Here is a 72,089-nt window from a genome sequence, read left to right on the forward strand (position 1 = left end):
CACTTGAATGATATCTTCCGGCTGCATATTCTCAAAACGCCTACTAAACTCATCACTCATTGCTGCCAACATGATGCATCGAACAGTGATCCGGTCACTGAGCCACTTCTGATAAGTGTCTCTGGCCGATCTTGATGCATTAGCAGCGGGCTGCTCAGGTGCTTGATCCGTTATCACATAAAGGATCCTCTCATGCTCTAGCACTATTTTCAGTTTCCTATGCCAATTATTGAAATTTGGACCAGTCAACTTGTCATTGTCCAACAATGAGCGAAGTGATAAATTAGTGGCCATTTCTGCATAAAAAGAAAATTTGGCTATTAGTATATGAATTGACTAAACACAGTAGACTTGGACTTTAGTCTAAAGATATTCCCACTATTTTATACAAATTGGTAGCCTCTACCTCTAATTCGAAAAATTACTCCTAATTCTTTAGTGGGCACTAGAACCCAATAGATCCCATATAGGCCCGAGTGTGGCTCGGCCAACCCATATACACCTATTGGTAGGTTCTTAACCAATTGCTTCACCAAGCAACTTCTAGTGATGATTTTGCCCTAGGTTTTCCGGCAGGCATGTGGCGCCTCCACCGAATACCCTAGTCAGATCCAACCATTAAATAATAGGGTTAAGTCTAATCAACTAATAGACGACCAAGCCCGAGTGTGGCTCGGCTCACCTGACCGCCTATTGAAGGTACACTTAACTCATCATATATTGAATGACAATTCCAATGCTTGATAAATACCAGGCGTGTGGCGCCTCCAATAATTATCAAAACATTGGACCCATTATCACCCAACTTAATGGGAGGCTATGACCTAGTTATCTCCATAACCATTTCATTTTAAGGACCTAATAATTTTAGAGGATTTCATAATTAGAATAGATGAGAAGATCCGGTTAGTCTAATTTCTCCCACTGACTTCACCAAATCAGATTAGACTCAAACCGGTTAAGGAGACACCTAAATCAGTCATACTGATTTTTCTTAAGGCATGGGCTAACTCGAATCATTAAGTGATCCAATCAAAATGTGATTGACCATGTCGGCCAGGTAAGTGAGATCGGTGGAAGGGATATGCCATTAACTCGACAAAGACGAATCAGTGCGAGTAGCTCCCAATTAAAAACCACCGGTCAAAACTGCCAAACTTATCTTAGACACCGACTGGTTAATCAATTTCGATTTGATTACTCAAATGACTCGGGCTACACCTCTGAGCCTAAATCAAGTTCCATCTTGGTCTAATCAAAGACATGGAATTGATCAATCTACAACTATTGTATTTAACCTAGAGTTTCCTTGACCTAATCTAGTTACTACTTAATTAGATTTGATCAATTAACTCTAATTAGACCATGTTTGATTCTAACCTTAGGTCTAACCCAATCCTAAGAACTTGATTCAAGCTAACCTATATGCCCAAAGAATTATGCAATGTCAATTAATTGAGTTACAATTCTATTTCATAACACTTAATTCTCAATTAAGTTTAGACTTATGAAAGTTTTGATCATTGCATATTTCTTTTTAATTACATATTAATTATAATCTTTCAGTTCTTAAAACACATTTTCAGATCTGAGTTTTTGTAATTAATCACATGTAATCAGATTTAATTCATATTTAAGTCATTATGTTTTATGTTCATGCATCACATATACATAACAACATGAATTAATACAAACAACATACATCTTATGTATTTGTTTTTTTACTTTTATTTTAAGATCTGATTTGTTCATTAAAATCAGAGATCATATGAATCATAAACTTTATTTAGATCTAATCTAAACAATATTATGATTTCAGATTTATTCATGTTACTAATCCTAATACAAACATGCATCATATGCATCCAAAATTTCAGATCTACTTAATCATGCATAATCAGCAATTAAATCAATCATAAAAAGTACTTTAGATCTAATCTAAACATGTTAATGATTTCAGATTTAATTGCAAGAATTAAAACATAAAAGTTTAAACATAAACCTGGCTCTGATACCACTGAAAGTGAATCCTAGGTTCTTCGGTGTTTAGCATGCTTAATTTTTTTTTTTGTTGGAAAACCATGGCTGAACCTGATCGGATTGCCTACGTACCCCTTCATAAGGGGGATCAAGCCATACGTAGTTCTTTTTAAGTTTTAAAATGCAGCGGAAAAACCGAATCAAACAATTTAATTCATGCATGCTTACAAGATCAAATCTAGAAATCAGCACCTTAAGAACACATAGAATTATGCCGGAATCATTTAAACAATTATGCTAAAACTTTTATGCATGATTAACTATCAGATCTGAAACTTAAGAACTCTATTCCAATTAATCTCCGAATATCCATCGAATGGATTCTGGAGATATCTCCGTGAGGAGCCCCAAAAGAGGGTAAAACCTCGGGAATTGGACCTAGACCTTGACACCATAATAAATGATTAATGCTAGATTAATACCTTTTATGATGGATGAAAGTTGTGAATCTGATTCTTGACTTCACAGCCACGCACACGAATGGCCTCTACGAGAAGTACACGCGAAGTCCTGAAGGATCTTCTTCCGCAACAGTGCTAGCAGCTGCAGAACACTTGAAAGCTGAAATCTGCCCGCCGGGATTCAATCAACTCTTGATCAATCGTCTTGAAGCAGATAGAGATGAGGTTTGTAAGGGAAGTAGAGGACTCAGATCTGATCTTGAATCTTCTAGATATTCACCCTGAAAACCCTATCTAAAATGTAGAAGAAGAGGAGGAGGAGGCGGGTGAGGAAGAAGGCTGCAATGGATGTTTTTTTTGGTGCCCATGTTTGTCCCCTTTTAATGGCCTCCGAATTTTCATTCAAAATTCGAAATTTATTTTCAGAAAACCTCTTTTAGTTGGCACATGCAAAGAAATAGGAACAACCCAAATCAGATCTCAACCAAATCTGATTTAAATTCAAATTTTAAACACATGTGCAAGAGGGAAGGAATTTGAAATCCATGCGGCAAGGTAAAACACTTCATAATTTCGAAATCACCTCTTGAAATTCGAATTTAATCCATTCAAAAACTCAGACGCCACCTTGGCTGATGGTTTGAGTGATTAAAATCATTTAACACATTGCTTAAATTTGAATTTAAATTCAAATAACAAACAATGTCGCCATGTGTCAAGCAATGGGTCCATGTGCCATGCAATAAGTTTGGTTTATTTAAAATTCATGAAATCCAATTCCATGTCACCAATAATTGCCACATCATCTGAGCCTAATCCTCTTGGGTTGCACCTAATCAAATTTGGTCAAACCCGAATTAAAACAAAGCAATTTGGTTGAACCCAATCTAATCAGGTCAGACCCTGATTGAGCTCAAATTGAATCCAATTCAATTTTGGCTCATGCAAACTCAATCAAATTGAATTATTACTTTGTGTTGGACCTAATTCAATTAGGTCAATCCCCAATTAAGAACAAATTAATTTAAAATTAATTTGATCAGCTTAAGTCCTTTCTGGTTCTGACCTAATCCAATCAGGTCAAAACCCTGATTGAGCCCAAACTTGAATCCAATTCAATTTGGCTCATCCTTAGCACAATTACTCAATCAAATTGAGTTTATTAGTAATTTAATTACTAATTAATCCTTCAATAATTACTTTAATTATTTTATAAGATAATTTGCCAATCAAATTGACCAAATTATCCCTGAATGATTCTTAATCATTCACCAGCTTTCTTGATCAATCAGGAATCTTCTATGCGTGTGACCTCATAGGTTCGAACCTAAGCCGGTAGTATAGGAACAATTTTCTACACTAATCGATGTGACCATCTAGCAATGGTATCCGACGTCCGGATAGGTCGAATATATGCGAAGCAAATATTCTGGAACCCTGAACTATGGTTACTGTATAATTCAATCCCTTTGACTCCTAATGCCAGGATGACTTAGAGCTCACTGTCAACCCTATAATTAGTACATCCATTATGTGATTAACTTTAGATATCCCGTGACTCCTCACTGGGATTACCCTGGCCAAGGTTTTGCTAAATTAATCACAAGACATTATCTCCTATTTTCAGGAGGGGTCAATTCCATCTTGACTCACAACTGACTACGCAAGTACTTGACTGCACCCAGTGACCTTCCGTCACTGAATTAGAAATTCAGGTAGTCTGGTACCAAAGTACAGTGAGTTGCTTGCTAGTCACAGGTTGCGGTCTCAGGTCAGAGGGCCAAACTTATACCCATATCCACTCGGAACATCTCTCGACAGTAGAGCATTCCGGAATTGGTCACGTTTAGTGAAATGTACTTCTACACTTCACTTGTGTGGCATACCAGTGTCTCCACACTCCTTGGTTAAGAGGACAACCAACGTATATGTCACACAACGACCTAATCTCGATAATGTTGTCGTCCTAGTAACAACATATCATTTCGTCGCAAACAAGTTTAAGGACTCAAAGATAAATCCTCCTTTATTATAACATAAGTCCTAAGGACTTCATCATATAAGAGTTCATTTGAAGATGAAATGATGAATAATGCCAAATAACACTTTATTAATTTGTCAATTCATTTACAAAATTCAATCATCAATATGCTGACGATTGATATTTAGGATACAAATTCCAACAGGAGCTCCACATGCTATTTAAGAGGAGGCGTGGGGCTGACCTAGGGCATTCATTGAAGCCCTCTCCCTCTCCAATTCGTGGCCCCCTCTCCTCCCCTTTCCTTGGTTCAGCCGCAAGCAAAGGAAGAAAATGAAAGGTGGCCGCTTCATCCTCCCTTCTTCCTCCCAACGCAGGGAAAAGAAAGAAGGCTGCAGGGGCTTTTGATCTTCTTCCTCTCTTCATCCTTCTTCTTCCTCCTCCCAAGCACAATCAAGGGTTGATTAAAAGGGAGGACATCAGCCATCAAAGTTATCTCTGCAAGGGAGCTAGCACCCCGGAGAGATAGAAAGCTTGGATCGGTTCCTGCTTCGTGTGGATACCCGTAGAGGCCAGGCACTTGAACGGTTTCAAGCGAACCTTCATCCAAAAACTACGATCATTAGTTTGCGGTGATCATCTACCCGCACAAGGTGAAGATCTGATCTTCTAATGTTTTTAAAAGTTTTTAATCCTTATCTATCTACGAACGGTTTTAAACAACGTTCATGCGATGAACGGTTGATCCCGTGCATGCCTCTTCCGCTGCATCTAAAATTTTTGAAATTTTTCTGCGGCATGGGCGGGTATTCTAACAGTGGTATCAGAGCCTAGGCATTGGAGATTAAGGTAAGGATTAATTATTCATAGGCTTATTAGATCTGAAATTTAAATGATTATGCATGCTGAAAATTTTCTGCATGCAGATTTTTTCTAGGATGCTGATTTTTGCATGCTAATTTTTATGTGATAAAAAGATGATTCTAATTGCATTGTTAATGGGATTACAATGTTTAGAATCATGATTAGCATGATCAGCAACCTATATCATGAGATAATCAATTAGATTTCAGATCTGAAAATTATAATTGTTGCATGTGGTGATGATCATAGGATTCAAACCCTTTTGGTATCAAATGTAATGACCTGCGATGTGATCTGTAATGTCATGTAATTTTTCAGATGCTTGCATGCATCTTATTTGATGTTTTGAGAGGCCTGCGTGCCTCCTAAAAGGGGATGTAATTTATTATTATTTTCATTTTACATCTAGTTGTATTTCTGTGATGTGATGTACGTCAACGATCAAGTTGAAGACAAGGCATGAGATGAACGGCGATCCTAGTGGTTGATGGCGATGGGATCAAGAGTTGATCAAGGATCGAGTCAAGGAGGCTTGGAACCAATTCAAGAGTTGAAGATCAGTTGATCGATTGACGTGCATGTGCTTGTAATACGACCTAATTAGAATCCATGATCATCACCTATTTAAAGTTTAGCTTTATTTGATGCTGCGATTATAACTACCTGTGATGTGCCGTTTGCATGTGATGTGAATGAGAGTCGGGTAGATAGGTTTACATGTGATGTAGCAAACCCAATGAGACCTAAATTAAAACCTCCTCAATCAAGTCGAGAGTGAACCAACATGAGCGAGTCATATTAGATTAATTGATCTAATTGGTGTCTAGGAAAGCATGAAAGGTGGTTACTTAATTAGGACCTTACTCTCTGAGAAAGGGGAGCCTCCCACCTGCTTACCTGGCCAATTGTTTGATTACCTCTTATGAAGAGCTCAAGTTACAAACACTAAGACCTGATTAACCAATATTAAGTCAATAGGTCTTCCACTGTAGTAGAGCTGCTAAGGTCTTTCTGATGTTGATTTGTCTCGGCTGGATACAGTGGGCAAGTTGCATCGGGGGGCTGGACCTCTCTATAGACATGAGATGTTGTAGGGTAAAGGTGGGGTTGGGCACCAATAACTGTTAGGTGAGGACCCAATGATGACTTTTTTCCTACGATTATACGGTGGGTCTGACTTAACTAAGAAATGGGACCAATAACTGTTAGGTGAGGTCTTCATGGCTTAGAGACCAAGTTGCACTGCAACATGCTTGAGAAGCATTGTACAAGAGTTGTACACTCATCCATCTATGTGTCACCAATAACTGTTAGGTGAGGTGCCATGTAGATTGGTGAGACCGCAGTACCTACTAGAAACCCTAGTCGCGTAGGATTTCCGTTTTCCTACCAGGGGAGTGTGAGGAATTCGAGAAAATAGTGGGAGGTACATTTGTTCTAAAAGACCCTAGAACAAATAAGGATCAAGTACAAAATTCTAACTAGAATCTTTACTCTATGAGGATTATAATGTCAGCTTCTAGATTTTTAACTCATATCCTATAGAACAACCGTTTGACCAAACCCAATTATAAAGACTGGCTCAGCAAATTTCAAAATAGTTTTGAATTGTGAGAAATTAGGGTATGAGCTAGACCATGGAATCCCTGTATTACCAATCTGTCCGATCACTGATCAGCGTAAGACGCATGCCAGGTGGACGAACGATGACAATAAAGTTAGGTGTTATATAATGGCATCCATCTCCAATAAATTATAATGCCAGCATGAGAACATGAAGATTGCCAAGGACACATTAAAACACCTGCAAGAGTTGTATGGTGATCAGAGTCACGCAGCTTGGTTTGAATGTCCAAGAGGCTCTTCAAGGCCAAGATGCTTGATGGGCAGTCTATCCATGATCATGGTTTGACCATGATAAAGGACTTAGAGAAGCTTGAGAAGCTCAGCATGACCATGCACAAGGAATTGCAAACGGATTTGATCCCACAATCCCTTCTAGCTTCATATGAACAGTTTATAGTAAATTATCATATGAACAAGATTGTATGCACCAAAACAGAATTGTTAAATAAATTGGTAACTACCTTAGGGACATTGAAGAGTTCAAGGGGCATCGTTCTTACTGTCGAGTTGGTTTCTAATTCCAAGAGAGAGTCTATTTGGAAGAAGAAGAAGCCTGCGAAGAAGCAGAAGACTGAGAAAATGCCAAGTAAGGAAGTTCCAAGAAAAGGGCCAATTGCAAGGAAAAATATTTTCATTTGCATCATGAACGGCCATTGGAAGAGGAACTGTCCTACATACATGGAAAACATAAAAATATGAAGGGTGACAGACCTTCAGAAGGCATGTCAGATATGCTCAGGATACTTAGGGACTATTACCTATTGCTAGCAGAAATTTGATTTCTGTATTTTGTTTAGTACAAAAAGGATTTTTATAAGACTACTGTTCCATTTATTTGAGAAATAAATTAGTTCAACGTGGTTTTATGATTGACATTCTCTATCACATACATATGGATGTATCTGTGAATGTATCTGAGCAAACAGTCAAAACCATAGGATCTAATAGATCCAGAAATGAGATAAATCCAAAGTATTTCTGACACCTCAGGCTTAGCCATATAGGAGAAGACAGAATAAACAAATTGAAAAAAAATGAACTTTTGGGCTCATTGACTTTCGAATCATATTCGATTTGTTAATTCTGCCTTTAAAGAAAGATGGCCAAATTATTCTTTGTAGGACACAGGGTGGTCCACTGAAATACTTACCCTAGTACACACTGATATGTGTGGCCCATTCGATGTGAAAGCTAGGGGTTGTAATTTTTACTTCATTTACCGATGATTACTCACGGTATGGATATGTGTATGACACACAAATCTGAAACTTTTGAAAGTTTCAAAAAGTTAAGATATGAAGTAGAAAAATAAACAGAAAAACTTATTAAGGTTCTTCGATCAGATCGAGGAGGTGAACACCTTAATAGAGAGTTTCGTGATTATCTCAAGGAGAATGGTATAGTTTCATAATGGACTCCTCCTGGTACACCTCAGCTCAATGGAGTGTCAGAGAGGAGGAATCAGACTCTATTGGATATGGTCCGGTCCATGATGAGCTTCACTAATTTACCCTTGTTTCTTTAGATAGATGCCCTATTTTCAGCTATTTACTTATTGAATAGAGTTCCCTCTAAAGTCCGTTTCTACCACACCATATGAGATATGACATGGTAAGAAACCAAGTCTTGGTCATCTCAAGATTTGGGGATGTCCGGCCCACGTCAAGCGACTACAGGCAGACAAGCTAGAGGATAGGACAATTAATGCTCGTTTTATAGGATATCCTAAAGAGTCATTAGGATACGACTTTTCGTCCCAAAGGATCACAAAGTGTTTGTGAGCCTAGATGCTATCTTATGGAAATAGTTTATCCTTGACAGAGACAGTGGGAGGAAAATTGAGCTTGAAGAGAAAGTCTCTAAATAGCAACGAACCATTGTGCCTATAGAACCTATTTATATTAAGCCAGTACACGATGTCCCTCAATCACCTCGCAGATCTAGTAGGGTCTCCCATCCTCCCGATAGATACTTAGGTATACTAGAAGAGGATACCGAGGAAATGTTCCTAGTGGGAGATAGGGATCACATACAAGATCCCAAAACCTATGACGAGGCGATTTCTGATATCGATTCCGAGAAATAATTGGAGTTAGACTCCATGCATTCCAACCAAGTCTGGACCCTAATAGATCCACCAGAAGGTATTGTACCTATTGGATGCAAATGGATCTACAAAAGAAAGATAGGTTCGGATGGAAAGGTAGAGACCTGTAAAGCAAGGCTAGTGGCGAAAGGGTATAGTCAACGCGAAGGCATTGACTATCAGGAGACTTTTTCACCTGTAGCCATGTTAAAATCCATCCGAACATTGCTTGCCATTGCAGTATTTCATGATTATGAAATCTGGTAGATGGATGTGAAAACTGCATTCCTGAATAGATATCTTAATGAAGATATCTATATGGAACAGCCTTTGGGTTTCACTTCCAGTGATGGAGATCACAAGGTCTGCAAGCTGCAAGGTCCATCTATGGACTAAAGCAAGCATCTCGGAGTTGGAACACTCGTTTCGATGACGCAATCAAAACGTTTGATTTCATCAAAAACGAAGAGGAACCGTATATTTACAAAAAGGTTAGTGGGAGTGCTGTCGTATTTCTCGTACTATACATGGATGACATCCTCCTGATAGGGGATGATATTCCCATGCTAACCTCGGTCAAGATCTGGTTGTTAAAAGAGTTCTCCATGAAAGACCTTGGGGAAGCATCCTATATTTTGAGAATAAAGGTCTATAAAGATAGATCTAAAAGGATGCTTGTCCTGTCACAGAATATGTATATAGAGGGAGTGCTGAAGAGGTTCGGCATGGAAACCTCTAAAAGGGGATTATTACCCCTTAGGCATGGGATAAATCTCTCCAAGAAGATGTGCCTTAACACATCTGAAGAGATTCAGCGGATGAGCAAGATCCCTTATGCTTCGGCTATAGGGAGCCTCATATATACCATGCTATGTACGTGAAATGATATAGTATATGCTGTGAGTGTCACGAGCATATATCAGTCAAATCCAAGCAAGAAGCACTGGATAACTGTGAAGAATATTCTTAAGTACTTAAGAAGAACTAAAGATTTATTCTTGGTCTTTGGAAGAATATCAGAGTTGAAGGTAGAAGGATGCACACATATTGATGATAGAAAGTCTACATCAGAATATGTGCAATAATGGTTTAGTAAATTGGAAGAGTTCCAAACAACCAATCATTGTAGATTCTACCTTAGAAGCTGAATGTTAAGCCATCTCTAAGGGTGCAATGGAAACCTTTTGGTTTAAAAGGTTCATTGCAGAATTAGGTGTAATGCCATCAGATGCCATAGCACTCTTCTGCAATAACAAAGGCACCATAGCACTAGCTAAGGAGCCAAAGGTCTCACCAGAAACCGAAGCACATAGAGCGGACGTTTAACCTAATAAGCGACTACCTCAAAAAGAAATAAGTAGAGGATCAAAAAGTAGACTCCACAGGAAATGTGGTGGACCCATTCACTAAGCAGATAACTCAGCAGAAAACTAAAACGCATCTTGAGAAGATGGGGCTTAGATTTATCGCTAATTGGCTTTAGTGCAAGTGGGAGATTGTTAGAAGTATGCCCTAGAAGCCAATTTGGCTGACACATTATTTTATTCTAGGACATAATTTTGTACTTGACTATTTATTATTGAATAAATAAAAGGCATCTTTTTCATTCATGTTCTTATGTGTCCATGAATCGTCCAAGGAATTAATAAGATGATGACGCATATTTTCAAGAGTTGAGAATTTGAGGCATGTGTCATTGTTGATTAATTCCTGAATTGCTCCTAATCGATGGATCATTACGAGGACGGTGATTGATCCGCTGAGATTAGTGCACATATTGCTTTCTTTGATGGACGAGTCTTGAGTCCACAGTGTAGGGACACTGGAGCAATTGTGCAAGTGCTTGTTAGAGAACAAGGGTACTGAGCATGACCAACACAAAAAGTCACTTGGATGTCTATCCACTCGTCAGTGACTTGCTTGATGTTGCAGTAGTGTGACTGGTCCTTTGACCTGCGATGCTTCGGCTACTCACAGTGAGGTTATTGTAGTTTGACTACACAAATACATGGTCTCTAGCCATATGGGTCCATGCAGTGTAGATTGGCTGCAGTAGGTTCACTGTAGGAGTAGGGTATGCATCTACAAGGAATCTATCGACCTTGATAGATAAGGAGAGATCCTATGTGATTTATAAGACTGAGTTCGTAAGACCTCGGTCGGGGCAAATTGCACAGTGGAGAAAGAGTTCTCCGCTCTCGAACTTAAGTCGAATAAATCTTGACATATGACAGACGAAGGGGTTTGACGAGTTATCCATGACCTCCGTCTTGTAGGGATCTACGATAGAAGGACTGTATCACATGATAACTGCACCTAGAGGTTCATCATTCTATTCTACTGGGTAGCCACTACATGCTGCTAGGTGTCACTGGTGGATGGTGGGACTCATAGGGATTATCTTGATGATCGATAAACCCTAATGAGTAGAGTTGGAATCGTTCCGACCCATTGAAAGGAGTTTTCAATGATATTGTGATAGAGATCACAATATATCTCACTACCAGTCAGAGTAGAACCTATGGGGTCACACACACTAGAGGCATTGACCGATCCGATGGTTGAATCGTGATTAGAAATCACAAGTAATCAATTCGATTGATAATAAGTTGAAGAAGGAACAAAGGGAATTAATTAATTGGACTTGAAACAAGAGTCCTACTTGAAGTTGGATTCTTGGAGTCCTAATTGGATTAGGACTGGGATTCCTACTTGGACTGGGAATCCTATTTGGAGTAGGACTAGGATTCCTACATGGAGTAGAATTCCTATAATCCTAACTAGATTAGGAGTTTTGAATTAAATTTGGATTCCTACTTGGAGTAGGATTTCTAGAGTCCTAATCGGATTAGGACTTCGAATTCAAATTGGAGTCCTAATTGGATTAGGACTAGAATTAAATAAATCCTAATGGGATTAGGACTTCTTAAGTCCCAATTAATTATTAATCTAATGAATCAAGATGACTCCTAATTAGATTAGGATTGAAGGGTTCAATTGAGTCATGGCTCATCAAGTTCTAATTGGATTAGGACTTACCTAGATTAAAACCCAAATTGGTTCACCCTTGGTCCAAACCTAATTAGATTAGGACCTAACCAAGAGTGACCTTCCTAATCCTCCTTAGAGGAGGATTAGGTTAACCATGAAGGAGGGGCACACGCCCCTCCTCCTTTTCCTTGCTTGGTGCGGCAAAGAAGAGGGGCTGACGCCCCTCTTGGAATTTAATCAAGGAGCTCCTAGAAAGTAGGAGCTCCACATGCTATTTAAGAGGAGGCGTGGGGATGACCTAGGGCATTCATTGAAGCCCTCTCCCTCTCCAATTCGTGGCCCCCTCTCCTCCCCTTTCCTTAGTTCAGCCGCAAGCAAAGGAAGAAAATGAAAGGTGGCCTCTTCATCCTCCCTTCTTCCTTCCAACGCAGGGAAAAGAAAGAAGGCTGCAGGGGCTTTGATCTTCTTCCTCTCTTCATCCTTCTTATTCCTCCTCCCAAGCACAATCAAGGGTTGATTAAAAGGGAGGACATCAGCCATCAAAGTTATCCCTGCAAGGGAGCTAGCACCCCGGGGAGATAGAAAGCTTGGATCGGTTCTTGCTTCGTGTGGATACCCGTAGAGACCGGGCACTTGAACGGTTTCAAGCGAACCTTCATCCAAAAACCACGATCATTAGTTTGCGGTGATCATCTACCCGCACAAGGTGAAGATCTGATCTTCTAATATTTTTAAAAGTTTTTAATCCTTATCTATCTACGAACGGTTTTAAACAACGTTCATGCGATGAACGGTTGATCCCGCGCATGCCTCTTCCGCTGCATCTAAAATTTTTGAAATTTTTCTGCGGCATGGGCGGGTATTCTAACATTGCCGACTACATCGAGAGTTCACCCGGTATTCCACGCGTCACTTCTGAGGGCCCGGCTTGGACCCAAGACATCTGTCGGCCCAATCATACATGAGTCACCGGAGGACGAGGTAGTGGAGCCGGTTCGAGTGCTGGCGAAGCGTAGAATATGAGTAGAAGGACGACTGGAAACCCAGATACTAGTGGAGTGGCTGGGGAGAGCAGCAGACCAGGCCACATGGGAGTTTGAGACTGAGATACTTGATCGTTTTCCTGACTTCCGACCTTGAGGACAAGGTTAAGGGAAGCGTGGTGGAGTGATGCAGTTGGATCCACTAGACCGCCTCGGACTGAATCATTTGGTTATTTGCTTTTGAGTCCTTGATGTTAATTTTATTTCAGCATCGCCTTGCTCGGGCTAGCCGACTTGGCCTTTATTAGAGTCGCTTTGGGTTTAGTTGTTTCTTGAATTCAATTAGATCAAGTCAAGTTAAGGGATCAGGTAGCCACCTAAAAATAGATGTGGTGAGCACCTATTTCAGCATGCAAAAATTAATTGAAAGGCTTTTGTCCTAGCTCTCTTCCCTTCTCTCCTCTCTTCTTGCGACGCCTTTCCCCTCTCCCTAGGCCGCCGTCCAAGGCCGCCGCCCCCTCCTTCGTCCGGCTGCACCACCTCTGTCCCGAGAGGCCAGCCACCTTGTCCCTCTTCTTCCTCTCCTCCTTGATCCCTACCAGCCTCTACAAACAACTCCATCCCGTCGGATTATCAACCCGTCCTCTCCTGCGTAGTCATCAGTCAGAGGCTGATATCTTGAGATCTCGATGTCCTCTCTAGACCCACGGCCTACCGCTGGAAAGCTAACGCGGAGATCTACAACATATCCAAAATTGAGATCGATCTGACGGACGGATCTTCAAAAATCATATCCACAATCAGGTCGGAACCATCCTCCCAGAAATCAAGAAGAGTCAAGAATCTTGGGATACGGATCAAATTCTATCGGATCGCATCAGTATTCTTGTGCAATGGTGGTACGGTGAATTGAAAAAATTCTAAACAACTGATCATTGCTGATTCTACTATGGAAGCTGAATACATCGCTGCCTCTGAAGCTGCTAAGGAAGGCTTCTGGTTCAAGAAATTCATTGTAGAGTTGGACGTGATGACATCAGATGCCATAACACTCTACTGCGATAATAATGGTGCTATAGCTCTTGCTAAGGAGCCAAGGTCTCATCAGAAGTCCAAGCATATAGAGCGGCACTTTCACCTCATACGCGACTATGTTGAGAAGAAATATGTCGAGGTGCAGAGAATAGACTCCGCAGACAACGTGGCGGATCCGTTCACTAAGCAGCTGAGTTAGTAAAAGACTGAAGCCCACCTTGAGAAGATGGAACTTAGATATATGATTGATTGGCTTTAGTGCAAGTGGGAGATTATTAGACGTATGCCCTAGAAGCCAATCTGGCTGACACATTGTTAATTCTAGGATATAATTTTGTACTTGACTATTTATTATTGAATAAATAAAAGGCATCTTTTTCATTCATATTGTTAATGTGTCTATGAATCGTCCAAGAATTAATAAGATGATGATGCATTTTTTTAAGAGTTAAGAATTTAAGCCATGCATCATTGGTGATTAATTTCTAAAATGCTCCTTATTAATGGATCATTATGAGGACGATGATCGATCCGATGAGATCAGTGCACACATTGCTTTCCTTGTGGATGGACGAGACTCGAGTCCACGGTGTGGCGACACTGAAGTAATAGTGCAAGTGCTTGTTAAAGAACAAGGGTACTGAGCGTGACCAAGACAAGAAGTCACTTGGATGTCTATCCACTTGTCAGTGACTTGCTTGATATTGCAGTAGTGTGACTGGTCATTTGACCTGCGGTGCTTCGGCTACTCACAGTGAGGTTATTGTAGTTTGACTGCACGTATACATGGTCTCTAGACATACGGATCCATGCAGTGTAGATTGGCTGCAATAGGTTCACTGTAGGAGTAGGGTATGCACCTATATGGAATCTATCGACCTTGGTAGATAAGGAGAGATCCTATGTGATTTATAAGACTGAGTTCGTAAGAACTCGGCCGGGGCAGTATGCAAAGTGGAGAAAGAGTTTTCCACTCTCGAACTTAAGTCGAATAAATCTTGACATATGACAGACGATGGGGTTTGACGAGTTGTCCATAACCTCCGTTCTGTAGGGATCCACAATAGTAGGACTATATCATACGATAACTGCACCTAGAGGTTCATCATTATATTCCATTCTGCTGGAAAGCCACTACATGCTGCTAGGTGTCACTGGTGGATGGTGAGACTCACAGAAAATATCTTGATGATCGAAAAACCCTGATGAGTTGAGTTGGAACTGTTCCAACCCTGATGAGTTGAGTTGGAATTGTTCCAACCCATTGAAAGGAGTTTTCAATGATATTGTGATAGAGATTGCAATGTATCTCACTACCAGTCAGAATAGAACCTATGGGGTCACACACACTAGAAGTATTGACCGATCCAATGGTTGAAATGTGATTATGAATCACGAGTAATCAATCCGATTGAAAATCAGTTGAAGAACAATGAGAATTAATTAATTGGACTTAAACACAAATCCTACTTGAAGTAGGATTTCTAAAGTCCTAATTGGATTAGGACTGGAAGTCCTACTTGGAGTAGGACTGGGAGTCCTACTTGGAGTAGGATTCCTACAATCCTAATTGAATTAGAATTTTGAATTCAATTTGGATTTCTACTTAGAATAGGATTCCTAGAAGTCCTAATTGGATTAGGACTTCGAATTCTAATTAGAGCCCTAATTGGATTAGGACTAAAATTGAATAAATCCTAATTGGATTAGAATTTCTTAAGTCCTAATTAATTATTAATCTAATGAATTAACAAGACTCCTAATTGGATTAGGATTGAAGAGTTCAATTGATTCATAATTGATTTAAGTTCTAATTGGATTAGGACTTATCTAGATTAAAGCCAAATGGTTCATGATTTGGTTAAAGCCTAATGAGATTAGGACTAAACTAAATAGGGGCCTCCTAATCCTCCTTAGAGGAGGACTAGGGCAACACAAGAGGGAAGGGCTCACGCCCCTCCTCCTTTTGGATCTTGGTGCGGCAACAAGAGGGGCCGACGCCCCTCTTAAGGAATTTAATTTGAAGCTCCTAAATGTTAGGAGCTCCACATCCTTTTTAAGGAGAAGAGGCGGCAGCACCTAGGGTATTCAAGCCCTTCTCCTTGTGCTGTACGCCCTCTCTCCTCTCCCCTTGGTTTCAGCCGCAAGCCACCAAGAAAAAGAAGAGAGGCGTGCTCCCTTCCTTCCTCTCTTCTTAGGTTCCAACGCAGTGAAAAGAAAAAGGCTGCAAAGCTTGGTGATCTTCTTCCTTGGTTGTTCCATCTTCTTCCTCCTCCCAAGTACAATCAAGGGTTGATTCAAAGGGAGGACATCAGCCATCAAAACAAATCTCTACAAGAGAGCTAGCACCTCGGGAAGATTGGAGCGTTTGGATTGGTCCTCTGCTTCGTGTGGATATCCGTAGAGGCCGGACACGTGTATGGCTTCAAGCGAGCCTTCTTCCAAAACCACGATCATCAGTTTGTGGTGATCATCTATCCGCACAAGGTGAAGATCTGATCTTCCAAATAGTTTTAAAGTTTTTAATCCTAATCTATCTACGAACGATTTTTGAAACACGTTCATGTGATGAACGTCGATCCCGCGCATGCCTCTTCCGCTGCCATCTGAATTTTTTTAATTTTCTGCGGCATGGGCGGGTTCCCAACAGTACTCTACTTGATCGCCTTAATGGTACATCTAAAATAGGTTCTGGATTTGATCTAATCAATTCAGACTCAACTGGTTTAGTGGATGGTGTCGAGTCTTCAATATGTTGAACTTTCCTAAGCTCAACATTAGAGCTTCTACTTTCTTCTCCAAGAAATTCCTTCTCTAAGAATATAGCTCTATTGCTTACGAACAACTTTTGTTCTTCAGTAAGGTAGAAATAATATCCTTTAGTTTCTTTAGGGTAACCGACAAAGAAATATTTGTCAGACTTGGGATCAAGTTTGTCTACTTTTAAACGTTTGACGTACACCGAACACCCCCAAACCCTAAGGAGAGAGCATCGGCTTACATCTAGTCCACATCTCATGTGGTGTTTTATTTACCGACTTACTTGGAACCTTATTTAGAATGTAGCAGGCTGACTCAAGTGCATATCCCTAAAAGGATATGGGCAGACTCGCAAACCCCATCATGGATCGAACCATGTCTAACAGGGTTTGATTTCTTCTTTCTGATACGCCGTTATACTGCGGTGTACCAGAAGGAGTCCATTGGGAGAGAATCCCATTCTCTCTTAGATATGTCAAAAACTCATTGGAAAGGTATTCACCCCCTCGATCTGATCGAAGAGTTTTAATATTCTTTTTAGTTTGTTTTTCTACTTCATTACGATACAATTTGAACATTTCAAATACTTCAGATTTATGTCTCATTAAATAGACATAACCATACCTCGAAAGGTCGTCTGTAAACGTAATGAAATATGAATACCCATCTCTAGCATTTGTACTCATTGGCCTACATACATCAGAATGTACAAGGGTCAATAAATCACTGACTCGTTCACCTTTTTCGGTAAAAGGTGATTTGGTCATTTTACCAAGAAGGCATGATTCACAGGTTGTCAATGATTCACAATCATTAACATCGAGGATTCCCTCTTTACTTAACCTTTCATCCTGTTCTTGTTAATATAACCTAGCCTATGATGCCAAAGGTAGACATCCGTGACATTATCTATTCTATGGTGCTTACTGGATTTATACATTACATGAACAAGCTGTGACAAAATATAAATGCCATTACTCAGAATTCCATTCATTACAACAACACCATTCCAAATGACATTGCAATAATCTTTTTTTATTGATATTTCATAACCATTTTTGGCCAAAAGGCCTACAGAAATGATATTCAATAAAAAACTTGGACAATAGTGACAATCACTAAGGACATTTATATGAGAGCTGAATTCAAGTTTAAAAATTTCTAAAGCTAGAACTGAAACTGGTCTTTCATCTCCAACATTCAGGAACCTTTCTTCTTCTTCAAACCTCTTACTGACTTGTAGCCCCTGCAACGAATTGCAAATATTAAAAGGACTACCGGTATCCAATACCCAGGTCGAATTATCACAAATAGAAAAATTGCAAGGTGTTATCATATAAGTACCTTGATTGGCAATTGATTGCCCACTTTTCTTAGGCCAGTTCGGATCGAGGGATGCAATGTAAAGAGGACAGTTCCTCTTCCAATGTCCTTGCTTCTTGTAGAAGAAGCACTCCGCCTTTCTCTGATCAGTCTTTTTATTCTTTTTCTGACTAGGCTGAGTATGATGCACCAATTTTTTTTGGATTTTATTTTTCTTTTTTCCTTTCTTAAAGGGCGACCCTTGGATGAACCTTCCACTAAGTTCACCACCTTCTTAAGAAGTTGGTGATCATTCTCAAACGTCTGTAGTAACTCCAACAATTGGTGATAATTCACTACAGATTTCGTCATACAAAAATGAGTGAGAAAAGGACGGTATGATTCAGGCAATGAGTTTAGTATGGCATCCTTCCCCAATTGATCATGAAGGAGAAAGCCAAGAGAGCTTAGACGCTCGATCAACTCAATCATGTACAGTACATGATCAGTTACCGAGGTTCCATCTTTCATTCGGGTGCTGAAGATGGCACAACTAGTTTTGTGCCTCTCAATATCGTCAGGGACGCCGAATGATTCATTCAACACTTGAATGATATCTTCTGACTGCGTATTCTCAAAATGCCTACTAAACTCATCACTCATTGCTGCCAACATGATGCATCGAATAGTGATCCGGTCACTAAGCCACTTATGATAAGTATCTCTGGCCAATCTTGATGCATTAGCAGCGGGCTGCTCAGGTGCTTGATCCGTTATCACATAAAGGATCCTCTCATGCTCTAGCACTATTTTCAGTTTCCTATGCCAATTATTGAAATTTGGACCAGTCAACTTGTCATTGTCCAACAATGAGCAAAAGTGACAAATTAGCGGCCACTTCTGCATAAAAAGAAAATTAGGCTATTAGTATATGAATTGACTAAACTCAATAGACTTGGACTTTAGTCTAAAGGTACTTCCACTATTTTATATAAATTGGTAGCCTCTACCTCTAATTCGAAAAATTACTCCTAATTCTTTAGTGGGCACTAGAACCCAATAGATCGCATATAGGCTCGAGTGTGGCTCGGCCAACCCATATGCCCCTATTGGTAGTTTCTTAACCAATTGCTTCACCAAGCAACTTCTAGTGATGATTTTGCCCTAGGTTTTTCGGCAGGCGTGTGGCGCCTCCACCGAATATCCTAGTCAGGTCCAACCATTAAATAATAGGGTTAAGTCTAATCAACTAATAGATGACCAAGCCCGAGTGTGGCTCGGCTCACCTGACAGTCTATTGAACGTACACTTAACTTATCATATATTGAATGACAATTTCAATGCTTGATAAGTACCAGGCGTGTGGCGCCTCCAATAATTATCAAAACATTGGACCCATTATCACCCAACTTAATGGGAGGCTATGACCTAGTTATCCCAATAACCATTTTAAGGATCAAATAATTTTAGATGATTTCATAATTAGGATAGATGAGAAGATCCGGTTAGTCTAATTTCTCCCACTGACTTCACCAAATCAGATTAGACTGAAACCGGTTAAGGAGGCACCTAAATCAGTCAAATTGGTTTTTCTTAAGGCATGGGTCAACTCGAATCATTAAGTGTTCCAATCAAAATATGATTGACCATGTCAGCCAGGTAAGTGAGATCGGTGGAAAGGATATGCCATTAACTCGACAAAGACGAATCAGTGCGAGTAGCTCCCAATTAAAAACTACCGGTCAAGACTGCCAAACTTACCTTAGACACCGACTGGTTAATCAATTTCGATTTGATTACTCAAATGACTCGGGCTACACCTCTGAACCTAAATCAAGTTCCATCTTGGTCTAATCAAAGACATAGACTTGATCCATCTACAACTATTTTAAATTGACCTAAAATTTTCTTGACCAAATATAGTTACTACTTGATTAGATTTGATCAATTAATTCTATTAGTCCATGAATGATTCTAACCTTAGGTCTAACCCAATCCTAAGAACTTGATTCAAGCTAACCCATATGCCCAAAGAATTATGCAATGTCAATTAATTGAGTTACAATTCTATTTCATAACATTTAAATTCTTAATTAAGTTTAGACTTATGAAAGTTTTGATCATTGCATATTTCTTTTTAACTACATATTAATTTCAATCTTTCAGTTCTTAAAACACATTTTCAGATCTGAGTTTTTGTAATTAATCACATGTAATTATATTTAATTCATGTTTAAGTCATTATGTTTTATGTTCATACATCACATATACATAACTACATGAATTAATTCAAACAACATACATCTTATGTAATATTTTTTTTTTAATTTTCAGATCTGATTTGTTTTTTAAAATTCGAGATCAATGGAATCATAAATTTAATTTAGATCTAATCTAAATAATATTATGATTTTAGATTTGTTTATGTTACAAATCTTAACACAAACATGCATCATATGCATTCAAAATTTTAGATCTAGTTAATCATGCATAATCAGCAATTAAATCAATCATAAAAAATACTTTAGATCTAATCTAAACATGTTAATGATTTCAGATTTAATTGCAAAAATTAAAACATAAAAGTTTAAACATGAACCTGGCTCTGATACCACTGAAAGTGAATCCTAGGTTCTTCGGTTTAAGCATGCTGAATTTTTTTTAAAAAAAACCATAGCTGAACCTGATCGGGTTGCCTACGTACCCTTTTATAAGGGGGATCAAGCCACACATAATTCTTTTTAAGTTTCAAAAATGCAGCGGAAAAATAAATCAAACAATTTAATTCATGCATGCTTACAAGATCAAATCTAAAAATCAGCACATTAAAAACACATAGGATTATGCCGGAATCGCTTAAACAATTATGCTAAAACTTTTATGCATGATTAACTATCAGATTTGAAACTTAAGAACTCTATTCCAATTAATCTCCGAATATCCATCGAATGGAATCTGGAGATATCTCTGTGAGGAGCCCCAAAAGAGGGTAAAACCTCGGAGAATCGGACCTAGACCTTGACACCATAATAAATGATTAATGCTAGATTAATACCTTTTATGATGGATGAAAGTTATGGATCTGATCCTTGACTTCGCAGTCACGTATATGAATGGCCTCTATGAGAAATACACGCGAAGCCCTGAAGGATCTTCTTCCGCAACAGCGCTAGCAGCTGCAGAACACTTGAAAGCTGAAATCTGCTCGCTGGAATTCAATCAACTCTTGATCAATCATCTTGAAGTAGATGGAGATGAGGTTTGTAAGGAAAGTAAAGGACTCAGATCTGATCTTGAATCTTCGAGATATTCACCCTAAAAACCCTATCTAAAATGGAGAAGAGGAGGAGGAGGAGGTGTGTGAGGAAGAATGCTGCAATGGATGTATTTTTGGTGCCCATGTTTGACCCCTTTTAATGGCCTCCGAATTTTCATTCAAAATTTGAAATTTATCTTCAAAAAATCTCCTTTAGTTGGCGCATGCAAAGGAATAGGAACAATCCAAATCAGATCTCAACCAAATCTGATTTAAATTCAAATTTTAAACACATGTGCAAGAGGGGAGGAATTTGAAATCCATGCAGCAGAATTTTCCTTCCTCTTGTTGCATATATTTCATTTGAAATTTGAATTTAAATGATTCAGAGGTTCACATGCTAGCAAGCAAAGTTATTTGATGTATGAAATCATTTAATATATTTCTTAATGTTTGAATTCAAATTCAAACAACAAAAAATGTCGCCATGTGTCAAGCAATGGGTCCATGCGCCATGCAATAATTTTGGTTTATTTAAAATTCATGAAATCCAATTCCATGTCACCACTAATTGCCACATTATCTGAGCCTAATCCTCTTGGGTTGCACCTAATCAAATTTGGTCAAACCCGGATTAAAACAAAACAATTTGGTTGAACCCAATCTAATCAGGTCAAACCTTGATTGAGCTCAAATTGAATCCAATTCAATTTTTGGCTCATCCAAACTCAATCAAATTGAATTAATTACTTTGTGTTGGACCTAATTCAATTAGGTCAATCCCCAATTAAGCGCATATTAATTTAAAATTAATTTGATCAGCTTAAGTCCTTTTTGGTTCCAACCTAATCCAATCAGGTCAAAATCCTGATTAAGCCCAAAGTTGAATCCAATTCAATTTGGCTCATCCTTAGCACAATTACTCAATCAAATTGAGTTTATTAGTAATTTAATTACTAATTAATCCTCCAATAATTATTTTAATTATTTTATAAGATAATTTGCCAATCAAATTGACCAAATTATCCCTGAATGATTCTTAATCATTCATCAGTCTTCTTGATCAATCAGGAATCTTCTATGCGTGTGACCTCATAGGTTCGAACCTAAGCCGATAGTATAGAAACGACTTCCTACACTAATCGATGTGACTATCTAATAATGGTACCCGACGTCCGGATAGGCCGAATATATGCGAAGCAAATATTCTGAAACCCTGTACTATGCTTACTGTATAATTCAATTTCTTTGACTCCTAATGCCAGGATGACTTAGAGCTCACTGTCAACCCTATAATTAGTACATCCATTATGTGATTAACTTTAGATATCCTGTGACTCCTCACTGAAATTATTCTGGCCAAGATTTTGGTAAATTAATCACAAGACATTATCTCCTATTTTCAGGAGGGGTCAATTCCATCTTGACTCACAACTGACTATGCAAGAACTTGACTGCACCCAGTGACCTTCCGTCACTAAATTAGAAATTCAGGTAGTCCGGTACCAAAGTATAGTGAGTTGCTTGCTAGTCACAGGTTGCGGTCTCAGGTCAGAGAGCCAAACTTATACCCATATCCACTCGAAACATCTCTCGACAGTAGAGCATTCCAGAATTGGTCACGTTCAGTGAAATGTACTCCTACACTTCACCTGTGTGGCATACCAGTGTCTCCACACTCCTTGGTTAAGAGGACAACCAACGTATATGTCACACAATGATCTAATCTCGATAATGCTGTCGTCCTAAGGACTAAGGACTTCATCATATAAGAGTTCATTTGAAGATGAAATGATAAATAATGCCAAATAACACTTTATTAATTTGTCAATTCATTTACAAAATTCAATCATCAACATGCTGACGATTGATATTTAGGATACAATTCCCAACGGAAAGCTCTAGGTCAGATTAAACCCCCACGACCGCTCGAAGAAAATAAAGAAAAATTTGCGCTTCCATCCGTAAATTTGCACAACTCGTAAGAGTAAGCAGCCTTTCTGAGGGGAGCAGTACCACCACCCTTTGTCCATGGAGTTAGCTTTCAACATAAAGTATCTCCGAAAGACACTGACCGAGGATGATAGGTTATGTGCAAGGCACAGGACAAGGAAGCCCACTATCATCCTCCATGAATTCAGGGTGAGCTGCGCTGGGACTAGGTGATAAGTTGCCAGGAGCTTGTTCACGAATCCATGCACGGGGAACCTCAGCCCTACTTGGAGTGTATCTGCGAACACCCCGATCCGACTCTCAAAAGGATCATCAACTCCAGCCCCAGGCCCTAGAAGCCCCAGGATGAACCCTGAGGGGATAAAAAATTGAGTCCGAATCTGGCTCAGCTCCTCTTCACCTATAGCTGAGTCAATCCCATACGGCCCATGACTCACACCGAGGTCAGCTTCCTCCGATGACAAAGAAACCCGAGCTCGAGATGGGCCTGCACTAAGTACAAGGGCTCTCGAGGGCGACCTCATCGCCTTGCTCACAACAAAGCAAAAGAAAATAGAAAAAGAGCCCCTCCGAGCAACCGAAAAGGGTGAAGACACCCACCCAAGGTTCTTACCAGAGAAAACGAAAGAAGAAAAGTCGCCAAGGGGTTTGTCGAGGAGCTTCGAAATAGTCCAAGGGCCTCCTAGAAAGCCTAAGATCGATGATGGCATCCAAAAAGAAGAGAGAAAATAGAAATCCTAGAGATCTCTCCCAGGACTTTATATAGCCTGCTTCAACAACTCTGATCGATTTCTCCAAACGACGAAGCGGTCAAATCTCACCTCGCGGCAAGCCTCAGAGTCGTCTCAGCAAATCTCTTCAGATCACAGCACTAAAGGCCGATCATTATGACAGACGCTCTCAAAAAGCGGGGCATTGATGGTTGGCCCCTCGCGTTGTGTCCAGCTATGCTTCGAAAAGGAAGCGCACATGCAATGTATTAAAGAGCTTCCACAGCCGCCTCCTCTTCAGCTGATGTGGCAACCTAACTCATTCAAGCTCACCTTACAAAGTACGATCAAAAGCAATCGGTCCCTGATAAGACATGCATATCCAACTCGGTGCGCGCCACTTCATGAGCACCTGGCTAAAACGCAGGACGCCAAATAGTCCAGCTACTTTCTTCACCCGAGCCAAAGAGCGACTCGACCTCGGAAGTCAGGAGGCAAAAGATGGAGGGTGAAATAGATCATCCTGCCCACAACAAAAGGGCCATCTAATTTCGGCCCAATAGACACCAACGCCAGCCAAACGAAACTTCGGTCCGGCCTAGAACCAGTCCGACTACGAACTCCTTCAAAAGCTCCTTCGAACTCGGATATTTGCTGACTCGTCCGACCAAATTTGGGGCGCCTCCTGTATTCGCCAACACGTCCCGACCAAGCTCGGGGTGCCTCCTGTATTTGCCGACTCACCTCGACCAAGCTCAGGGTGCCCGCTCCAATGATATAACCCGCTCCTTAAGACCGAGATGCTCCGCCGAGCACACCTCGGAACTCGGGATGCTAGGCCAACCTCATCCTCTTCCTCCACGTTTCGGCGGCTCCCCTGACTCCTCCGGCATGGTCACTCTCGGGCCAGATTTGAACCACAACACTGGTTATTTCATATTTGGCCGCAACAATCTTTGGATCTAATCTTAGATCCTAGATATTGAGATCACGTTGGAGGGCAAAACCGGAGTTGTCTTCACTCGCAGTAATCCTATTATTAGCTACCTTTTGTTTTCTTGGATACCAAACAAAGCCCTTGTCTTTTTATTTAAGTTTAAGCTGTCTCACGTATCGCGGCTACTAGGGTTGAAATTAAATTGAATACGGATCAAACATCACTATATCAATATATCTATATATGTATTTATTTTATTTAGAATACAAATATAGATACGGTTATTAGTCGGAAGCAAAAATTTATACTTATATTTATTTAAAATAGATATATATGCAAATCAAATGTCAAAAATATGGTTACAAATATAGATATAGGTCAAATAATTAAATTTTATAACCATAGACTAAATAAAATTACTAAGTGAATGGTAAATCAAATTAATATAATTATTTATTTTTTTTAATTTTATAATATGAATATTAGTTGGATGTTCAAATTTTTATTTATATCGGTATAGATTCGGATATAAAAATATATTTAGATAAATATTATCTATTCTATTTCCATCCCTACCAGCCATGTCGTATGGGAACGGCTCGCCTGGATTCTTTCGCATCTACCCTCCGGCTCGCCTGGTTTCTTTCTTAAAGATACCATCTTCCATATCTTCCCCTGATTCTGTCGATTGTGTTTACCCCTCCATTTGCTCTCGCCAAGATTTTGCAGCTATTTACCCTGTTCCCCTATCTAATCCGCCCATCTCAATGCTGGCTCTCTTCTCTCTCTCCCCATCCCTTCCCACCATCTTCTCCCTCACTCTTCCTTCCCTCATGCCATCTTCTCCTCTCTCTCCCCCCCCCCCCCCCCCCCCTCCATCTTTTGCAGAAATTTTTGGTCCCAACTGTAACTACAAATGAAGGTTCAAAGAGACTGGTGAAATCTTGGAAAGATTTAGAGTACAGGATATTTTTCACTTTTCTAATCTGAAGCCAATGGAGCATTGGGAAGTTCAACTGCTGATCATGTCTATGCTTTAGAAAATCATGCACAAGATTATGCTGAAAATTGAGGAAAGAACAATGAATAAACTAAGTTTGCATAAAAACCTAGACCAGGAAGGAAGGGCTGCAACAGAACAATTTAATAGAGAGAGAAAAAAATCAAACCTTCTATAATTCTGTACAAAGTAGTAAAGTACTGGGTGGAACTTTTGTTAGACTTACTTTCCAATATGATCTAAATTATCATAATTAGGATCTTCTTAGAACTTTGTTTTTTTATAAAAAAAAAAGGTTTTCCAATCATGATAAGACATTATTCCTAGTTACATATGCAAGGAGATGGAATAGTGTTAGTACTTAGATTATAATGGGAGGTCCAGTAACATATGGAAAAGTACAGGAGCCCGGTCCCTCTCTATTCATGAAAAGTAAAAACTAAATGGATACTCATCAATCTCCTTATTCAAGTCCAAGAGCGAGAGAGAAAACCTATACAACGATCATACGGTCTCTGGTAGGCCATGCTTCTGCCACTATAAAAGAAGGAATAACTCCCGGAGGTTTTTTTTGTCTTTACCGACGCTTATAAGCGTCGGCGAATTCCCAGCCCACGCTTCACAAAGCGTGGGTCAGACGTCGGGCAGGTGGGCGTGGGTCGGGTTTAACCCGACGCGTCAAAAAGCGTCGTCGGTCTATCCCGACGCTTTTAAGCATCGTTCCTTTTATAAGACTCCGACGCTTATAAGCGTCGGCGAGGTCGTCGGTCTATCCCGACGCTTTTAAGCGTCGTTCCTTTTAAAATACTCCGACGCTTATAAGCGTCGGCGAGAAGTGTTAGGCCGACGCTTAAAAGCGTCGTTAAAGGCGTGCCAGTTTACCTTCTGGTTGCTTTTTCCGACGCTTATAAGTGTCGGCATTAAATTTGTTTTTAAAAAAAAATTTATAAAAGTAATTTTTAAATACTCTGTGTACATTAAATTCTAACAAAACAATAGAAACAAATATACTGAATCACATATATAACAAAATACGAGTCACAAACAAGAACTTTGATTACATTCATATTATCATATTTGATTACATTGTACTTCAAAAACATTCTAAAAACATACAAGTCAAATTTCTAAGTACACAATCTACAATATGTATCAAGGGTCGGCATCATCATCTCTACGAGTAGATGAAGTATCATCAACCTACAAGAAAAAAAAATATTTTAGAAACTAAAAATACGAAAGTCATCACGCTCATACAAGAATACATTATAATTACATAAAATATTCAAATAGATTTAGTTATGTACCGGAGGAGCAAATCTCTGTAAAAAGGATAAAATATGGTCAAGCTGGTCCTGCAAAGATTGTATCTTCAACTCTTGGCTTTGCTTCAACTCCGCCATATCAGTCATATGACTCTGCCTCATCTCCTCTATCCTTGTCTCATATGACTGCTTTATCTGTGCCATCTCTATCTTCAAACTACAAACCTCTGCAGTGCTAGTACCTTGTCTGGCATCTTGGGTATATCGGCTCACTGCAGACAGCTGAGTGGGGGTAACTCCGACACCGTAACCCCTCACGCGACCATAACGTTCTGGGCCCATCAATTCAGCATACACCTGAGCCTCGACGCGACTGGCCGCGTCGGATGATGATGACTCCCCGACACGCTCTGAAATAAGATTTGTAGCTCTTTCCTATATCTCTCTCAAAAAACAAATAGTCACATTAATAATTTAAAAGAAGTAAAATTAATTAAAAAATTATGATAAAATAAAAAATGAATACATAATATATACAACTATATCTCTCGACTCGTCCCGGACAAAGCTGCCATCTCGGTGAGTGCGGGTCATCTTATAAAACTCTACCTCACTAGGCTCCCTTCCATGCTCTACTATCTACACATACGGAAAGTATATGGGCAAACTATATATCATGATACGTGCTATATGTTAGTAGAGTTTCAAATAGTTTCAAAAGAACTTACGAATTCATTTCTACGTCTCGCATAACTCTTCGAGCCTGAAGTATGAGGAACTGCTTGAGATGCTCGTGCAGCTCTACCAATATTAGAATATGTCTGCCAAAATAAAAGCACACAGTATAATATGATTCAATGTATATATTTGCAATCTATATTAATAATAAAGATAATAGAAGATATTGAAACAATATACGTGACCTGTCCTCTTTCAGAAAACCAGTAATGAACAAGCTCCCTCCACTGCTGAGGGTATACATCAAGAGGAGTCACACAAGCAACCTCCTCCTCTGTCATACCTTCGCGCTTGAAGTCCGTCTTCAATTTTGCTTTATATTCTTTCCATTTGCGATTGAGGGACTTTAGCACCCAATCATGGCTCTCTGGAGGGAGTACAAACTTATCCTACAACAAGATTCAGAATGTTATAATAATATTAAACATCTAAAATAAAATTATGATACTAAGCAAATTAATATACAGGAGGTGTCGAATTAAAAAGAATAAATTCAATTCATTACCTGTATAAGTCTAAGAAGCTCAACCTTATACGAAGGAAGCATGTCATTCCACTTCGTATAGTTGAGTGGACACAGCTGACCCTTGCGTGCAACCGATCATAAAAAGCTTGATAGTAGACTTCCAACTCTATTGATGGGCTGCCCCAATTCGTTGCATCGGATGATAATCTTCTCACCCGGAGGAAGCTTCCACACATCCTTTGCTTGAGTGGGTCCCCGTCTCGTCCTCACCGTCCCTTGTCCATCTATTAAAATTAAATAAAATATGTCTTAAAAAGTTGAAGATAAATATGAACATAAAATATGAACTTTAAATCGAATTATCCTGGATCCGGAGCTCATCCTCCGGGCAATTAGCAGGAGGCTCGTGCTGAGATCCTGACTCGTGCTGCTGATGCTCACATGGCTGCTGGGACTGTAGGGACTGATCAGAAGTAGATCCCACCTGAGAATGCTGGAACTCCACATCTCTAAATCGTCTCCCTCGGGGCATATTGTTACCTGGTATGCACAAAAAAGAATCAATATTTAGATCCAAGCAGGTTTGACATTTCCGGCAAGTCCTGTCCTAAACCAATCTCAACTATTTTAACTAGAATATTCTCCGCATCCTTCGCAGATTTTTTGATGCAGTCATTGACATTGAAACATGAAACTCCTTAAATTAAGTAAAGTACTTCTACTGGACATCTTGATGAACTACAAAGAATGTCTATAGTTATTCATAATGCACATACAACACTACCACATAATAAAGAATGCAGCAAAGAAGTTCGCACCCAAATTGACAGAGCAGAAGCAGAGTAAAGGAGAAAAGAATCTAGATTAGGATCCCTAAAGGGAAATAGAAAGGCATTGTATATCAAGTAGAGCGAAAATTTGGAAGCATGCGATGGTGTAACAGTGGTTGTATCAGAAGAAGGGTGGAAAACCCTTACAGAGCTAATTTCCATGGCAGGGTATACTGCAATATCCATTGCTACATAAATGTGGAGTGAATGGTGAGAATTTAAAGGATAAATTAACAGTAACTTTAATGTGCAAGACCTAAAACTGTCTAATGAATGCAGATTCTGCCACACAAGCTGAAATTAAAGTCTTGGAGCCCTTTACACGAGTTGTTTGCTGCCAATGAGAAGATATATATCAGACAAGATGTAAGATTTTTTTTTATAACAGTACAATATAACTCCTAATGGGACATTTGAGGTTAGATGGTTTTTTTTTTCTTACCAACCTTTGAAGATCACCAGAAATTCTACTCTAGAGGTGATAAGTTCTAGGATCAGTGAATGATATTTATAAGCTTGAGGTCGAGGTGTGTGCTAGTAGGATGAAAATAATCGCAAACTAAGTTGCTTCCTTTGGATGCAGCTACTTCACAAAAGTTGGTAAGATGATAGCCAATCTCTATTAGTTTATAATTTAAACATAATGAGCATTTACATGTTTAACTGCCCATATCCAATTAGGTAGGCTTTGGCTACCTACCAGATATATCAGTCACAGTGCTCAAGTCAACATTCACATTATCATATAGAGTACGAGATGCATACACACGAAATGAATCTTATAAGGTAATAAACATTTCAAATCTCAAAGTATTGGAAGAAATAAACTTTCAGGTCCTTTCGATTAACATAAACTTGCTGATAGAACCAAACTAGAAATACAAGCATCGCAAATTAAACAAAGAAATTACGGGAAAAAAACTCAGGAAAATCAATAATATTCACCGGAACCCTATCTGAATACTTCTGCCTGATCCTCGCTGCCTCAGCCTTTCTCTTAGCTGCAAACAGAAACCAGAGAATCCAGAGAAAAAACACATGCAATTATGCGTCATATAAAGCAAACTTGTAAAGCATTTTTTTATAAGTTTTTTCTTTATAACACAAATAGTAAGCTGAGCAATATAAAGGAAAAAACAAAAACTTCTAACAATCAAACACATACTGAGATCAGAAGATCTTGTACACGGGATTCCTTCATTGCATCAAACTCGTTGGCGCATTTACTTCATCAGTTGGCACAACATTATAAGGCATACACTGAGTGTAAGTATCATCGTCCTCCTCTTTCAACTTCTTTCCCATATCATACAAGTCCCTAGGTTTCGTTTTAATAACAAGAGACCAATTTTTATCTTTTGAGTCTTGCACAAAAAATACTTGTCGAGCTTGAGATGAAAAAACAAATGGATCATCTTTCAATAACACACCAGTATGTATCAACCTTGAAAAATTTACAAGTGTAAATCCATTTATGTCTTGCCTCAAACCTCTAGGTGAGTTTATATCCACCCAATCACATCGAAATAATACTACCTTAAAATTTCCATAATAATCCAGCTCATAAATATCTGTTAGAGCACCATAATAATTTTTTCCATCCGCCTCAACCATAACCCCACTATTTTGGATTTTTCTAAATTTCTCGCGCTCTTTAGTATGAAATTTAAAACCATTTTTAATGAACCCACCATATCTGTTGACAATATTATTCGGACCTCGAGCAATGACTATTAACTCCTCGGAACAATTCCTCTCCATCATCATTGGTACCTAAAAAGAATTATAGAAGTAATGATTAATTTCTCTCTATAAAATTTAAAAAAAAGCTTAATATTTTAGACATCTAACCTGTTTGGAAAGCCATTCTGGAAATAATTCAACCAACCATCGTTGCTCAATCCTTGGTGTAGGACGAATGTTATGGTTGAGACTTCGCTGAGCTATTAAAAATTCTCTGCACGATCAAGGTTATCTTTAATTAAATACCAATATTACATTCTCCTGACATGACAGTAAATTTAGATTTCAATTAATCGTATTAACCTGCGAGACTCGGATATTATATCACTATGAAGTAAGACATAGCGATGTGCCTGTGCCAACGATTTCTGGTCAAGAACAACACTTTCAACTTTTCCCAAAACTCTTCCGCCAGATGAGAACTTGTAAACATCTGCATTCTCTATGATATCAGAATTCCTTTGAGGTTGATTGAAAACCGTTTCAACACCTTCAAGATATCTCGAACAAAATGTCAAACACTCCTCAGCAATATATCCTTCAGCAATCGAGCCCTCGGGATAGGCTCGATTGCGTACATAATCTTTTAAGCGCATAAGAAACCTTCAACAATAAATTTTTAAAATAAATATCAAAATCAAACTGATTATTAAATAATTATATTAGAGTTTAGAAAAATCACCTCTCAATAGGATACATCCATCGGTAGTGAACCGGGCCACCAAGTTTAGCTTCCACCGCTAAGTGAATGAGTAGATGAACCATAATAGTAAAAAACCCAGGAGGAAAGATCTTTTCCATATTGCATAGTGTAAGTGCAATATTAGACTCCAATTGATCAAGCTCCTTAGGATCAAGAACTTTGGAACATAATGCCTTAAAGAATGATGATAATTGAGAAACAATTGCAAAAACTTGTTTCGGTGTTGACGATCTTAAAGCCAATGGAAAGATATCTTGCATCATGTGGAGTGATTGATTAAAACCCCGTTTGATTTTGATGAGCTCAAAGCATTGGAGTATATCTTGTGATTACTAATGAATTCAATTGAGTGTTTCAGTAAAAATCCTGTCCAAGTGTCTCTAGACTTGGTTCATAGCATTTTGGATAAGTTAAGAAGTCTGCATGAACCAATGTCTGAGATACGAGTCGACTCCCGAGTTTCACGAGTCGACTCCAAGCGTATCAAGGTCACTGGCACGAGCTCGAGTCGACTCCTGATCAGTACGAGTCGACTCCGACTGAAAACAGACAGAAGGACAGAAGAGCAGTTTTTCAGGTCTGAGATTCGAGTCGACTCCAGTGGAACGCGAGTCGACTCCCAGCGGTACACAAAGAAAAAGTCAGAGAGCGTTTTATGGACTCTGAGATTCGAGTCGACTCCCGCAGTACGCGAGTCGACTCCGAGACTGTGCGACCATCGACAGACAGAAGATCATGTTACTGCCTCTGAGATTCGAGTCGACTCCCAGACAGCTCGAGTCGACTCCAAGACAGGCTTCACGTCAAAAGGCAGAAGACCAACTTTCGGAAACTGAGAGCCGAGTCGACTCCAAGGAAGTTCGAGTCGACTCCAAGACTGGATGAGCCAAAAGACAGAGAATCGGAAGTTCGGGCTCTGAGATTCGAGTCGACTCCCAGGACAGTCGAGTCGACTCGAGTGGACAAAATTCAAATTTGGATCCACGGACTACAGAGGATGAGCCGACTCCAAAATTGCCAGGTCAGCGCCAGAAGTTGGCGAGTCGACTCCGGGTCAAGACGAGTCGACTCCCAGTCAAGACGGCAACTTTAATTCAAACTGGGAACAGTTGCCGAGTCGACTCCGGAAAAGCTCGAGTCGACTCCTGCTACAGCCGAGTCGACTCCTGATCGCGCGAGTCGACTCCAACCCACCAACGGTCACATTGTCAGGCTGCGCAGAGTGTGCAGAACGGCCAGAAAAAGCAGAGTAACGGCTAGTTTTCGTGGGGGTTGGCTTAAATAGCCACAGAAGACTGTAGCAAGGTAGAGAACACACATTCCACTCCTAGCATTCAAGTCTTCAAGCTCTCTAAGTGCTCTTCAACGAGAAAAAGGGAAGATCTGCATTTACTGCTCCACCAACATCTTCCCAGCATTCAAAGCTTCCTCCTCCTGCTTTCAAGTCGATCACTCTTTCAAGAGGAGACCGGAGTTCCAGAAGCCACACCTCTTCACCATCTTAAAAGCGTTTGAGGGCTTCTAACTCCTTTACGATTATATTGTTTTAAATCTGCTTTTTGAGAAGCTATTTTCTGTTTTCTTCTATCTCGTGTATTTACTTGATTCAATCGGGAGATTGAATCAAGGGGATTAAGGTTGGTTGGTGAGCCGGTTTAAAACCAACGAGTGTAAGGGTTTGATTGTGATCCCGAGAAAACAATCGGAGTGGTTCTAGTCGGTGAGCCTGGGAAAACCGACCGAGTTCGTTGTGAGCTCGTAAAACAACAAGTTCGGTTGTGAGCTTGCAAAACAACCGGCTGTAGTCCAAGGGGGTTATAGTGAAATTCCCAAGTGAGACTTGGGGAGTGGACGTAGGAGCAAGGGTTAGCTCCGAACCACTATAAAACTTTGTGTTTGTAGTGCATTGTCTCTCATCTTCTTCCCCACACATTACTCACAGCACTTAGCTTTAATTAAATAACTGGCTATAGTATTTAGTTAATCATCCACAAAGTTTTAATTAGCTAAGTTAATTTAAAAACCCAATTCACCCCCCCCCCCCCCTCTTGGGTTGTCTATCTGGGCAACAAGTGGTATCAGAGCCAAAAACTCTTCCACTCAAGAGTTAAAAGATCAAAATGACAACCCCATTTGGATCTTCTCACATTGAGGGTCAGTCCACCCAAAGACCTCCTTTCTTCAATGGATCCGACTACTCATACTGGAAGGCTAGGATGAGAATATTCATCCAAGCCCAAGACTATGAGATGTGGACCATTGTAGTGAATGGCCCATACATCCCATCCACATATGTAGAGGGTGTTAAGGTACCCAAACTAGAAACGGATTGGGATGAACATGACATGAGGAAGGCACAACTAAACTCTAAAGCAATGAATGTGTTTTATTGTGCCTTAGACCGTAATGAATTCAATAGAGTTTCAACTTGTAATTCTGCAAAAGAAATTTGGGACAGACTTGAAGTGACCCATGAGGGCACGAATCAAGTCAAGGAATCCAAAATAAACATCTTGGTTCATAAATATGAACTATTTAAAATGGATTCAAATGAAACAATCACAAGCATGTTCACTAGGTTTACTGATATTGTCAATGGCCTAAAAAGCCTTGGCAAGAACTATACTAACAGTGAACTTGTCAGGAAAATCCTTCGGTGTCTACCAAGGTCGTGGGAAGCCAAGGTGACGGCGATCCAAGAAGCTAAAGACTTGAACAAGCTTCAACTTGAAGAGCTCCTTGGATCCCTGATGACGCATGAGCTTACCATGAAACAACACAACGAGGAAGAGTCCTCCCATAAGAAAAAGGTAATAGCTTTAAAATCTACTTCTTCTAACAAGGACCTGTCTTGCAGCAGCAGCAGTGAAGAGGAAGAAGATGAGGAAGATGGTGGTGAGGCACTTCTTGTGCACAAGTTCAAGAAGTTTATCAACCACAAGAAGACGTATCATCAAAGGAGAGGTCCCTCAAATTCCTACCGCAGAGACAAAGGTAAGGAAAGGGAAAATGAGGGGATTGGGTGTTACGAGTGCAAGAAGCCGGGACACATAAGAGCAGAGTGCCCCTTACTGAAGAAGGGGAGTAAGTACAAGAAGAAGAAGGCACTTGTCACCACCCTATCGGACTCCGACGCATCATCTTCATCATCGGATGAAGAACAAGAAGAGAAGGCCAATTTCTGTTTCATGGCCAACGAAAATGAGGTAATCTCCGATACGCATTTTGATTTTACATTTGATGAACTTTATGATGCGTTCAATGAATTAATGATTGAGTATAAGAATATAAATGTTAAAAACAGAGAACTAAAAGTAACTAACCAAAGTTATATTCATAGGCATGATTCATTAATTAAGGATAAAGATAATCTCACCAAAGAAAATCTAGAACTTAAGACAAGCAACCAACTCCTAATTAAGAAGACTAACACCTTAACGAAAGATATTGAGAAACTAACAAAGGAATTTTTAGATCTCAAAAACCATAAACAAGTCTTAAACAAGGATCTAACTAAAGAGCTAAATGATCCAAAAACCGAAAATCAGACATTAACTAAAGAACTAAACAAATACAAACCCTTAGTTGAAAAATTCACATATAGTTCTGAAAAGTTAAACATGATACTTAATAATCAACGAGCCGTATTTAATAAAGCGGGTTTAGGGTATAAACCAAGGAATAAGCAAAAACTTCTTAGTAATTTCTTTGTTAAAACTGGGGAAACTAAAATTAAGAAAATAACTTGCTTTTGTTGTGGAATAGTAGGACATAAAGCAAATGCATGTAATTTTAGGAAAAGTAAAACTAAAAGAAAAAATAAAAGGGTATGGGTTCCAAAAGGAACCAACTTGACTAACCATGAAGGACCCAAGAAAACTTGGGTACCTAAGATGACATGATTTGCTTGTGTAGGAGTGTCTTGCAGCCAAGGTCAACAAAAACTGCTGGTATTTGGATAGTGGCTGTTCAAGGCACATGACGGGTGATAAAGATCAATTTTTCACCCTTGAAGCTAAGAAGGGAGGTGCTGTGACTTTTGGAGACAACAACCAAGGTCACATCATTGGTATTGGTAAAGTTCAAATCACCCCTTCTACCTTTATAGATAACGTTAGATATGTTGATGGTCTTAAGCATAACTTGTTAAGCATTAGTCAATTATGTGATAAAGGATATGATGTTATGTTTAAACCATCACTATGTATTATAACAAATCCTAATGATAATAGTTTAGTTTTTAAAGGGATGAGACGTGGAAATGTATATGTGGTAGATCTAGAAGACCTTACAAAACATAACCAATGTTTAGTTGTTAATGAAACTAAAGAAAATGATGCTAGTTGGTTATGGCACCGTAAGTTAGGTCATGCAAGCATGGACACAATAACTAAACTAGTTAAAAGAGACTCCGTGATAGGTTTGCCAAAATTAAAATTTGAAAAGAACAAAATATGTGAAGCATGTCAATTTGGCAAACAATCTAGAAACTCTTTTAAATCCATAAAATGTGTCTCTACTTCTAGGCCTCTAGAATTACTACACATGGACCTATTTGGTCCAACTAGAACAACAAGCCTAGGTGAAAATAAATATGGTCTAGTTATAGTAGATGATTACTCTAGGTACACATGGGTCATGTTTCTAGCGCATAAGGATCAAGCATTTTCTATATTTAAGAAGTTCCATAAGGAAGTAACAAATGCTAGAGAGTCCTCAGTTATAGCTATTAGAAGTGACCATGGTACCGAATTCGAAAATCAATTATTTGATGAATTTTGTAGTAAAAAGGGGATAACCCATATTTCTCAGCACCTAGGACACCACAACAAAATGGAGTTGTGGAAAGAAAAAATAGAACCCTAGAGAAAATGGCTAGAACGATGTTATGTGAAAGTAACCTCCCTAAGTACTTTTGGGGAGAAGCCATTAATACTTCTTGCCATGTATTAAATAGAGTTCTATTAAGACCCATCATAAAGAAAATACCATATGAACTGTGGAAAAATAGAAAACCAAAGGTTAACTATTTTCATGTTTTCGGATGTAGGTGTTTTGTACATAATAATGGAAAAGATAATCTAGGGAAATTTGATCCAAAATCTGATGAAGGAATATTCCTAGGTTATTCTACAACTAGTAAAGCCTATAGAATCTTTAATAAAAGAACCCTAGTTATAGAAGAATCTATACATGTTGTTTTTGATGACTCTAGTGACATCTCATCTAGTAAGAAGGTTAATTTTGATGATGATATTGAAATACTTGAAGAAAAGATAGATGAGATGGGATTACAAGATGATAATCAAAAGTTGATTGAAGGAGAATCATCAAACCAAGAGCCTATAGTGGATCATGGGCTAACTAAAGCTTGGAGGTATGCTCATGGGCATCCTAAGGAACTAATTCTAGATGATCCATCCCAACCCGTTAGGACTAGAGCATCCCTTAGAAATTTGAATAACCATCTAGCTTTTGTTTCACACTTTGAGCCCAAACATATAGAAGAAGCCGAAAATGATGTAAATTGGATAAATGCAATGCAAGAAGAACTAAACCAATTTACTAGAAACAAAGTGTGGGATCTAGTAGAGAGACCTTCTGAATATCCAATTATAGGTACAAAATGGATATATAAAAATAAGCTAGATGAAAATGGAATTGTTATAAGGAATAAGGCTAGACTAGTAGCAAAGGGTTATAATCAAGAAGAAGGTATAGACTTTGATGAAACCTTTGCTCCCGTAGCTAGACTTGAGGCTATTAGACTATTATTAGCATATGCATGCTCTAAGGACTTCAAGCTATATCAAATGGATGTAAAAAGTGCTTTTCTAAATGGGTTTATTAATGAGGAGGTATATGTGGAACAACCTCCTGGTTTTGAAAATCATCAATACCCCAATCATGTGTATAAACTGAACAAAGCACTTTATGGACTAAAACAAGCACCTAGAGCATGGTATGAGAGACTTAGTAAATTTCTATTAGAACATGAATTCTCTAGGGGAAATGTAGATACAACATTATTTCTGAAAAAGAAAAATAAGGATATGTTATTAGTACAGATTTATGTTGATGATATCATTTTCGGTGCTACTAACAATCGCCTCTGCGAGGAATTTGCTGATTTGATGCAGAGTGAGTTTGAGATGAGCATGATGGGAGAGCTGAACTACTTTCTCGGGCTTCAAATCAAACAATCTGAAGGAGGCATCTTCATCAATCAAGCCAAATATATCAAGGAGATGCTCAAGAAGTTTGATATGGAGGGAAACAAGTCAATCAGCACCCCCATGAGCTCATCATGTAAGTTAGACCAAGATGAATCAGGTAAATCTGTAGATCAAAAACTTTATAGAGGTATGATAGGTTCTTTACTGTATCTTACTGCAAGTAGGCCTGATATTATGTTTAGTGTGTGCATGTGTGCTAGATATCAGGCTAATCCTAAAGAATCACACCTAGCTGCAGTTAAGAGAATCTTTAAATACTTAATAGGAACTAAGAACATAGGGCTGTGGTACTCTAAAGAATCTAGCCTAAACTTAATAGGGTACACAGATTCAGACTTCGCTGGATGTAAGCTTGATAGAAAAAGTACCAGCGGGTCTTGTCAATTTCTAGGAGAAAACCTAATCTCATGGTTTAGCAAGAAACAAAACTCGGTTGCATTATCCACTGCAGAAGCTGAATATGTTGCAGCCGGGAGTTGTTGTGCTCAAATCTTGTGGATTAAACAACAATTAGAAGATTATGGCATTAAACAAGATAAAATTCCCATTAATTGTGATAATACAAGTGCCATAAACCTAACTAAAAATCCAATTCAACACTCAAGAACTAAACACATTGAGATAAGACATCACTTCATAAGAGATCATGTATTGAATGGTGATGTGACTCTCCAATTTGTTTGTACTGATAATCAATTAGCAGATATTTTCACAAAACCCCTAAGTGAAGAGAGGTTCAGTGTACTTAGGAGGGGATTAGGAGTGATTGACCTATCCTAGTGGGAGTTTCCACTAGATTAATTGATTTTGATGATTAAAATGAGGTTAAAATAGAGTTTCTATTCAATGATCATCAAATCAGATCCCAACTAGGTGATCTTCCCACATTTGGCACGGTTATAGCATGATTTTTAAGTGCGTGCCAAGGTTAGAGACGACTCGAGTAAGTTTCAGAGCCGGCTCCTAAGGGGGAGTCGACTCGCGCATTTGGGGGAGTCGACTCGCAAAGTTGGCAGCTGAGGGGGAGTCGACTCGCACATTGTCGGGAGTCGACTCGAAGTCTACAGGCGCATAAGGAGAGTCGACTCGCGCATTTTCTGGAGTCAACTCGAGGTCGAGTCGACTCGCGACTCAGGAGAGTCGACTCGCAGTCGGGATCCGACTTTTTAACCCTAGGTTTGTCGTTTCGCAAACACTTTTTCTCAAGCCGCCACTGTTCACAAAGCCCTAGAGCCGACTCCTAGGTCATCCTCGATCGTCTCCAAGCCCTTTTCCTGTCGATTCTTCGCCGGACATTGAGTTTCCGTCCGTTCCTAGGTCTTTTCAGGTCAGTCCCGAGCTTCCTCTATCGATCCTTCTTCGTTCTCTAGGTTTTCATCTCGTTTAGGTCAAGATGCCTCGCAAGGGAGTTGTTAGAAAGAGGTCCCGTCCCGTGGCCGGTCCCGAGCGGCGCTCCAAGGTGCGGCACGATCCCGCGAGGCAACCTCCTCCGGATCGTTCCCCGCCTAGGGTGGTTCATGTTAGGCCGTTGGCCGGGAAGGCCGTCACCTCCGGGAGGTATGTCACTTTCGACTATCTCTCCCGGGAAGGATTCACCATAGGCGATAGGCTTAGAGCCCAGGGTCTAGAGTACTTCCTCACCTTGGACCTTCCCACCTATCCTGGCCTAGTTCAAGAGTTCTACAGTACCGTCCATCGGGGAGATGGAGGTATTGAGGGCACGGTATTAGGTGTCCCATTGCGTGTCACAGAGGACCTCATTGCCCATATCCTCCACCTTCCATTAGTAGGGGTGGCTCCTGCACATCCTGAGGATAGATTTGAGGCCCTTACGATCGTCTTAGGGCATCCACCTCAGTCTCCCCTAGATGAGGTATCTGCTAGCTCACTTCCTATTGAAGTGAGAATCCTTTTGAGCATTTTGTCCAGGTCCATCTTCCCTAAGACAGGGAGATTTGATTTTGTGAATGAGAGGGACCTAGCTATTATGTCTTACATTCTTCAGGACACCCCGGTCAACTTCCCCAAGCTCATTTATAGGTATATGTGTGAGCCCCTGGATAGACCTAGGCTCTCCCTCCCATACGGAATGATATTCACTCTTCTCTTTAGGCAGTACGAAATTTCCATTCCTGAGAAGGAACCCTCTCGTGCCTTGCGATGGACTGATCGCTTGGGTACGGGGACCATGCACAGGATGGGATTTCGGAAGAGAGAAGGGATCTGGGTTAGGAAGTCCACTCTCACCGCTCAGACCACCAGACCATCACCCAGTCCTGAGCCAGATTCTGACTACCCAGAGTTCCCAGACATCCAGACCTTCCATCCACTCCTCCTGCTCCTACCACCTCTGCCGGACCTTCCTCCTCAGCTCCACCATCTATGGAGGTCCGTATTGATCCAGAGCAGCTCCGGGAGCTGCGGCAGGAGATCGTCCAAGATTTGAGGGACGAGCTGCTCCGGGAGCTCCGAGGTTCCGTGCCAGCTCCCACTCCTGCACCCACTCCATCCTCAGCATTGGTCCCATCCTTGACAGCCGTGACAGACATGACGGCTGAGGTGCGGCAGGAGATCTACAACATTAGGACCCTGGTGCAGGCCCAGTTCCACAGCATGAGCGAGGTCACGAGCACCACGAGGAGGATGCGGGATGACATCCGCCGTGACATGCACACCACCACCGAGGGGGCCGAGCGCTTGTCGAATGTGCTCATCGACAAGCTGGACGCACTTCAGACCTCGGTGACTGGGCTTCAGACGTCGGTGACTGAGCTCTCCACTACACATAGCAGAGCCACCACGTCTATTATCACGCAGCTGGGCCATGTTACAGAGGCAGTCGCCCTCCTCATGGAGCAGAGCCGATTGAGAGGAGGAGTCACATCCTCGAGAGGAGGAGCTACATCCTCCAGAGGAGGAGATGTATCCTCGAGAGGGGGAGCTACATCCTCCAGAGGAGGAGATGTATCCTCGAGAGGGGGAGCCACATCTTCGAGGAGGTCATAGATGATTTTGAGTTGTGTTTTGTCTTCTTTTGTATTGTTCTTGCTTTACCTATTGTATGCTCAAATGTATTCACCTTCATATCAATACAATGAGTAGACATCTTATCTTCATTTCTGTGCCATTTGATGATTGACTGTGCCATTTGTGCCATTGATTGTGTGTGATTACCTCCTTTTTGGTATGATGACAAAAAGGGGGAGAAATGTGTAAGTATAAAATATGTAAAATATGTAAAAGGAGAGAAATATTAAAAAATATGTAAAAGAAATCAATGGAAATAAATAAAACGATAAACTCTTAAAAACACACATAAATTTGTTCTAAGTGGATTCGGTACCTCGAGGCTCATTATCTCTCTTTTGGGGCTCCTAATGGAGTAATCTCCAGAATCTATTCAAGGGATATTCGGAGATTAGCTGAATCCTACTCAAGAACAAATTGACAGATTTTCCCTCTAAAAACAAAAATTTTAGTTCAAAAATTTCAAAGCATTAAAAGGAAATTCAGAAAATCAAAACATAGTTGAATGCATATGTTGAGGGGGAGAATCTGAATTTTAATCAAGCTAAATCATTAATGTCATATAAGCCAAACAATTGATTGCAGAATATGAAGGCTTATATAATTCCAAATGAAAGGGGGAACTTTAACTCCGAAATTTAATGTTTCACTCCTTTCAAACTTGGATAAATTAAATTATCAGACATTTGAATTCATTTATGGAGTTTATTTCATTATTTACTGAGCAACTCATTTTACATATACTCAAAGTTTTGTCATCATCAAAAAGGGGGAGATTGTGGAGTGATTGATTAAAACCCCGTTTGATTTTGATGAGCTCAAAGCATTGGAGTATATCTTGTGATTACTAATGAATTCAATTGAGTGTTTCAGTGAAAATCCTGTCCAAGTGTCTCTAGACTTGGTTCATAGCATTTTGGATAAGTTAAGAAGTCTGCATGAACCAATGTCTGAGATACGAGTCGACTCCCGAGTTTCACGAGTCGACTCCAAGCGTATCAAGGTCACTGGCACGAGCTCGAGTCGACTCCTGATCAGTACGAGTCGACTCCGACTGAAAACAGACAGAAGGACAGAAGAGCAGTTTTTCAGGTCTGAGATTCGAGTCGACTCCAGTGGAACGCGAGTCGACTCCCAGCGGTACACAAAGAAAAAGTCAGAGAGCGTTTTATGGACTCTGAGATTCGAGTCGACTCCCGCAGTACGCGAGTCGACTCCGAGACTGTGCGACCATCGACAGACAGAAGACCATGTTACTGCCTCTGAGATTCGAGTCGACTCCCAGACAGCTCGAGTCGACTCCAAGACAGGCTTCACGTCAAAAGGCAGAAGACCAACTTTCGGAAACTGAGAGCCGAGTCGACTCCAAGGAAGTTCGAGTCGACTCCAAGACTGGATGAGCCAAAAGACAGAGAATCGAAAGTTCGGGCTCTGAGATTCGAGTCGACTCCCAGGACAGTCGAGTCGACTCGAGTGGACAAAATTCAAATTTGGATCCACGGACTACAGAGGATGAGCCGACTCCAAAATTGCCAGGTCAGCGCCAGAAGTTGGCGAGTCGACTCCGGGTCAAGACGAGTCGACTCCCAGTCAAGACGGCAACTTTAATTCAAACTGGGAACAGTTGCCGAGTCGACTCCGGAAAAGCTCGAGTCGACTCCTGCTACAGCCGAGTCGACTCCTGATCGCGCGAGTCGACTCCAACCCACCAACGGTCACATTGTCAGGCTGCGCAGAGTGTGCAGAACGGCCAGAAAAAGCAGAGTAACGGCTAGTTTCCGTGGGGGTTGGCTTAAATAGCCACAGAAGACTGTAGCAAGGTAGAGAACACACATTCCACTCCTAGCATTCAAGTCTTCAAGCTCTCTAAGTGCTCTTCAACGAGAAAAAGGGAAGATCTGCATTTACTGCTCCACCAACATCTTCCCAGCATTCAAAGCTTCCTCCTCCTGCTTTCAAGTCGATCACTCTTTCAAGAGGAGACCGGAGTTCCAGAAGCCACACCTCTTCACCATCTTAAAAGCGTTTGAGGGCTTCTAACTCCTTTACGATTATATTGTTTTAAATCTGCTTTTTGAGAAGCTATTTTCTGTTTTCTTCTATCTCGTGTATTTACTTGATTCAATCGGGGGATTGAATCAAGGGGATTAAGGTTGGTTGGTGAGCCGGTTTAAAACCAACGAGTGTAAGGGTTTGATTGTGATCCCGGGAAAACAATCGGAGTGGTTCTAGTCGGTGAGCCTGGGAAAACCGACCGAGTTCGTTGTGAGCTCGTAAAACAACAAGTTCGGTTGTGAGCTTGCAAAACAACCGGCTGTAATCCAAGGGGGTTATAGTGAAATTCCCAAGTGAGACTTGGGGAGTGGACGTAGGAGCAAGGGTTAGCTCCGAACCACTATAAAACTTTGTGTTTGTAGTGCATTGTCTCTCATCTTCTTCCCCACACATTACTCACAGCACTTAGCTTTAATTAAATAACTGGCTATAGTATTTAGTTAATCATCCACAAAGTTTTAATTAGCTAAGTTAATTTAAAAACCCAATTCACCCCCCCCCCTCTTGGGTTGTCTATCTGGGCAACACATCAAAATGTGACAATCGTGACTTTTAAGATTTGAAAGTTTTCGCTCTTTGAGATTTACGCATCGTGAAATATTCGATGAGTACCCATTAGGAACCTTCAAATTTTTCAGAACTGTTAGAAAAAGATCTTTCTCTTGAGTAGACATTGTATAACATGCAGGAGGTGTATAAAATTTATCATTGGCAAGCTATGTCGGATGAAGCTCTTGTCTTATGCCCATATCTTTCAAATCAAGACGCGCTTTCAAGTTATCTTTGGTCTTCCCTTCAAGATTTAACAATATTCCAATCAGGTTATCACAAACGTTCTTCTCTATATGCATCACATCAAGGTTATGTCGAAGAAGATTATACTCCCAATAAGGTAAATCAAAGAAAATGCTCTTTTTTTTCCATAGTTGTTTTTGTGTAGATGCTGCCATTGAGTCATCATCATTTTCCTGACCATATATGTTGTCTTCATTCTCAAAAAAGTTGTCAGCATTCTCAGCAACCTCTGCTATTAATCCTTCATTCATTGTGCTGCCAACATGCTCCCTCCCCCTCTTCTTTGAACATTTGGCGACCTTACCCGGTATATAATTGGTGTCATGCATTTGTCTGAAGACTTCAGTTCCAGTTGGTGGAATAGGGGAGATCGCAACTCTATGGTACAATCAAACAAGTCTTTCTGAAATCGAAATGGATGGTTTGCTTCTAACCACCGACGATGGCCCATATAACAGAACTTTCCTCCATGTTTTAACCAATACGAATGGGTTGAATCTCCACAAGAAGGACATGCAGTACGCCCCTTAGTGCTCCAACCAGATAAATTAGCATATGCAGGAAAATCATTGATAGTCCAAATAAGAGCTGCACGCAATTTGAAATTTTGGCCAGTAAAAGCATCAAATGCATCAATACCCTCCCATAACTGTTTCAATTCCTCTATTAAAGGCTGCAAAAAAACATCAATATCATTATCTGGGCCCTTATCACCTGGAATAACCATTGACAAAATGAGTGAAGACTGTTTCATACACATCCATGGTGGTAAATTATATGGAACCAAAACAACCGGCCAAGTACTATATGTAGAACTCATAGTTCGAAAGGGATTAAACCCATCAGTAGCCAAACCCAGTCTGACACTGCGAGCATCAGAAGCAAATTCGGGATGCCTATCATCAAATGCTTTCCATGCGGGACTATCCGCTGGGTGTCGTAACATTCCATCCTTTGTACGGCCTTCGTCATGCCATCTCATTGAGGAAGCCGTCTTCGGTGATGCAAACATCCTTTTCAATCTTGGTATAAGAGGAAAATACCTCAAAATTTTAGCCGGTTTTTTCTTAGTCGGTGCAGCATCCACTTCAGTCAACGAATCATTCTCGTGATCTTTATGTTTTCCCCATCGTGAAGTTCCACATATTCGGCACGACTCTTGGTTCCTATTTTCACCACGATATAAAATGCAGTCATTCGGACAACTGTGTATCTTCTCATATCCAAGGTCCAACTCTTTTATCAGTTTTTTGGCTTCATATGAAGATGATGGCAGAGTAACACCTTTCGGAAATGCATCCTTTAATAATTGAAGAAGCATGGTAAAAGACTTGCTGGACCACCCATTCAAATATTTCAAATGTAATAAATGCAGAAGAAAAGAAATCTTCGAAAAATTCTTACAACCCGGATACAGTTCTTGATCACAATCTTTCACCAAGTTATCATAATGAGCTGTGTCATCAGCATGTATAGATTCCTCAACATGCATGGACTGATCAATAACTGCACGCTCATCTTCTCCTACAGTTCTGATATTATGTCCAAGAGCATCTCTAAGTAGGCCCCTTATATCATCTTCTTCTACAGAATTTTGTTCCGTGTCACTACATCCAAAATTGAAGGTGTCTTCTAGATCGGAGGGTTGGTTACATGAAGGTATGAACTCTCCATGGAGTACCCATTCAGTATAACCCTTTAGAAAACCATTCCATACCAAATGTTCTTCAACAATTTTTGGATCAAGAGCAGAACCGTTTACACATTTTTGACATGGACATAAAATCTTTCCGTTCATATTAGATTTCTCAAAGGCAAACTTAATGAAATTCCGAACTCCATCCAAATATTCAGCACTAGATCTTAACTTATTTATCCAACTTTTGTCCATTCTATTAGAATACCGATTGAACTGCAGTTTTTAAAAAAAAGACAAACAAAATTAAGTAAAATGCAAAGTAATTAATGTAATTAATGTTCATGTGCTGCACCCTACCCATCGTGCGGATTTATTTCCCACAATGGGGTCCACTTGTAATTAAAGGTCCACATGTAATTAAGGCCCGAAACCATATGCAACAGAAGAAGTATATTATGCAGCTGAATGGAATGAGAATGAGAAAGAGAAAGGTTACCACTCAGCAAGCTTAAAGTTTGCAGATAACAGTGTCGGTGAAAGGGGTGAAAGAGAGGGCTCTTCACCTACAATCCCTGTGGATGTACCAACACAAGCATGAACACATGAAATTTATTTAAGAATGTCAACAACAACCAGTTCGAGAAACATCAACTCACCTACTGTTTGATTTCTTATCCTTGCAAGTTGTTGATATGTTTAAATGTCCGAATATGTTGTCTGGAATGAAGATAATGCTTCTCAGAAGAGCATGTATTTTCGTATTTCATGATGCTCTAAAGTCTCATTATTTGAGATGCCAATGTCGTAGCTCTTAAAAAAAACTCATAGCTGGTATCCAAAACTACTGGGATACCAGCTATGATAGTTAAAGCAGAGATAGTAGCTAGACAGGCAGGAAAAGTTCTGCCAGAATATTTAATTCAAAATCATGTTCTCAAGAAGAAAGCTACATTAAATATCATATAAAGTATATTCGATGATATTGATACAACAAGAATGTCTCCCTGCATCTACTGAACAACTAGAATATAAGATTCCTTTTTTGGTCTAAACTTTGCACTTATCCTACTCTAATTAGGACTCCTCAAATTGCAATTAGAACAGAGAAATGATAGAAACTAAAGCCCTGCAATATATAGCTTGCTTGAACTATCAATTGTTTAACATGTATAAGCTTCTATTGTGTCAATCTTTTTGATCATCAGTTGTTTAACGTGTGCTCCAATTGAATGACATGGATACTCTAATACCAAACCAATTTGATCTCTATACTCTAGAGCTCTTGGGCACAGTTCAGCTAATGAGGACAATTCACGTTTGGAAAAATTTCTGGTGATCAAAGATTAGAAAAACAACAATGTTGCCCAGAGATGGTCACCCAAGAGGGGGGTGAATTGGGTGTTTTAAAACTTTTTGACTATTTAAAAGGTAAAACGCACAAATGAATGAACTAAAGCAAAGATAGAGGTATGAAAACAACCAATCGCAAACACACGGTTTTATAGTGGTTCGGAGCTTCCACTGCTCCTACATCCACTCCCCAAAGTACCTTTGGGAATTTCCACTATAATCCAAGATTACAGTCCGGTAGTTTTGCGAGTGCACTACCCAACTCGTTGTTTTACACCGGGCTAACAACAAATCCTATAACCCCCAATTTTACCTAGGCTTGGGACGCCTTTTTCTTGTTCCAAGTCCCTTGACTGGAACAAGCACGATATTGAAAGAGTTTTACAAAAGATTGGAAAGCTCTAAATAAGCAAATATAACAATGATAAACTTTAAAACCCGGAAGAATCCTTTTGCCGTTAGAAGCGTGGAAAATGATGATTCACCGATGTGGATCGCGTAGGCTTGAGTGTGAGCTTTGAATCCCGAGCGGAAGAAAGTAGTTGAGCTTGAAATCACTTGGAAAGCTTTAAAACACTTGATTTCTTCACTTGAATGCACTAACTCCCTTGAATCTCTCTCTCTTGCTTCTCTCTTGAATGATCTAGCTTTTGGGTTGGTTAGGAGTTATTGAGAAGCACTTAAGAGGTCCTTTTTATAGCCCAAAAAGCAAATATAGCCGTTAGAGATAAAGTAAACGAGATTTGAAATTCAAACCAAACCTGCAAAAGTTGTCAGTCGCGTCCCAGGCGCTCCGGAGACGTCTCCGCTTCAACGAGAGACGTCTCGGCTACAAGATTTTACTTTTGACGTTGTTTGGGGTCGACTTGGCGCTTTACGGGGACGACTCCGCTGATGAATGGTTTGAATTCTTGTTTTTCTGTTTTTCTGAGAGGGTCGTCTCGGCACTTTACGGGGACGTCTCGGCTTGTTTGTGCTTTTTGCATGGGGACGACTCCGCTCCCTCGGGGACGACTCCGCTTCTTTATCTCCGAAAAACATGTCTTCTGGAATTCTCTGAGAGAGTCGACTCCGCTCTTTCAGGGGACGTCTCCGCTGCTTTGTCACCGAAAAAGACATTCTCTGGAAAACCCTGAGAGAGCCGACTCCGCTACCTCGGGGACGACTCGGGAAGTCTGCTTTTTACTTGCGGGGACGACTCCGCGTACTGTGGGGACGGCTCGCGTATATCACTTGAAATCTGCCTTTCTGCCGCCACTGAGAGAGTCGACTCTGCTACTGAGAGAGTCGACTCCGACCCTGCGAGACGCCTCGCCAGGTGTCGGGGACGTCTCCCGACGTGCCAGTTCTTCCTGTTTGTCCCAGAGACGTCTCTGAGACAACCCGGAGACGTCTCGGCTATCCCTGATCTGTTTTCTTCATTTCAAAAATTCTTCAATAAATCCTTAAAAATTATGGGAACTGTTAGATGTATGCCCTAGAAGCCAATTTGGCTGACACATTGTTGATTCTAGGGACATAATTTTGTACTTGACTATTTATTATTGAATAAATAAAAGGCATCTTTTTCATTCATATTGTTTATGTGTCTATGAATCGTCCAAGAAATTAATAAGATGATGATACATATTCTCAAGAGTTGAGAATTTGAGCCATGTATCATTGGTGATTAATTTCTAAATGCTCCTGATCAAAGGATCATCACGAGGACGGTGATCGATCCGATCAGTGCACAGATCACTCTCCTTCTGGATGGACGAGACTTGAGTCCACAGTGTAGGGACACTGAAGTGATAGTGCAGGTGCTTGTTAGAGAACAAGGGTACTGAGCGTGACCAAGACAAGAAGTCACTTGGATGTCTATCCACTCGTCAGTGACTTACTTGATGTTGCAGTAGTGTGACTGGTCCTTTGACCTACGGTGCTTCGGCTACTCACAGTGAGGTTATTGTAGTTTGACTGCACACATACATGGTCTCTAGCCATATGGGTCCATGCAGTGTAGATTGGCTGCAGTAGGTTCACTGTAGGAGTAGGGTATGCACCTATAAGGAATCTATCGACCTTGATAGAAGAGGAGTGATCCTATGTGATTTGTTAGACTGAGTTCTAAGACCTTGGCCAGGGCAGTAATATAAAGTGGAAAAAGAGTTTTCCATTATCGAACTCAAGTCGAATAAATCTTGACATATGACAGACGATGGGGTTTGACGAGTTGTCCATGACCTCCATCCTGTAGGGATCCACGATAGTAGGACTGTATCACATGTTAACTGCACCTAGAGGTTCATCATTCCATTCTGCTGGGTAGCCACTACATGCTGCTAGGTGTCACTGGTGGATGGTGGGACTCATAGGGATTATCTTGATGATCGATAAACCCTATTGAGTTGAGTTGGAATCGTTCCAACCCATTGAAAGGAGTTTTCAATGATATAGTGATAGAGATCACAATATATCTCACTACCAGTCAGAATAGAACCTATGGGGTCACACACACTAGAAGTATTGACCGATCCGATGGTTGAAATCGTGATTAGGAATCACAAGAAATCAATTTGATTGATAAGAAGTTGAAGAAGTAAAAGGAATTAATTAATTGGACTTGAAACAAGAATCCTACTTCGGGTAGGATACCTAGAGTTCTAATTGGATTAGGACTGGCATTCCTACTTGGAATAGGATTCCTCAATCCTAATGAGATTAGGAGTTTTGAATTAAAATTGGATTCCTACTTGGAGTAGGATTCCTAGAAATCCTAATTGGATTAGGACTTCGGATTCAAATAGAGTCCTAATTGGATTAGGACTAAAATTAAAACAAATCCTAATTGGATTAGGATTCCTTAAGTCTAAATTAATTATTAATCTAATGAATCAACATGACTCCTAATTGGATTAGGATTGAAGAGTTCAATTGAGTCATGGTTCATTCAAGTCCTAATTGGATCAGGACTAGCATAGATTGAACCCAATTTGGCCAATCCTAATTAGATTAGGATTAAACCATGAGAGAGGCACCTAATCCTCTTTGGAAGAGGATTAGGTTAACCAAGTAAGAGGGGCATCAGCCCCTCTCATCTTGGATGGTGCGGATTGAAGAAGAGAGGAGCTAGGGCCGGCGCCCCCTTCTTTCTTTGGAAAGTTATCTAGGGCTCCAACTTTGGAGGAGCCCTTGATAGCTATAAGAAGCACCATGAGGCCGGCGCCCTAAGCATTGGAGCCCTCTTCCCTTGTGCCGTGGCCACCCTCTTCCTCCCTCTTAGTTGCAGCCGCAAGCAAGAAAGAAGGAACCTCCAAGTGTTGGCGGCCTCCTCCTCTTCCTTTTCTTCATCCAGCGCAAGCAACAGAAAGAAGGCTGTGCAGGGGTTCATCTACTTCCTCTTCTTCATCCTTCTTCTTCCTCCTCTCAAGCACTTTCAAGAGTTGAAAGAAAGAGAAGAGATCAGCCATCAAAGGAGTCTTTGCAAGGGAGCTAGCACCCCGGGAAGACAAGAAAGCTTTGATCGGTTCTCTACTTCGTGTGGATACCCGTAGAGGCCGGACGTTTGAACGGCTTCAAGCGAACCCTCTTCCTAAAACCACGAATTCAGATTCGCGGTGATCATCTACCCGCGCAAGGTGAAGATTTGATCTTCCTAGTAGTTTTAAAAGTTTTAATTCTTACCTAATTACGAAAGGTCTCGAAACAACGTTCATGCGATGAACGTCGAACTCGCGCATGCCGATTCCGCTGCCATCTGAAAAATTTTTGAAATATCAGCGGCATGGGCGGGTTCCCAACAGTGGTATCAGAGCCTAGGCTTCGTAGATTAAGGTAAGAATTAAATATCTAAAGGCTTATTAGATCTGAAAATTGAATGATCATGCATGCTGAAAAATTCTGCATGCAGATTTTTCAGGGGTGCTGATTTTTTGCATGCTGATTTTTATGTGATAAAAAGATGATTCTAAATGCATTGTTAATGGGATTACAAAGTTTAGAATCATGATTAGCATGATCAGCGACCTATGTCATGATATAATCAGTTAAGTTTCAGATCTGAAAATTATAATTGTAGCATACGGTGATGATCATAGGATTCAACCCCTTTTGGTATCAAATGTAATGACCTGCGATGTGATCTGCGATGTCATGTAATTTTTCAGATGCTTGCATGCATCTTATTTGATGTTTTGAGAGGCCTGCGTGCCTCCTAAAAGGAGATGTAAATTATTTTTATTTTTTTTTTACATCTGGTTGTATTTCTGTGATGTGATGTACGTCAACGATCAAGTCGAAGACGATGCATGAGATGAACAGGGGTCTAAGCGGTTGATGGCGATGGGATCAAGAGTTGATCAAGGATCGAATCAAGGAAGCTTGGAATCAATTCAAGAGTTGAAGACCACTTGATCGATTGATGTGCATGTGCTTGTAATATGACCTAATTAGAATCCATGATCATCACCTAGTTAAAGTTTAGCTTTAATTATTGCCGCGATTATAACTGCCTGCAATGCGCCGTTTGCATGTGATGTGAATGAGAGTCGGGTAGATAGGTCTACATGTGATGTAGCAAACCCAATTGAGACCTAAATCAAAACCTCCTCAATCAAGTCGAGAGTGAACTGACATGAGCAAGTCATATTAGATTAATTGATCTAATTGGTGTCTAGGAAAGCATGAAAGGTGGTTACTTAATTAGGACCTTACTCTCTGAGTAAGGGGAGCCTTCCACCTGCTTACCTGGCCAATTGTTCGATTACCTCTTATGAAAGGCTCAAGTTGCAAACACTAAGACCTGATTAACCAATATTAAGTCAATAGGTCTTCCACTGTAGTAGAGCTGCTAAGGCCTTTCTGATGTTGACTTGTCTCGGCTGGATACAGTGGTCAAGTTGCATTGGGGGGCTGGACCTCTCTATAGACATGAGATGTTGTAGGGTAAAGGTGGGGTTGGGCACCAATAACTGTTAGGTGAGGACCCAATGACGACTTTATTCCTACGGTTATACAGTGGGTCTGACTTAACTAAGAAATGAGACCAATAACTGTTAGGTGAGGTCTTCATGGCTTAGAGACCAAGTTGCACTGCAACATGCTTGAGAAGCATTGTACAAGAGTTGTACACTCATCCATCTATGTGTCACCAATAACTGTTAGGTGAGGTGGCATGTAAATTGGTGGGACCGCAGTACCCACTAGAAACCCTAGTCATGTGGGATTTCCGTTTTCCTACCAGGGGAGTGTGAGGAATTCGAGAAAATAGTGGGAGTCACATTTGTTCTAAAAGACCTTAGGACAGATTAGGATCAAGTACAAAAGTCTAACTAGAATCTTTACTCACTGCAGATACAATGTCGGCTTCAAACCCTTTGACCCGTATTCTTGAGACCAACCGACTGACCGGAACCAATTACAAGGACTGGCTTAGAAATCTCAAAATAGTTTTGGACTGTGAGAAGATAGGTTATATACTCGATTCAGATATCCCCACATTACCAGCACGTCCCACTGATGTTCAGCGTGAGATGCATAAAAAGTGGTTGGACGATGACATTAGAGTAAAATGCTATATGATGGCATCTATGTCTAATGAACTCCAATGCCAGCATGAAAATATAAAGACTGCTAGGGACATACTGGCACACCTACAAGAGTTGTATGGTGAGCAGAGTCGCACAGCTCGTTTTGAAGTGTCCAAGAGGCTTTTCAAAGCGAAGATGCGCGAAGGGCGGTCTGTTCATGATCACGGTCTGACCATGATCAAGGACCTAGAGGAGCTTGAGAAGCTCGGTATGGACATGCACAAGGAATTGCAAGTGGATTTGATCCTACAGTCACTTCCTGATTCATTTGGTCAGTTTATAATAAACTACCACATGAATAAGATTGAATGCACTAAGACTGAACTAATCAACATGTTGGTAACTGCTGAGGGAGCCTTGAAAGGTTCAAGGGGCAATGTCCTCGCTGCTGAGTTGACTTCTGGTTCCAAGAGAAAGTCTACTTGGAAGAAAAAGAAGCCTGCAAAGAAGCAGAAGAAAGACAAGAAGCCAAAGAAGGAAGTTCAAAAGAAAAGGGCTAACGACAAAGGAAAATGTTTCCACTGCAATGTCGAAGGCCACTGGAAGAGAAACTGTCCTTCATACCTCGAGAGCCTGAAGAACAAGAAAGGTGACACACCTTCAGAAGGTATAGACTTGCTCATTATTGAAACTAATCTAACGGTTTCTTCTACTTCTAGTTGGGTTATAGATTCTGGTTCTAGTGCTCATTTGTGCACTACCATGCAGGGTCTAAAGGAAAGTAGAAGGCTGGCGGAAGGTGCGGTAACCCTTCGGGTTGGCAACGGGGCAAAAGTTGCTGCTGTGGCTGTGAGCACCTACCATCTGCGACTACCGTCTGGATTTAGTTTAATACTTAGAGACTGTTATTATGTACCTGTTGCTAGCAGAAATTTGATTTCTGTTTCATGTCTAGCACGGGAAGGTCATGTTTTTACATTTGACAAAGACTGCTGTTCTATTTATTTAAGAAATAAAATAGTCGCACGTGGTTTCATGATTGACAGTCTCTATCATTTACATATGGATGTATCTGTGAATGTTACCGAGCAAGATGTGAGTGCCAAAGGATCCAAAAGATCCAGAGATGAGATAAACCAAAGATATTTGTGGCACCTCAGACTTGGCCATATTGGAGAAGATAGGATGAACAAAATGGATAAAGATGGGCTCTTAGGCTCATTGACTTCCGAGTCATATCCAGTTTGCGAGTCCTGTCTTCAAGGAAAGATGGCTAGACTGCCCTTTGTAGGACATGGGGAGAGGACCACCGAAATACTTACCCTAGTACATACAGATGTATGTGGCCCATTCGATGTGCTAGCCAGGGGACGTTATTCATACTTCATTACCTTTACCGATGATTATTCACGGTATGGGTATGTGTATCTTATGAGACACAAGTCTGAATCCTTTGAAAAGTTCAAAGAGTTCAAGAATGAAGTAGAAAAACAAACTGGAAAACCTCTTAAGGCTCTTCGATCAGATCGAGGAGGAGAATACCTTAGTGGGGAATTTCGGGACTATCTCAAAGAAAACGGCATAGTCTCACAATGGACACCTCCGGGTACACCTCAACTCAACGGGGTGTCAGAGAGGAGAAATCGGACCCTGTTGGACATGGTCAGGTCCATGATGAGCTTCACTGATTTACCTATGTTTCTTTGGGGAGATGCCTTACTCACAGCGATTTATTTATTGAATAGAGTTCCCTCTAAATCCGTTCCTACCACACCGTATGAGATATGGCATGGTAAGAAACCAAGTCTGGGTCATCTCAAGATTTGGGGATGTCCGGCCCACATCAAGAGACTACAGGCGGACAAGTTAGAGGCTAGGACCATAAGTGCTCGTTTTATAGGATATCCTAAAGAGTCATTAGGATACAATTTTTACGTCTCAGAGGATCACAATGTGTTTGTGAGCCGTCATGCCATCTTCTTGGAAGATCAGTTTATCCTAGATAGAGGCAGTGGGAGGAAAATTGAGCTTGAAGAGAAAGTCTCTGAAAAGCAACGAGTCATGGATCCTATTGAACCCATTCATACAGAGCCAGTACACAATGTCCCTCGACCACCTCGTAGATCTAGTAGGGTCTCCCATCCTCCCGATAGATACTTAGGTATACTAGAAGAGGATACCGAGAAAATGTTCCTAGTGGGAGATAGGGATCACATACAGGATCCCAAAACCTACAACGAGGCGATATCTGATATCGATTCCGAGAAATGGCTGGAAGCTATGAAGTCAGAGTTAGACTCCATGCATTCCAATCAAGTCTGGACCTTAGTAGATCCACCAGAAGGTATTGTACCTATTGGATACAAATGGATCTACAAAAGGAAGATAGGTTCGGATGGAGAGGTAGAGACCTATAAGGCAAGGCTTGTGGCGAAAGGGTATAGTCAGCGCGAAGGCATTGACTATCAGGAGACCTTTTCACCTGTAGCCATGCTAAAATCCATCCGAACATTGCTTGCCATTGCAGCATTTCATGATTATGGAATCTGGCAGATGGATGTGAAAACTGCTTTCCTGAATGGATATCTTGATGAAGATATCTATATGGAACAGCCTTTGGGTTTTACTTCCAGTGATGGAGATCACAAGGTCTGCAAGCTGCAAAGGTCCATTTATGGACTAAAGCAAGCATCTCGGAGTTGGAACACTCGTTTCGATGATACAATCAAAACGTTTGATTTCATCAAAAACGAGGAGGAACCATGTATTTATAAAAAGGTTAGTGGGAGTGCTGTCGTTTTTCTCGTACTGTACGTAGATGACATTCTCCTGATTGGGAATGATATTCCCATGCTAACCTCGGTCAAGGTCTGGTTGTCAAAAGAATTCTCCATGAAAGACCTTGGGGAAGCATCCTATATTTTGGGAATAAAGGTCTATAGAGATAGATCTAAAAGGATGCTTGGCCTGTCACAGAAAATGTACATAGAGGAGGTGCTGAAGAGGTTCAGCATGGAAAACTCCAAGAGGGGTCTTTTACCCCTAAGGCATGGAATTCATCTCTCCAAGAAGATGTGCCCCAACACACCTGAGGAGATTCAACGCATGAGCAAGATTCCTTATGCATCGGCAATAGGAAGCCTCATGTATGCCATGCTATGTACACGACCTGATATAGCTCTTGCTGTGAGTGTCACAAGCAGATATCAGTCGAATCCAGGTGAAGAACACTGGACAGCTGTGAAGAATATTCTTAAGTACTTGAGAAGAACTAAAGATTTATTCTTGGTTTTTGGAGGATCATCAGAGTTAAAGGTAGAAGGGTACACAGATTCAGACTTCATGACTGATGTCGATGACAGGAAGTCAACATCTGGATACGTGTTCTTGTGTAATGGTGGTACGGTGAATTGGAAGAGTTCTAAACAACCGATCATTGCTGATTCGACTATGGAAGCCGAATACATCGCCGCCTCTGAAGCTGCTAAGGAAGGCTTCTGGTTCAAGAAATTCATTGCAGAGCTGGATGTGATGACATCAGATGCCATAACACTCTACTGCGATAATAATGGCGCCATAGCCCTTGCTAAGGAGCCAAGGTCTCATCAGAAGTCTAAGCATATAGAGCGGCGCTTTCACCTCATACGCGACTATGTGGAGAAGAAATATGTAGAGGTGCAGAGAGTAGACTCCGCGGATAACGTGGCAGACTCTTTCACTAAGCAGCTGAGTCAGCAAAAGACTGAAGCCCACCTTGAGAAGATGGGCCTAAGATATATGACCAATTGGCTTTAGTGCAAGTGGGAGATTATTAGATGTATGCCCTAGAAGCCAATTTGGCTGACACATTGTTGATTCTAGGGACATAATTTTGTACTTGACTATTTATTATTGAATAAATAAAAGGCATCTTTTTCATTCATATTGTTTATGTGTCTATGAATCGTCCAAGAAATTAATAAGATGATGATACATATTCTCAAGAGTTGAGAATTTGAGCCATGTATCATTGGTGATTAATTTCTAAATGCTCCTGATCAAAGGATCATCACGAGGACGGTGATCGATCCGATCAGTGCACAGATCACTCTCCTTCTGGATGGACGAGACTTGAGTCCACAGTGTAGGGACACTGAAGTGATAGTGCAGGTGCTTGTTAGAGAACAAGGGTACTGAGCGTGACCAAGACAAGAAGTCACTTGGATGTCTATCCACTCGTCAGTGACTTACTTGATGTTGCAGTAGTGTGACTGGTCCTTTGACCTACGGTGCTTCGGCTACTCACAGTGAGGTTATTGTAGTTTGACTGCACACATACATGGTCTCTAGCCATATGGGTCCATGCAGTGTAGATTGGCTGCAGTAGGTTCACTGTAGGAGTAGGGTATGCACCTATAAGGAATCTATCGACCTTGATAGAAGAGGAGTGATCCTATGTGATTTGTTAGACTGAGTTCTAAGACCTTGGCCAGGGCAGTAATATAAAGTGGAAAAAGAGTTTTCCATTATCGAACTCAAGTCGAATAAATCTTGACATATGACAGACGATGGGGTTTGACGAGTTGTCCATGACCTCCATCCTGTAGGGATCCACGATAGTAGGACTGTATCACATGTTAACTGCACCTAGAGGTTCATCATTCCATTCTGCTGGGTAGCCACTACATGCTGCTAGGTGTCACTGGTGGATGGTGGGACTCATAGGGATTATCTTGATGATCGATAAACCCTATTGAGTTGAGTTGGAATCGTTCCAACCCATTGAAAGGAGTTTTCAATGATATAGTGATAGAGATCACAATATATCTCACTACCAGTCAGAATAGAACCTATGGGGTCACACACACTAGAAGTATTGACCGATCCGATGGTTGAAATCGTGATTAGGAATCACAAGAAATCAATTTGATTGATAAGAAGTTGAAGAAGTAAAAGGAATTAATTAATTGGACTTGAAACAAGAATCCTACTTCGGGTAGGATACCTAGAGTTCTAATTGGATTAGGACTGGCATTCCTACTTGGAATAGGATTCCTCAATCCTAATGAGATTAGGAGTTTTGAATTAAAATTGGATTCCTACTTGGAGTAGGATTCCTAGAAATCCTAATTGGATTAGGACTTCGGATTCAAATAGAGTCCTAATTGGATTAGGACTAAAATTAAAACAAATCCTAATTGGATTAGGATTCTTTAAGTCTAAATTAATTATTAATCTAATGAATCAACATGACTCCTAATTGGATTAGGATTGAAGAGTTCAATTGAGTCATGGTTCATTCAAGTCCTAATTGGATCAGGACTAGCATAGATTGAACCCAATTTGGCCAATCCTAATTAGATTAGGATTAAACCATGAGAGAGGCACCTAATCCTCTTTGGAAGAGGATTAGGTTAACCAAGTAAGAGGGGCATCAGCCCCTCTCATCTTGGATGGTGCGGATTGAAGAAGAGAGGAGCTAGGGCCGGCGCCCCCTTCTTTCTTTGGAAAGTTATCTAGGGCTCCAACTTTGGAGGAGCCCTTGATAGCTATAAGAAGCACCATGAGGCCGGCGCCCTAAGCATTGGAGCCCTCTTCCCTTGTGCCGTGGCCACCCTCTTCCTCCCTCTTAGTTGCAGCCGCAAGCAAGAAAGAAGGAACCTCCAAGTGTTGGCGGCCTCCTCCTCTTCCTTTTCTTCATCCAGCGCAAGCAACAGAAAGAAGGCTGTGCAGGGGTTCATCTACTTCCTCTTCTTCATCCTTCTTCTTCCTCCTCTCAAGCACTTTCAAGAGTTGAAAGAAAGAGAAGAGATCAGCCATCAAAGGAGTCTTTGCAAGGGAGCTAGCACCCCGGGAAGACAAGAAAGCTTTGATCGGTTCTCTACTTCGTGTGGATACCCGTAGAGGCCGGACGTTTGAACGGCTTCAAGCGAACCCTCTTCCTAAAACCACGAATTCAGATTCGCGGTGATCATCTACCCGCGCAAGGTGAAGATTTGATCTTCCTAGTAGTTTTAAAAGTTTTAATTCTTACCTAATTACGAAAGGTCTCGAAACAACGTTCATGCGATGAACGTCGAACTCGCGCATGCCGATTCCGCTGCCATCTGAAAAATTTTTGAAATATCAGCGGCATGGGCGGGTTCCCAACAGGAACATGCCTAGACTTTTCTTAACAATATTTTTAATAAAACACATGAAATTCTCAATTAAATTGTTAAGACAAATGGAATTATACTCTAGTGTGTTGTATTCATCAAAATCCATTAGGGGGTCAACAAACAAAAATAAAGAAACTTTGATTATTGAACTATCTATTATATTTCTTCACAAGAAAAATAGAATTGGTGAGAACTAACCATAAATAGTAGCAAAAACAAGACCACCAGTAACAACATAGAGCATCATTTAATTGTAAGGCATCAAAGTTTTTGAATCAGTCATGGGCAATTCATGAGTAAATCATAAAATCTATGATAATGGCAAATAATTAAATATTCTTGTTACTTTATTACCAAGGATAATCTGGAGGATCAAATTCCACTAACCAAATAATAATGAACAGCTACACTAACGCACTGCACCACAGTTTGAAATTTGAGTATGCAAAAATTTAAAAAAAAACACTGTGTTTTTCATTATATTTGGTTGTGAAAATAATAAAGGTCTAACTGCTAAAACTCTCAAATAAGGCATAACATAGAAGTACAGGGTTTGCATGTTACACACCTTTTAACCTGATATGATATCCTTCACACCTATAGAGCCTTGCTAACGAGCCTCGACGCATTTTTGAAGAGGCTTACCTCTAGATGCAAAGCGAAGTATGGCCTTATATGGCTTCTTAAACAATGAAATCTATGACACTTACTATTCAAAGTCATAGGAAAACTTAAAACATTAGCACAGAGCTACTACATCAAACTCTTTTAAGACCTCTATATATCATAGAAGCTGTCTTCTGCAGATTCCAAAAAGAACTAAGAACATAAGAAAAAATAGCAAACTGCTTCATGAATTTGGCATGTGCTCGGCTACCTAGCCCAATTCAGCACAAGCATGCACAACTAAAATGAATCAAATAAAAGGAAAAAAAAAGAGATGGTGAATTATGGCCAATTACTGTCGAGTTGATTGATTAAAAAAAAAATTGTCATCAATTTAGCACAATTTTAGATAATTGCATTATGTATAGTAATTGTCAGAACATTGAAGCTTAGGAGGAGGAAATTTACCATGCATCTTTAGTGAAGGTCCTTCAAGTACTATCTATATCGGAATATAAAAACATCAACAGATTCCCCCTCCCTATATAAAAATGTTTAAATATGTATCCTGAGGCTTCTTGAGGCCACACATATGCCGGAAAGCACCTATATTGTCTTCATATGCTTTGCACGTTACAATAAGTTCATGGATTCAACATTACAATAAGGAAATGCACCTGGACTTGTCCTGATTCAGTATTAAAATTTATTTCTGAGTGAATTCAATATTAAAATCTAAGAACATTGGCTACGCATGTAACTTGTAGGAGTAATCACTGTTTATTTCAATTTCTTTTTGCATTATATAACCTAGATACTCTTTCTTCTTTCTTTTCTTGTTCTTCTAGGAAAATCCACACTCATCAAAGGAAGGAATGAAAGGTCCTTGGAGGCTCAACCCCTCGAGTAAAGAAATTTGCACCATGTACAAATAATTAGGGCCTTTAAGGAAAAGTTACTTTATGTTAACCTAGAAGCAGTACACTGTACACACAGGCCTTCCACGACAAGTTCTACTGGTCACTTTCCAAGACTTTATAGGGGGTACTGGTTGATCCAAATAACATAGGCTAGCGTTAGCTACAAGGAACGATCGGGACTTCAGGCCGGTCGGTCGACGCCGGAGAGGAGGGAGGAAGAGAAGATCCTCCGGTGGAGGCGAAGCTCGATCAAGGCTTATACCAAAGAAGAGGAGAAGGAGCGTGTTGAGGAAGGAAGAGAAGGAGGAGAACAAGCGAGACGGAGGGAGAGGATGGAGTAGGAGAAACTACCTCGGGCGGAGCGCGTTGGGGTCGGTCGGTCGACGCCGGAGAGGAGGTAGGCCTTCTGGAACGTGGCCGTTGGCGTCAAGGAAGTCCCATTCGTGGCTTTCAGCCGCCGGAGAGGAGGGAGATGGGGGCAGCGCCGGAGACGAAGGCAAGGGCAGCGCCGGAGAGGAAAATAAGGGGTATCGGGAGTAGCTAGGGCAAGTATGCGGGTTGGGGTCGGGCGCTGGGTTTTAAGGGGGCCTTGGCGACGCTTATAAGCGTCGGTTTAGCATCAAGTCTACGACGACGCGTTTAAGCGTCATCCACTGCTTCAAATTACCCACGCTCACCAAGAGCGTCGGGAAAACTTAGCGCGGGAGCAGAAAATGCCGATGCTTTCCCCTAGCGTCGGCATTTAAGCGTCGGCTTTTCACACTTTTACTGTAGTGTGCTTCAGCTCTGGTACAAGAGTGGTACAGCACAAAAAAAGAATTAGCCGGCGTCGGATCCATGATACAAGGTACATTCTCTTATCTATAACTTGTGACTTTGCATGGTTATTAGATCATCGATCTTGTGCATGCGAGTGATTATCACTACTAATAGCAATTTTATCCTGATCTTTTTGTCAGTTTATTGGAAATCATTGGTCAAACATTTTAATTGTTTTTTCACACCAATCTCATCGTTTCATATCTCATAGTTCAACCTCTCCCAAAAAAGGAAAAATCTTCATAGGAAAAAAAAAAGGCTGACATGCAAGGTCTTTTGAAATTTAACTTATCTTCATTACGAGCATAAATATCGAAGCCGATTTCAAACTACACAAAAGAAACAAAATTTCAACCACTAACCTTTCTTTTATAACATAAATTGTGGATAATAGATGAAAAATTATGGAGCAGAAGGATATCCATGTCGTAGTCTGCAATATAATTCCAGAGCAAAAACTACGGCAGACTTTACAAGACTGGAAAGAGGAAAAGAAGATGGAGAAATAAATGAAACATAAAGAGTTAACATGACACACACGAAAAAGTTGATTTTCCATGGTAGCATAGCCAATGCTTTTGCAATGCTTTAAAAAGCGCGATGCTTTTTCGTATGGATAAATGCCTTAAAAAACCTCAGCAATACCTAATTTTTCTGTCATTGCCATTACCTGATTATCCGCCAAAAGAAATGGCTGACTGAAGTCAAAGAGCTACATGACTGATAGAGTGGAAAGCATTAGAAAGAAGTACCATCTTCCCGTGGTTAAAAAAGCCTCTAGATAACCAAAAAAGCTTCACATGTGAAGTCTCAAGGTGGGTGCAATTGAGGCCCCATCTTTTCCAATGCATTAGTTGCATGGCTCTGTCCCATCAAAGCTTCGATTCGGAGAGCTGAGGCCTCTTGCCCCAAAAGGAGTTTCTACAGCCTATGGGAAGTAATTGTTATTAGTTGACCGTCGATTATTTGCATGCGCTTGTGCTCCTTGGAACATCAAATGCATGACGAATTGCTGGTACCAAATAGAAGTGGTTCCTAAGTTGAACGCCAAAATAAATGCTAAAAGGGAAGTCTTTTATTCCAGGGCACCTTAAATGTGCTTATTCCGCAGGATTTGCATCACTCCTACTACTACTACTACTCTTAAAACTCTCATACATATATATTCCCTCACTCCGGTCTCTGGTCTCCACAACTCTTAACTTTCCCTTTGTTCCATCTCAGAAGCCGGCAAATTCCAGGATAGATTCCAGTGGACCATCGCGACCTTCCCCTCTCTCGCTCTCCCGCTCGCGTTCCTGTGGGCCCGCCATGAAAACCTCCTCCCTTGGGGCATTCAAGACCTCGTCCACCTCCCTCGCCGGCTGATCGAAGGCCAGCTCCTTGGTCATCCTATCCATCTGCTTCAATATGTTGTTGCTCCCTGCAATCCACCATAAGAAATCATATAGAAGGCTAATTGCATGTTTGCTCAAATAAACAAGAAAAACACTTAATTACAAGTTGTAATGGGCTAGCAACCAGCCATTTCAGTAGTTTTAGTTAAACTAAAAGTCTATGGAAGATGCCTGCAAGCCAGGTCCTCTGGTTGTTCATGGCGTTGATTTCGAAGCACAGGACCTCAAGACTCTCGTTGCGCGAAGAGACGGCGACGGATGGGTGGCCCGCAGGAACGATGTAGGTCGTGCCACGTGAAACCTCGGATTCGACTCTTTGGTAGCGCTGACCTCGCTGTTGTTGCTCCTCTTCCTCCTTGCCTTCCTGCTGACCTCGTCCTTCCTCTCCCTCCCGGCCTCGTCCTTCCTCCTGTTGTCTAGAAACGTGTGGGCACACTATCTGAACCTGGCCGTTGCCTCCTACCACAATGGAAATCGTGGTTGCCTCCGTGTTATAGTTAGGTGACATCATGGATCCCTGCCAAACAGACACCATTTAAATTTTATCCTGAAAACCTCATAAGAACAAGAGATGGTGAGAAGAGGGAGGTAGAAGGAAAGCCTAAGTACTTTGTTGATCCTAGCGAGGGCGACTTGGATGTTGAGGTCCCTGAGCTCCGGGTAGTCGTCGCGATCGGCCTCCCTTAGCTCTCCATGGCGGTTTGAGTGGGAAGGGCGCTTGTCGAGCAGATTGAACGGCCTCCTCGATTCACCGAAGGGCCAAGGCAGACCCTCGGAGCCAGCGCGGCGGCTCAGCTCCCTGATCTGCTCCTGGCTTGCCTCTATCATGGCTCCCTTCTTCTGCCTTCCGAAGAGCCTCTCCAGCTTGTCTACTCCTGTCTGATACATGGACCGAGAATGATTCACTCAGACGTTAAGAACATGGATAATTAAGCAGACGACTACATGTATAAGAACAGAATGAGAGAAAGGGAAACATTCTATTATACATTAAAGGCAGCTCTTAAGACTGGCTTGCTGAAGCTCCGGTAAAATGACTCGGGGTTTCGTCCACCGGCACCAACGAACGCCTGCACGGTCACAAAGGTCGATGGTCGGTAACAATAGAGAAATGAGTAAATTAGAAGACAAATGACTAAGAGGTGTGAGCTATAGGTGTATGCGAGGGACCTCAAGCATGCCAGGAGTCGCGACGGTTTGGAAGAGCATGACTATAACGAGCTTCTCGTTCCTGTCTTTGTTCACGAAAGACACGACTGTTCCTGCACGCACCCTTATGATATGTCCCCGGCGAAGCTCTTGCGTCTCCTTATTATCTTGACACTGGCGAGTTATAAGTCCATTTCCTACAGATCATCACATATAAATACATATAAGTAGCCTATTTCGAGTAGTGGGAGGAGAAAAAATAAAACAATAAACTTAAATAGATACAAGAGCGAATGCTAGACTGCTATACCCCTGGCTACGAAGAGAAGGGCCTCTGCGTCCCAGTGGCTGGGGAGAACAAAGGTGTTTGGATTGGCTTCGAGGATGGCAACACGATAGTTGGCGACCCCGAGCAAAAGCTTGGATCTCTCCAAGAAGTTTCTGAGGACCCTAACATTGCCGTGCTCGGTCCGGACCCGATGCAGGAAGCTCTCCTCCTCGAAGAAGTAAGGATCGCTCCCTCTCCTCTTCTCCCCCTTTTCTTCCTCCCTCTTTTCTTCCTCCTTGCTTTCTCCACGACGCTCCTTACACTCCTCCTCGCACCGCTTCTCGCACTCTCTCTGCTCCCTCCCCTCTGCTTGCTCCCGGCACTCCCTCCGACATTCCTCTAGCCGCTTCTCGGGATCCTCTCCTTTATGTCCTTCTTTGCCTGTCTCCTCGCCTTGCCCCCTCTTCTCTTCTTGCTCCTCGCACTGGCGCACGCACTGTCTCTCTTGTTGCTCACCTTGCCGACTCTCCCGGCACTCCTGCTTGCACCGCTCAATCTGCCGCTTGGGATCCTCGGTAGTGGAGAGAGCCAAGGTGGCAGAGACGAGAAGGATGGAAAGAACAAGAAGAAAAGGAATGAAAGCTCTTGGTTTGGTCGTCATGGCTGGCTATTCCTAGTTACTCACTCAGAGAGGGGAAAGCGTAATTGGGACGATGAGGAGTGGTGGAGCTGGGGGTCTCCATTTATAGAGAGAAAAGGTGGTGGGTCTTGAGGGAGTGGAGTAACGTGGCAGCTGGGCCACGCCTGCATGGCTACGTGGATGCAGGATCCGGTGATGGACAAAACCGATCGCCACGTCCGGACGTTTGATCACGAGCTCATCGACGATTTGCCAAGCGAAGTCGGAGCTGGAGGCTTGTACGCGTGGAGCTCTCTTCTCCGACGAGCAGTACGCGTGTAGCTCTTAGTGCCTCGTTTCGCCGAGTCCAGCAAAAGGACCCTACACGTGTGACGTTGCATGGCGTCCTACGCCTACACGCGTGTGAACTTTTGCCTCTAGCTTGTCGCACGTACGTTGTAGCACTATCTACTTACCGCATCCCGCCAAGGTAGGAAACTGATAGCAGGACAGGTGAAAGGACGTCGGACGCAACGTTTCAGCCTGCATGGTTGCCGCGTAGCCACCTTTTCTCTCTCTACAATGGATGGATGCGGCGAACAAACATCTCAGCTCCTTTCCATTAACTACCCACTGTATGTACACCGTTTAAAAAATTCAAACGACGGAACCACGCACCCTCTAACTTATCCTCTCTTCCGTCACTCCCTTCTCGATCTCCACCACGGCACCACCATTGTCCTTTCTCATGAGAAAAAAGAGACCCAGCTAATTGTCACTCTTATACCTAAGCATCAGGATGCGGCCGAGCCGAGCTACTTTAGGCCGATTAATCTGTATACAATTTTATATAAAGTTGTGGAAAGAATACTGATGGTTCGTATAAAGCCCTTCCTTTCTGACATTATATGTTCGGAGCAGGATGCTTTTGTGAGTGGTAGGAATATTTCCGATAACGTCATGGTGGCCCAAGAGATGATGTGGGATCTTCGACGGGCCTTGAAGCGACATTGCACTACAAGAAAATACATTTTCAGCGACCACTTTCGGCGACTAAATGAATAGTGGTCGCTACAAATAAGGCTATTTGTGACCAACATCCTTATTAGTTGCTGAATGATTGTCCTACACCGACTAAATGCATATTTGGTCGCGGAAAATCAAAACCAAGTTGGCGGGGTGGAGGTAAAACGTTTGGCGACTAAAGTTTGGTCGCTAAAAATAAGGCTATCTGCGACCAACATTCTTGTTAGTTACTGAATAATTGTCCTACACCGACTAAATGCATATTTAGTCGTGGAAAAGCAATACCAAGTTGGCACGAGTCCAATATTTCGCGCGGGCTGGAGGTAAAACTTTTGGCGACTAAATTTTGGTCCTTAAAGGTTCACCTCCAGCGACTAAAAAAAATTTAGTCCAGGAAACTTTTTACGAATGGCACCTTTTTCCGATGAAAAAATTGGACAGAAAGTTTGAGTTTTTAAGTGACAAAACTTTTGGTAGTGAAAGGTTTCCGTAAAACCGAACGATATTGTACTCTCTGTAAGATGCTAATTTCTAAGTTCAAAAAAAAAACTGCTTATTTTCAAACGGTGCCGTTTAACACCTTAATTCACTTAGGGGAGGAATGGAAGAACTTTGATGAAGACATCCTTAGTTTTCCAAGGATCCGCGGAATGTGAGGTTAGGGCTAGCCACCAATGGTTTCAATCCTTTTGGAAATATAAGCACATCGTATAGTATGTGGCCCGTTATCGTGATGCCTTATAATCTTCCACCTTGGAAGTGTATGAAAGAGCAATTTTGTATGCTGTTATTGCTTATTCCCGGAAAAACGGCTCCCAGTAAAAAAATAGATGTTTACTTGAGGCCATTAATTGATGAGTTGAAAGAGCTTTGGAAGGATGGCGTGCAAACTTATGATGCGTGCTGCTCTCATGTGGACTATTAATGACTTTCCTGCATATGGTAACATATCTGGATGGCCAATAAAAGGTTATTTGGCTTGTCCCATTTGTAACGAAGATGCTTCATCAGAACATTTGAGGAGTAAGATTGGCTATATGGGTGCGAGGCATTTCTTGCCTGAGAACCACATATGGCGAAAGAGAAAGCTCTTTAATGGTAAAAGTGAGGACATGTCAAGGCCACGAGAGTTCACGGGAGAAGAGATCTTGGAACAATTTAATTCAGGGACATACAAGCCATTGGGCAAGCATCCAAGCATTAATAAGAAAAGAAAAAGGGGCGAAGATGATCACTATCAGAAAACAAGCGTATAGTGACGGAAAACTAGTGACGGCCCGTTATCAGTCACTATTTGTGATGGATTAGTGACAGACAGAAATTTGGTCACCATGGTGTGAACTTAGTGACAGATTAGTGACAGACTGGTCACAGAATACGCTAGTAGGGTGGACGCTAAAACTTAGTGACTACCGTAGTGACGGAGTATCTGTCACAAAATTGGTAACCAAAATTGCAACCAGACAGTGACAAATTCAGCCGTCACAAAAATTGTAACATAAGTGTTTATAAATTTTTAAAAGATTATTTTTGGCAGTGACGGGTTATTGATAAAAATTTCCGTCACCAAATTTAATTTTTAATTCCAAAAATATTATTTTTGAGTAATTATAAATTAAAAAAAAGGTAAAAAGAGGGAAATTCAAAATGAAACTAAGTATGCCTGCCGTCCCGCCCAAATCCCAATCGCTCTCTAGAAAACCCAAATCCCTTCTTCTCATTCTCAAATCCCATGGCACCGGCCACAAACGATGACCTATTTGCACCCCTAGTGATTAATGGCAGTAAATTGTTTGGAATGCTCCGCCTAAGACTGAAAACGGGTTGGATTTTATCCGACCGTATCCATTTCCGTATTTGATTTGGATTGGATTCGGATACTGTTTTCTTCATTCGATCAGATCCGGATATGGATCTGGATAGTTAGTTCAAAAATATTCCGGATATTAATAATATCTGGATAGTTTTAGGGTGCCCCATCGTTGCGCAGCAACGAAGTTCAATCTCTGTTTTTGAGACAAGCTTAGTCGTGTATGTTGCATAAATCATTCGAGTTATATCGATCTTCCACGCCACGTTGCAGGAGGAACTTCTTATTTGCATGAAATGGATGCCCTGTAGAATTATTTATTCTACTATTTCTACAATTAAATTGAACGCCCCCAGAATATTTGGCTTCAGTTCACTTGGACCAAATTAGACCCACTTGGAACCGGGGTCCCAGTTTCCGAAAAAAAAATGCGGGATGGGCTTGCATCGTCCAAAATTTCGAAAAGATCGAGCGGGGGACACCTTGAGTCCCGCTTTTTCTTGTATTCCATTCTGACCTCCCTTCTCCTCCTCTTGACCTCTTTCGCCGTCGCCGCTGGCCTTCCCTCATCCCCCACCCAAAAACAAAAAAAAATAAAAATTAAACGATCCGAGATATGAGCATCCAAAATCTCCTCAGATTTTTGAAGCCCTTCATCAAGCCCGTCCACATTAAAAAATATTCCAGCAAACGTGTAGATTTCTTCTTCTTCTACTTCTTTTTCAGAAACACCCCATTTTCCATTCATTCTCCCTTCACATATCGTTTGTTTCGCCTCAGATTTTTTGTAGTTTCCTTCCTTGTATCGTATTGTATGATTTTATTTTATTTTTATTGGTAGGTCGGGATAGATGCTTATTCATGGCTTCACAAAGGAGGTGAGCTTTTTATTTTTATTTTTTTTATTTTTAGAAAAGGAATTTAGATAAAAGTCAGAATTTTGATCAATTAGCATATGTTTTGGGTAGCTTATTCATGCAGCATGGAGCTTTGCCTCAACTCACGGACCGTTGCTGCAAAGCGCCATTTAAAGTATTTTATGCACCACATCAATCTGCTTCGACATTATAGTGTCATACCGGTAGTTGTATTTGATGGCTGCAGCATCCCCTGCAAGTCTGCGACGGAGCATGAGCGCCACAGGTAAGTCGCACCGTTTCTAATTTCCTTTCCGTAATCCCACTTTGTTTGTTTCTTGACTAGCAATATGATTTTTTTTCTGCAAAGAATGTTGCTCGAAAATGGGGCTGTTGATTATTCTTAATTTAGGGTTCGTTGCTTAGTAGACTTATTACTCGTTGCCTTTCCTGGTTTCAGGTTAAAATTCCACACTTGTTGAATGATTTGTTTTTTTAACCAAAAAAAAAAATGATTTGTTTTTTTTTTCAAAGCTAATATTTTAAATTCCTTGTATATTGATGATGGCGTTTCGTCATGTTTAAACAACTGGGAGATATTCTGTGAGGAGAATGGGAAGGGAAAATATCAGAGAAAAATTTACAAAAGTGAAGGATTAGGAGAAGCTGTTAGAATATTTAGTTGTTTTAGTCTTATATGTTACTTATCCGTTACGGAATGTCGAATAGGGAACACAAGAACTACATACAAGGTGAGAGTGAAGTTGACGTCACAAACAGACAACGTAAAGAATTTTCTAAGTGGTTCAAAGATCGCGTAAGCAAAATTAATTAACATGTAGGCACCTTAAGTATTGAGTTATCCTTGTATTTGAAAGTGAAGTAACATATTATGTGACTTTTTTGTTATAGATGATTCAACTTCGAAACCAGCGATCACTGGAAGCTACTGATGAATTATGGTCATTGGCCTACCGGGCAAAGGCAAAGGCATACCGGGCATGTCCAAGGCATTGTTTGGTTCAAATCAGAATGGTAATGAAGGACCGAACAAGATTAGCGATGACGATGATGATGAAGAGTATCTGCCATCTGATAATGAAGGACTTAATTCTTCTGGAGAACATTTGTTAGATTCACGAAGAACTCGACAGGAGGGTAATATGCCCGAGGAAGAAATCTTAGCTATGCCGAGGCACCCTTTAGCAGATGCTGAACTTGTGCCCATGATGGCTGCCTAACCTACTCTGCTCCTCACCTTTTCTACTCAGCAACCCACGAGCTTTCAAGTCCACCATTATTGCCAACAGCATGGGTGAGAAAACTTATCTTTCTGAATCTTGTTATTGCTAAAATACTCTTGGTAAAATGATGGCATTTCAGTAGTTTTGTGTTTTTTTTTGCGTTCTCTTTGTCTATCACTAGCAGGTTTGTCTTATGGCCTAAAGTATTTAAGTATTTTAGCAGGTTCATCATCAAAGCGCGTGTGGGGTCTGACAGTTATTCTAGTTTTCTTATTATGTAGTGGTTATATGCTAATCTAAATTACACTTTGCAGCCGAAGTTTAATGGTTGTGAAAATCTTGAATTTCCAGAATTCTATAAGAAAACTCATACCAAGAAGAACAAAGAGTGGATTGATCCTATTTGCGCCGTGAAACATGTAGGTATCTAAAATCTCAATAATCATTTAAATAAGTTTCTGCTTTTGCAAGGTTATATACATGTAATTCTGTTGTTACCTTTGCATTGACAGTCAAAGATGTTGAGCTTGCAAGAAGAATCTTCCCAATCCGGTGTGCAATTAACATCAGAGGAGATGTCTAGGTAGGCACTTGGAAAAAAGAAGAGATACATTCTGGGATTTGGGGTTGGGCCGAAGCTCTCTTCATCTTCTTCCACACCTAGTCGTGTGTCACAAGGCCATGTTGAAGAGTTGCAGAAACTTAAAGCTGAGATGGAGGAGATGAAGATGGAGCGTGAGATAGAGCTGCGGAGGCAATTGGAGCAGAAGAGGAGAGAGCGTGAGGAGGAAAGGAAAGAGTGAGAGGAAGAACAGAAGCAAATTGCACATCTTACAAGTTTGGTGATAGAGTTCTTAAAGGAAAAGACTCAAATGCACAAGTCATCTATCCATCATGATGGGGCCATGTATTCAACTGGTGGTACAAATACTCGTTGGTATGTATTCTCATTTATATTATGTAGGTTATTTAGAGATTTTGACCAAATTAAGTGAAATGTCATTGTGAACTTATACTTGAATTTTAGTTTATTATTTTTCACATGTGGTTATTGATTGTGTATTCTTTTTTGCTTTCTCAGATACATGGTGGAGTTATGAGCATGTGAAATCTAGTTTTTGGTACATGGATAGCTTTTGTTCAGATGACCATGGTGGAGTTGTCTACAAGCAGAATCCAGTTTTTGGTATAAGAATATTTTTGTCTACATAATGGTTGTTTGGATGAATAGCAAGATCAGATATTTTGGGATTTTTAATTTACATTTTGATGTGTTTGGTGATGATTATCACCTTAACATATGGTATGGATGAAACATTGTGATGTATGGCTAATAGGTATGCTTGACTTTAGACTTATAGATGATGATATTTATAATGAATGATTATGAATTCTCCAACATTATGTATACTTCTATTTGGATGAGCAAATGTATTGTGCAATATGGATATTGGATAGGCTGTGTTGGTTGTACAGGATTTGGAATGAGCCCAAAAATAAATATTAAGCTTATAATTTGAATTGTTAATTAAATACAGGTTAATACTTTCTGCCACCAAAAAATGTTTGTTGCCAATGCATTCCAATACATTCTGCGACCAAACTATTGGTGGGGAAAGATAGACATTCAGTGACCATTTTTTTGGTAGCGGAAGACAAACATTCCACGACCAACTATTTGGTCGGCATTGAAATTAGCGACAACAAATTTGGTCGCTAAAAATTTTCTTCGGCAACCAAATGTTGGTCGTTGTTGGTGTACCTTAGGTGACCACACAATATTGGTCGCCAAAACCTTTCAGTGACTAGGGTTCGGCGACGAAGAGTATGCTAGTCGCGAAAAGGTTTCGGCAACCAAATATGGTTATTCGGCGACTAGAATCTTATGATGGGCAGAATCACGCTGATTCGATCAGTATTGAGCTCTATGCCCGTCTATCTTATGGCGAATACGATGGTGGCAAGGTCTGTTCTACTGAAAATTGAGCGACTTTTTCGGGGCTTCCTATGGGGCTCACATGGAGGGGGTCGGGGGGTGCACCTGGTGGCGTGAAAAAGCATCTGCCTTCCTCTCAGGGAGGGTGGTTTAGGGGTGGTATCTCTCCTCGAGAGACGAGAGTTGCTCCTTGCCCGGCATGCCTCCCGAGTTAATCTGGAGCCGCAGGGGTTTTGGAGTCGGATCATGACTAGCCGCTATGGGGGGGTAGGCCCAGAGGGCTGGGCCCGAGGAGGGCGGAGCTGCTCTTTTCTATGGCGTGAGATAGCGCGGTACTTGCCGCTAGTGTCTAGTCACACCCGATGGTTGATAGGCGACGGGCGTAGCATCGATGTTGCCAGGGACCCATGGGTTGACGGCCTTTCTCTGCGGCTTTGGCCGACTACGGTTAGTGTCGAGGCTGGGGAGGGTCTTCGAGTCTGTGACCTCATGATCCCCGGGGTGGCTGGCTGGGATGAGACTTGGTTGGCCCGGTTCTTCGGGCAGCATTTGGCGGAGCGGGTTCGCTCACTCCCTTTACCACAGAGTGGCAGACCTGATGTACATGGGTGGAGTTCCTCGACCAGGTCCCGAGTTAGGATGGGCGATCTTTCCCGTATCCTCAGGCGGGTTTATGAGCCTGGCCCGGATTATGCCTGGATTTGGCGATTGAGGCTCCACCCGAGGGTAGCGTTGTTCCTCTGGAAGGTGGTCTGGGACCGTCTTCCTACGAGTGCTGTTCTCGACGGTCGGGGAGTGAGGATCCCATTGGTGTGTGGGGCTTGTGGTGCGACAGAGATGGTGGACCATGCCCTGTTTCGGTGCACATGGGCTAGGGCTACTTGGCGTCTGGCAGGGGTCCCACAGGTGGTATGGCGATGTAGGGACCTGTTCCTACAGGCCATGCGTCAGGGATCGGAGTCCCCAGTGCTTCGTCAGGCGGCTATTCGAGCGAGCTGTACTGCCTATCAGATTTG

The 72,089-nt window shown here is 41.0% G+C and overlaps 2 protein-coding genes and 1 pseudogene across 4 annotated transcripts; all 3 read right to left on the minus strand.

The window, feature by feature from the left end:
* Positions 1–26,968: 26,968 nt before the first annotated feature.
* On the minus strand, positions 26,969–30,408 carry LOC148715175 (uncharacterized). Its single transcript, XM_088722052.2, has 6 exons — positions 30,170–30,408; positions 28,434–28,934; positions 28,114–28,317; positions 27,919–28,011; positions 27,728–27,829; positions 26,969–27,625 (listed from the first exon to the last, which is right to left on the minus strand). The coding sequence occupies exons 2-6, from the start codon at positions 28,473–28,475 to the stop codon at positions 27,221–27,223; spliced, it is 846 nt and encodes a 281-aa protein (XP_088578178.2). The 5' UTR covers positions 28,476–28,934; positions 30,170–30,408; the 3' UTR covers positions 26,969–27,220.
* LOC120110609 (uncharacterized) lies at positions 29,917–46,718 on the minus strand (annotated as a pseudogene). The gene is made up of 8 exons (XR_016409065.1): positions 45,919–46,718; positions 43,525–45,695; positions 31,650–31,969; positions 31,271–31,570; positions 31,076–31,181; positions 30,436–30,997; positions 30,136–30,225; positions 29,917–30,002 (listed from the first exon to the last, which is right to left on the minus strand). The product of XR_016409065.1 is annotated as an uncharacterized LOC120110609 (transcript).
* Positions 46,719–61,820: 15,102 nt separating this feature from the next.
* LOC103695527 (vicilin Cor a 11.0101) lies at positions 61,821–64,313 on the minus strand. 2 transcript variants are annotated; one of them, XM_008776887.4, is made up of 6 exons: positions 63,624–64,313; positions 63,335–63,510; positions 63,154–63,234; positions 62,774–63,043; positions 62,336–62,681; positions 61,821–62,190 (listed from the first exon to the last, which is right to left on the minus strand). In XM_008776887.4, exons 1-6 carry the CDS (start codon positions 64,240–64,242, stop codon positions 61,988–61,990), a joined length of 1,695 nt encoding a protein of 564 aa, XP_008775109.4. In that variant the 5' UTR covers positions 64,243–64,313; the 3' UTR covers positions 61,821–61,987. The 2 variants fall into 2 exon arrangements, with proteins under 2 accessions (XP_008775109.4, XP_088578172.2); XM_088722046.2 differs by having other exon boundaries at positions 62,052–62,190; positions 62,289–62,681.
* Between the last annotated feature and the right edge of the window lie 7,776 nt (positions 64,314–72,089).

The sequence above is a fragment of the Phoenix dactylifera genome, chromosome 1 (genome assembly GCF_051530095.1).
Source record: "Phoenix dactylifera cultivar Ajwa chromosome 1, Ajwa_hap1_PhDact_Kaust_v1.1, whole genome shotgun sequence".
Lineage (NCBI taxonomy): Eukaryota > Viridiplantae > Streptophyta > Magnoliopsida > Arecales > Arecaceae > Phoenix > Phoenix dactylifera.

Excerpts from the sequence above, each read along its gene's own strand:
- LOC148715175 (XM_088722052.2), bottom strand. The coding sequence starts at position 28,475 with ATGCTTCCTTCGTATAAGGTTGAGCTTCTTAGACTTATACAG. Across the intron at positions 28,318-28,433 it reads AGCTTCTTAGACTTATACAG|GATAAGTTTGTACTCCCTCC; the intron begins GTAATGAATTGA and ends ATCTTGTTGTAG. Across the intron at positions 27,626-27,727 it reads ACGAGTCGAGAGATATAGTT|GAAAGAGCTACAAATCTTAT; the intron begins GTATATATTATG and ends AGAGAGATATAG.
- LOC103695527 (XM_008776887.4), bottom strand. The coding sequence starts at position 64,242 with ATGACGACCAAACCAAGAGCTTTCATTCCTTTTCTTCTTGTTCTTTCC. Across the intron at positions 63,044-63,153 it reads TCTTAAGAGCTGCCTTTAAT|ACAGGAGTAGACAAGCTGGA; the intron begins GTATAATAGAAT and ends TCCATGTATCAG. Across the intron at positions 62,682-62,773 it reads CCCTCGCTAGGATCAACAAA|GGATCCATGATGTCACCTAA; the intron begins GTACTTAGGCTT and ends TCTGTTTGGCAG.